This window comes from Hibiscus syriacus, unplaced genomic scaffold (genome assembly GCF_006381635.1).
Source record: "Hibiscus syriacus cultivar Baekdansim isolate YM2019G1 unplaced genomic scaffold, ASM638163v2 tig00110328_pilon, whole genome shotgun sequence".
Lineage (NCBI taxonomy): Eukaryota > Viridiplantae > Streptophyta > Magnoliopsida > Malvales > Malvaceae > Hibiscus > Hibiscus syriacus.
In genome coordinates, this window is record NW_024062685.1 from 5589588 (window position 1) to 5661676 (window position 72089).

The 72089-nt window shown below is 33.6% G+C and overlaps 2 protein-coding genes and 1 long non-coding RNA gene across 5 annotated transcripts; 2 read left to right on the forward strand and 1 right to left on the reverse strand.

Moving 5' to 3' along the window:
• Positions 1–16602: 16602 nt before the first annotated feature.
• On the forward strand, positions 16603–19899 carry LOC120118541 (agamous-like MADS-box protein AGL11). Of its 2 annotated transcripts, none has more exons than XM_039138569.1 (9): positions 16603–16774; positions 17461–17683; positions 18482–18563; positions 18634–18695; positions 18768–18867; positions 18957–18998; positions 19088–19129; positions 19329–19477; positions 19692–19899. In XM_039138569.1, the coding sequence occupies exons 2-9, from the start codon at positions 17502–17504 to the stop codon at positions 19693–19695; spliced, it is 663 nt and encodes a 220-aa protein (XP_038994500.1). In that variant the 5' UTR covers positions 16603–16774; positions 17461–17501; the 3' UTR covers positions 19696–19899. The 2 variants fall into 2 exon arrangements, with proteins under 2 accessions (XP_038994500.1, XP_038994499.1); XM_039138568.1 differs by having other exon boundaries at positions 16604–16774; positions 17471–17683.
• Positions 19900–21651: 1752 nt separating this feature from the next.
• Positions 21652–29378, forward strand: LOC120118540 (ran-binding protein M homolog). 2 transcript variants are annotated; one of them, XM_039138566.1, is made up of 10 exons: positions 21657–22093; positions 23067–23213; positions 23342–23434; positions 25044–25089; positions 25221–25297; positions 25884–26046; positions 26256–26324; positions 27321–27380; positions 28201–28296; positions 28903–29378. In XM_039138566.1, the coding sequence occupies exons 1-10, from the start codon at positions 21708–21710 to the stop codon at positions 29161–29163; spliced, it is 1398 nt and encodes a 465-aa protein (XP_038994497.1). In that variant the 5' UTR covers positions 21657–21707; the 3' UTR covers positions 29164–29378. The 2 variants fall into 2 exon arrangements, with proteins under 2 accessions (XP_038994498.1, XP_038994497.1); XM_039138567.1 differs by lacking the exon at positions 27321–27380 and having other exon boundaries at positions 21652–22093.
• Positions 26801–43904, reverse strand: LOC120118542. The gene is made up of 3 exons (XR_005515760.1): positions 43894–43904; positions 36374–36376; positions 26801–26938 (listed from the first exon to the last, which is right to left on the reverse strand). It is a non-coding gene; the product is annotated as an uncharacterized LOC120118542 (long non-coding RNA).
• Between the last annotated feature and the right edge of the window lie 28185 nt (positions 43905–72089).

Here is a 72089-nt window from a genome sequence, read left to right on the forward strand (position 1 = left end):
TATCGATTCGAGCTTCTGAAAATCCTAACAGGTTCCCTCCGAACATTCTGTTTTTCTTGGAGCCAAACCATTCAGGGGGAATCGGTACCCCCTTGGGGGGGGAATCGGTTCCCTCTGGACAATCTGGAATTTTTGGCTTGAAATGGTTCGAAATACTTTGTAAAATTGTTTTAAAATTATTTTAAGATTAAAACTTAATTTTATACTTGAGTAAGGATTAAAAATGACATTTAAAAGATTTAGAGTAATATTTTGATATTCGAATAATTATATCGAATATACTCGGAAAACCTTTTGGAAAATCTTAAAATTCATTTAACTTAATTTGTTATATCGAAATATCAAAATGTTTTCAACAAGACCCATAGGTTGGAGTTGTAGATGTTGTGGCATCCAGCTTTTACTTTGGTTCTGGTGCAGGTCTCGTGGCTCTAGTAGCCTGTGTTATGGGAGTGCTCTCCGGCTGACTCGCAATAATTAATTGTCCAACAGCAACGATAACATTACAAATTATTGTCTCTACATGTTCTGTCTAGCCTGGATTTTCCTCATCTAAAGGTAAAACTTTAGTATCTTTCTCAGAGTCCTTTTTTTACTATCATTATCTTCTTCTTCTTCTTCAATCTCCTCTTCACCCTTCATGGACTTGGTATTCGTAGTCATAGTTTCTTCGTCCCCTTTTGACTATGTGGCGTTAGGAGTCTTCGTGCTAGCTGAGCTATGACCAACATCAGACATTGTTGGTTGCATCATATCTTCTAATACCTTCATTGAAAAGGATAGAAATAGCACTTCAGCCTCTGTGAATAGCTTCATGAACATTGTCTTGGTCGCTAAATACCTTTTCTATGCATACTCCCAATATTTAACCTAGGCGTTGTACATCTGGGATTGATTTTGAAAAGAGTGGCTCAACAATGCCATAACCTAATCTAGCTTAACACCAATCAATGCTATAACTGATTTAAGGCCCTCCAAGGTTCGGTCATCAATAGGCGGGAGTTGGGTTGTAGCCATGAAACAGAAGGTTCCCCATGAGCTTCATTAGGGTCTAACCCTTCCTTTAACAATGTTCTCCTTACAGAAGCCGGGGTTATTGGTCTTCGATTCTCTATAAGAATATCAAAAGACAAAAAAACTACTTGTTCTTGGGAGCACAATGCAATAATTAGCGATGGAAAATATAAATACCCAGAGGTCTTTTGAGCACAAGGAAATATTTCAGCATAATTTATTTTACCAACGTCAATTTTTCTTCCAAATAAAATGGAATGAAGTAACAAGATTCAATCCTTAGTGATAGTGGAAGAATGTATGGTTGGCATTAACCGAGTTCTAAGGAAAATAAACCATACCCGTGCGTCTCGATGGAGATCTAAGGGTCTCATGGTTTGAACTTCCGTAGAAGATTTCATCCATGAATGACTAGGCAAGCAAACATCTCGCCCTAATTTCTCCAAGTCCTTCTCGGTTAAATGTTTGCAAATATCATATGTTCGCAAGGCTCTTCGACGATACCTAACAATTGGTTTATCAGTTTGGCATACCAATGAACCATCTTCTCTAGAACAAAGACTAGGCACTAAGTCTGGTCGACAAGATTACTATAAAATTTCCAAATAATGTGTTGGTTTATGTCGTCTAGGAGCTCACGGAATTTTCTCCAACCTCGCTGAGTGATCAAATGAGAGATATAATCGAAGATTTTGTGCTCCTCCTTTGTTGACAAATCGAAACCCTACTCATAACAGAAATCTCAACCCTCAAATTCTTCTTCATCCATGAATTGTTTGACTTCCTCCGTCAGGGACATTACCAGCGGCGTAGCAGCAGGAGGTGGAGGAGTCGGTGTTCAGCCTGATGTTTTTGAACTTGATTTCTTTTTAGGTGCCATAATTATTCGAATATCGATGAGTTAAATTGCAAGAGAGGTTACCAAGTTTTTTAGGCGTGCGAAGAAGATGAAGTGAAATAAATGGGGTGAATTAGGTTGCGTGAAAGAATGGATAAATAATTATTTTGAAATTTAAAAAGTGCTAATGATTGAGGGATAAGAAAAAATTAAATAGGCGGTTATGATAGGGTAAAATGAACGGTGAAAATTAAAAGAGGGTTAAATGGGTAATAGCTCATACTGAGTTTTTCCCACATAACTTAGTTGGTTGTCCTTGCAATGTTGTAGCATTAGTACATCGAATATATAAACCAATATCTAAAGAGCTACGCAGCATGAAAGAGCTAACCAAGAACAATCAAATGAAAAAAAAACATGTACAAAAAAATATAAAGAAAATAAGCACTTGATGGATAATTGTAAAAATAATTGACTTATTCAAAAGAATGAAATATTAAAAAGAATGAGGATCACTTAGTGTGATCGAAGCGATGTTAGGGCTTTGTTGCTAGCAATCATGCTTGAAACTCTGCCCATTGATTTTAAATATGCTTTCATCTACCAAGTTCTTCAATAATATTGTACTATAAGGGAAAACTTCAAGAACTTCATAGGGGTCTGACCAACGAGAACGTAATTTCCCAGGGAATAATTTTAGTCTCGAATTAAACAACAACACTTGTTGTCCTGCAACGAACTCCCTTGGTAAAATATTTTGATCATGTCACTTCTTACTCTTGTCTTTATAACTTTGTGAACTCTCATAAACATTATTTCAAAGTTCCTTCAACTCATTCATCTCCAGCATTCGTTTTCACCCCCAGTAAGTACCAATCGTCTTATCTCAAATCTTAATGTTAAATTCTTAGAGTAAAAGCACTAACCGAATCAATCGAGCCTTTGTGTCATTCTTAGTAAATAAATGCTTCAGCGCCGAGTAATAGGTATATACAATCACTTTTGTGCCCACCAAGTAAGAACGAAATTTATCAAAAGTGATTACCACAACAAGCAACTCCTTTTCAGTTGTAGTGCAATTGATCTGAGCTTCATTCAATGTACTACTTGCGTAATGTATCGCGTGAAATATTTTATCCTTTCGTTGCCCCAGCACAGCTCCTACCGCGAAATCGCTAGCATCACACATTAATTCAAAGAGTGAAGTCTAATATGGTGCTATAATAACAGGGGCATTTGCCAACTTCAATTTAATTGTCTCAAAAGATTAAACCACTTCATCATCAACAGTAGACTTCATGTTTTGCTCTAGCAATGAGCACGACGACTTAGCAATTCTAGAGAAATCTTTAATAAATCTTCTATAAAAACCAGTGTAACCATGAAAACTTCGAATTGCCTTCACATTAGTAGGTGGTGGCAATTTTTTAATAACTTCTACTTTTTTTTATCCACTTCAATGCCTCGACTTGGAATTCGGTGAATGGCACTATGCCTTTCGTGACCATAAAATGTCATTTTTCCCAATTCAAAACTTAGTTGGTCTCCTCACGTCTTCTCAAGACTGCAGCCAAATTGCTCAAACACTTTTCAAAATCTTGCTCAAAGACTGAGAAATCATCCATAAAAACTTTAAGATAATCCTCAATCATATCGGAGAAAATGGGCATCATGCAACACTGGAATATTGCTAGAGCATTACACAATCCAAATGGCATTCTAAAAAAAGCAAAGGTGTTATATGAACATGTAAAAGTTATTTTCGCCTGATCTTTCGAAGCTATAGCAATTTGGTTGTAACCACTATATCCATCCATAAAACAATAAAAAATATTACCCGCAAGTCAGTCTAGCATTTGGTCTATAAATGGCAATAGAAAGTGGTCTTTCCTTGTGGTCTTGTTGAGCTTCCTATAGTCCGTACATAACCTCCAACCAGTAGTGGTCGTTGTTAACACTAATTCGTTCTTATCATTTATAACCACAGTAATGATGCCCTTCTTTAGAACGAATTACAGTGGACTAACCTAATTATTATCTGAAATCGGGTATATGATCCCAGCATCCAACCATTTTATAATCTCTTTCTTAAACACTTATTTCATGATCGATTTAATCTTTGCTGGTGTTCAATTAAGCTACTATTTGGATCATCCAAAAGAACTTTGTGCATGTAAAATGATGGACTAATGCCTTTTATATCAGCGATGCTCCATGCAATAACCTTCTTATGTTGCTTCAGCATATCAATGAGTTGGGTTTCTTGTGATGTTGTAAGCTGTGATGCCACAATGACTAGCAATGTCTCATTTTCTCCAAGATAAGCATATTTTTAAATGCTCCGGTATTGGTTTCAATTCAAGATTTAGTGGTTATTCAATAGATGGATTCGGTGTTGAAATGATATGATCATGTATTTACTATGGTTCTATTCCCTAGAGATACTTTCTATAGCATTCGGCTTCTTCATCCGTTAGAAATTTTTCAAATGCCTCAAATTCACATAAATATGTATATGTGCTATAGCATTCCTCCAAATGCTCCTGTGCAACAATATCAAGCAAGCTAAATGAAAAATAAACATCATTGTCATTGATGTAAGAAACATTATTCAAGACATTAAAAGTAATGTGTTCATCATTCAAACGCATAGTAAATTATCCCTTTTCAACATCAATCAAAGCTCGGCCCGTGGTAAAGAATGGTCGGCCGAGAATAATTGGAACAACTTTGTCTGCTTCACAAGCCAAAATGATGGAATACGTAGGAAAGATAAACTTATCCATGCGCATAAACATGTTCTCCACAATACTACTAGGATGCATGGTAGAACAGTTAGCAAGTTACAAGGTAACCATAGTATGCCTTACTTCGTTGCTTCCAAATTTCCTAAAGATTGACAAAGGCATTAGATTTATGCTAGCACCTAAATCACATAAGGCTTTACCCATAAATGTGTCACCAATGTTACAAGAAATAGTGAAACTCTCTGAATCCTTAAGCTTTGGTGGCAATTTACTTGTAGCCATGGCGCTACAACCTTCAGTAAGAGCGACTGTCTCAAACTCACCAAGTGTTCATTTCTTCGAAAGAACTCCCTTCATGAATTTGATATAATTTGGATTTTACTCTAAAGCATCAATCAATAGAATGTTAATTGTGAGTTGGCAAAGGATATCAATAAAAGCTTCATATTGTTGATCTTCTTTTGTCTTCTTGAAGTGCTGTGGAAATGGTGGAGGGATTTTCGTTTGTTGTTGCTGAGGTAATGGAGTCGAATCTGCATTGGATGCATTAGGTGTTACTTTTAACAATAGCTCTAAATTATTACTCTGGCTCGTATCTGTCGCTAGAATTGACTCGCATACGGTTCAGACTCAACTTCTTTAGTCTTTTTTTACTATGTCGATGAGCTTCCTCATTCTTCTTCCTCGGTTCATCAACTAGGTCTCCAATATGAATTCCACTTCTTGTGGTAATAGACTTGCAATTCTCCTTACCATTTTTCTTAGGATTCCCAGTGTAGCTAGGTAGCGATCCCAACAATCAACTACTTAGAACATTAGCCATTTGTCTCATCTGATTCTCAAAAGCCCTTAATGAGGCAGATTGGCTTGTCATATATTCTTTCATCATGGATTTAAAAGGTGTCATGTTTGAATATTGATTCGAAGATTGACCTTGATAACTTTGCCTTTGTTGTGGCTGAGTGACAGATTGTTGTGGCTAAGTGATAGATTGTTATGGCAATTGACTATACTGAATGTACTTATGTGGTTGATATTGATGATGATGTGGGTTGGCAACATTCTGACTTTTCCAAGAGAGATTAGGATAACTTCTGAAATTTGGGTTTTACGTGTTACCAAACACTATCATTCATTTGATAAATTCACATGTAATGGATGAACTCCAGATTTTGAGGACATTCATCAAAATTGTGGTCATTACCACAATATACGCAAGTGATAAGAGATACAACTTTAACTTTATATATTCCCCCTGGCTTATGCAATTTTTTTACCATTTCATTCAATGTTGAAATCTGAGATGCCATAGAGTTAAAAGCTTCTGAGTCTACTGTTTCAGCACCACATCGACCAAATGTATTACGCGTATTAGAGTATTGACAATCATTGATAGAAATTCTCTCGAGGATGTCATATGCTTCATTGTATGTCTTATCCAACAAAGTTCCATTTGTTGAGGCATCAACTACCATACAAGTGTATATATTTAACTCATTGTAAAACATCTCCATTTTAGTCCAATATGGGAAACCATGCATAAGACACTTCCGCAACAAATCCTTAAATATTTCCCATGCTTTATACAAGCTTGCATCATCCATCTGCTTGAATGAATTCAAGTCATTTCGATGCATAGCATTAATATTCAGTGGGTTGAATCTCAACAAAAGCTTCTGTGCTAATTCGTTCCAGGATGCTACAACACCCGATGACAGTAAACTCAACCAAACTCGTGCTTTATCATGCAATGAATATGGGAATAACTTCAGCTTCAGAGCCTCCTCTGGAACACCTTACTGAATAAAAGAATTGCAAACCTCCATAAAAGCTCGTAAATGGGCTCTAAGGTCTTCAACAGTAGAACCTTCATATTGTCTCATAGATTGTAACATTTGAAACATAATTGGCTTTAATTCAAAGTTTGTAGCATTAATAATTAGCCTCACAATGCCCGGATGTAAATCATCCAATGTCGGTACCATATGCTCACGAATAGGGTAATTACGATCATCTATATTTTGAAGTGGTTACTCAGCTTCGGGGTGAGTTGACAGCTCACCATTCTCTCCATTCTGCAATGAGGGTAAAATAGCATTCCCTCTTCCATCCATAGCAGCTTCTCGGGTCGACGATGTCTATGAAATGTTCTTTCAATCTCTGGATCAAGCGACTCTAATTCGTCGTCACTTCGGGACATAAACTAGTAAAAACAGAGACTAAGAAATCTACAAAAGAAAATAAATACATTAACAATATTTAAAAAGAACTCTAAGTCAAACCGATGCTCCCTGGAAATGACGCCAAAAACTTGATGCTACAAAAATGCTATAGCATAAACACAAATGCATGCATTGTAAATCAAGTAGTAAAGTGGAAACTTCAAGAGTTTCGGATGTTGATCCCACAGAGAGCAAAATATTTATATTAGTGTTTTTGATAATAAGATGAATTAAATGAGTAATATGCTAAAAAAAATGAAATTAATAATGAAAGACACCAGTTCATGATACATCATTCTAGGAAGCAAATGGTCAGCTATCAAATCAACGAATATGCTATTATGATTCCCAAATTATATGCAAGCGTTGAATATTTAATCTAAGCAATCAACATTGATTAAATCCATTTGAAATACTCTAATGATTTTCATCAATTAAATATTCAAACCATTAACAATACTAATCAATTGGTTGTACACTTTTCAATGTACATATGCTACTCAGCAACACCAATGCTCACACAGGTATTTAGAAACTCGAATAAAACTACTTCTAGATTTAAATGAAAATACTATTTATGTAATTACAAATATTTCTACTTGTAATCATGAAGTTTAAAGATCATAAACCAAATATCCAAGAGAACACAAAATATAGAAATCCATAATAAACATCCAGCAATAGTTTAAACATTCAAAACACTTCATCTTTCAATAAAAGACATTGAATGGTGATTTGCTGACCGCTGAAGCTTTTCAGCAAGCTTCATTTCTACTTTAGCAATCCCTGACAGAGGATTTAAGCATCTATGGCTTGAAAAGAAATAACGTGGACTTGGTATTTTTATCTCTCTATATCATTAACCTTTTTACACCCAAGTATTCCCCTTTTATAGCTTGAATAAAAATCTTATCGCCCAATAGGATAAATCCACGTTTCAGGTGTTATCCAGCTATATGACAACTACCAGCGCCATTTGTCCTAATTTAGAAGGTTCTTCTAACCGTCTAGAGTTTAAATGACCACTACAGCATCCAATCAACATTTCTTGTATCACTACAGCATCAGTGCAACAGTTTGCAGCAATAAAATCAAGTATAGCCCTTAATAACCCACTATGCTCCTAACATGGAAAATATGCAGAATCAATTAGTTTTTATCCTAAATTGCTCTTAAATATGCTTAAGTTCAAACTGAACATAGGTAATTAAGGCCACTGAAGATAACTCTTTTAGAGAGTTATCAGTTGTCAGAGGTTTTTTCCAAGTAGTTGGGCATGATATCAAAGATATTTTTAATCCAGTGGTTAGGTTCTCTACTTTTAACACATTTTTAGTTGTTGTTTCGAATAACTAAGAGCTAAGGCATGTAGACATTAACAATGTCTTTCTCAATGGAGATTTGGATGAAGTTGTGTTTATACAACAACACCTGGCTTTGAGTATGTTGAAGAATATGACATTCCTTTCATGTGTAAGATAAAAAAGCCTTGCTTAGCCCAAGACAAGGACAACAGAACTGCATGCCAAGTTGAAAGAGAACCTAATGCAAATGGGATTTGTTGCATCTTGAGCAAATCCTTTGTTGATTGTTGGTAGCTCAGGTGGTGATTACATTTACATACTTGTATATGTGGATGCTATAGGTATTACTGGAAGCTCCTATTGTACAATTAAAGACAGATGAAATGTTGCAAGCGGGTAGGGAGTTAAGTTTTTTCTTAGGTATAGAAATAAGTAGCTATCGTGGCTTAGTTGTTATTGGCTAGAAAATATTTATCCTAGAACTTCTGGAGAAGAATAAAATGAAGAATACTACTTCTTGTACTACTACTATGGTTGTATCTTCAAAATTGTCTCAAGAGAATGGTGAGCTTCTTCAAGATGCAAGTGAATATCGAAGCATTGTAGGTTCACTACTCTATGTATGTCACACGAGACTTGTTATCTCCTTCAATGTTGGGTAAGTTACTCAGTTTATACATGCTACACGTGTAGCTCATCTTGTTATAGTTAAGAAAATTCTTAGGTATTTGGTTACCACGTTGGACTACGGTCTTGTTTTTTATCTTGTTGGAAATGGGTTGGTTATGATAACATTTGTTGATATTGATTGGGGTGCAATTGTTAATGACTGAAGGTTAATGACTGAAGGTTGATAACGGGGTATGGAGTGTTTATAAGCAAATGCCTTGTGGTGCGGTCCTCTAAGAAACAAAGAATTGTCTCAAGATCCACCATGAAAGTTGAGTACAAAATTGTTGCAGATACCGTAGTTGAACTCACATGGGTAAACGCCTTACTTGTTGATCTAGGTTTGCAACAGAGTGAAGCTTCGATTGTATGGTGTGACAACACAAGTGCATTGGCAATAAGTATAAACCTCATTCATCATGCTTAGTCCAAAGCATGTTGATCTGGAATACACTTCGTTAATTAGAATGTAACAATTTGAGAGTTACCCGTGAACTATGTTCTAACTGCACATCAAATAGCTAATGGACTCACTAAGCTACTCACTAAAGTAACATTTGAGGAATTTTATGCCAAGGTTTGTGTTGTGCCAAACTAAGAAAATAAGAGAGGAAGAAGTAGGGGAATATTAGAGTTAGAAAGAGTTGTAGGTTCTTGGTAGAAGTGGTTAGATTGTGTGTTATCAAAGGAATGTTGTTAGGGGTTTGTTAGTAAGTTGGAAGTTGTTATTCAATACTGTTAAGCAGCTAGATTTAACTGCATGCATGCAGACTTGTATAAAGCCATATATCCCTTCTCTAGAACAATTATTGTTTAGTTCTTTAATATATTTTCTGTAAATCCATCACTATGGAACGTTATGAAGAAATAAACAAGTAAAAAAGTTTCATCACATGATAAGGAATCACTTGATGTTAGCGATAATGTATCTTTGATATATAATGTTTTGGTGGATTTCGATTGATGATCAGTGTACCTCATGTGACATCTTATAAAGATAAACTTATGGGTGATAGTGTTTATACAACATCCAAAAATTAAGAGATTCTATTTAAAATATAAAGTCTAGAACTTTTATAGAGACTCGCCACAAAAGATGATAAATGATAAATATAAATCAATTGATTTTCCTTTAACGATGTTGTAGAAGCACGAAACATTGAATCATTTTGAGTTTGAGAATGAGAGAATAACGAGGTTAGAAAAGTGTTTTTAATTCTCTTATTCGTTATTTTAAAAGAAGTTTTATTTTCTCTTGTCAGGCTTTAATCATTACTACCACTATTGTCATCATGCTCTCTATTAAGTCATTACAAACGATAAGAGCCTATCAAATGGTGACGACAGTGATACTGGCGATGGGAGCCTGACAACTAAGGCTCATATGTAGAGAAAGCGATACTTTTTTAAGATAATGAGAGAATAAAACAAATTCAATAGCAAGTACAATTTCGTGGATTTCGTATCGCACTCGTTTCAATTGGGGTAGGGATGGGTATAATTTTAGTGGGTAGTGGGCGGGTGTGGATTTAGAAAGTGGTACCCGTCGCGGGTAGTGGGCGGGTAATGGGCTTGAGACCTTACCTGCCCCGCATCCACCCGCCCCGCATCCGCCCACCCCGCATCCGCCCGCCCCGCATCCGTCCGCCCCGCATCCGCCCGTCCCGCATCTGCCCGCCCCACATCCGCCCGCCCAACTAAATATCCATTAAATTTTGGACCATTATGAATTTAGGTGTAATTTTAAGAGATTAATTTATAAATCCTAATATAGTATAAGATATAACTTGTAATTTAACCAAATATTAGAGATAAGTTTATGTATAAATTTTTTTCTTTCAAACCTCTTGTCTTCACTCTCGAGTTTATTCAGGTATGTTTCTTCCCTTTTTACTTGAAATTTAATTTTTGTAAGAGTCAATTCCGTAGTCATTTCGTTTTAAGCTCCTCTGCATTTCGTTTTAAGAGTTTAATTTTTATTTGCTCGTACTGATTTTTAATTATTTTTTAGATTCATCTTAATGATTGTTTTAAGCTTAATTTCTTAATGTTCTACAAATCAGTATCTTGTAACTGAGCACTCACGTTTTTTGCTAACAGAGTCATATCGTTGCTTCTCAAATCTCTATTTTTAACGCCACTAAATAGAATTAAGTGTTTCACTTGTGCTTCTCAAACCTCCATTTTTAACGCCATTGAAACTGACTTTTTCAAATTCAAATTTCAACCGAGTATTTTGCAATATTGGTGTTTTATTATGGTGTTTTATGAGAATGATGATTGTAATACTGGAGTATCAGATGTCACAAGTATTGCTTGAAATTTTAAAATGTTGTGCCAAAGAACAAAAACATTATGTGTTTGTCATTTATATTTCTAGACTTTAATTATGTCTTTTATTATGATGTTTTATGTACTTTAAGATCTATATTAACACTTAACTCAGATAATCATTGGTTTATTTTATTATGTTTCTTAATAGATGTGTTTGTTTTATATTTGTTGCTTATGTATAACTTAAGTTTGTTGTCAGGCGGGTCTAACCGGGTACGTCTCTAGTGGGTAGTGGGTGTGGGGATGGATTTGAGAATGTACCCGCGTGGGCGGGTGTGGATTTGAAAATTTTTACCCATCATGGGTGATGAGCGGGTGGTGGATTGAAAAATATTAGGTGGGTATGGGGATGGGGAGGGGGTATCCGCACCCGACCCGCCCGTTTGCCATCCCTATTCAAGAGTCAGATTTATATTTTATTTAAAATTCATAGGTCAAGTTAGAAGTTTTTTTTTACTAATATGGTCATCATCAAACTAAAATAAGCCAGATTGAAAATAAAATGGGCCATCAATATAGTTTACACTTTTCTGTTATATTAATTTTTACAAGATTAAAAAATATGTATTATAAAATCTTATCGAAATTAAAATATTTAATAATACATAAAAGTAATTATAAAATTAGAATAATAATAAAATTAGAATAATACTAATTATTTTTTGAAATAAATGATACAAACTTGATCTAATTTTGACCCAAATTCAAATTTTGAAAAAAAAAATATTTAGAAAACCTCCTTCATCATTTAAAAAAAAATCATTATAAGTTGTGTATAAGAAACTTAAATTAAAAAAATAATATATAATAAAAATTATTGATAAATCCAAAATAATATGAAGTGTATCAATATCCATATATACAACATAATTATAAAAATATATAAAGGTTTTTTTGGCCCAATACTATAGGAGAGTATATGGGCTAAGGCCCGCGGGCTACCCGTTTAACCCGTGATTCGTGCGGGTTTTGGACATCAAAAACTAAAACTCATTTAAATTGCAGGCTTTTTAGCCTGGACCGTTAAACCCGCGGGTTTATTGGGTATAACCGTGGGTAGCCCGCGAAGCCCGCAATAGCCCGCTTAATTTAAAATTTATAAAATTTTAGAAAAAATAAACTTAAAGAATTTTATAGAAAAAGAAAATAAATTACCTATAAATATGATGTTACTTATAAACATTGTAGTTCTTAAATTTATTAGGGTATTTGTCATAATTCTACCGCTGCTTGATATTTTTTTTCATTTACAATGTATCAAATTATTCTTCATTTTATAAAATAAAAATTAAAAGATTTATATAGTATTTTAGTCTTATAAAATTTACATCATTATCACTTTGGTATTTAAATATTTTTTTATTTAATTTTGACATTGACCTTTATTTTTTTCATGAAGTATGTTATCAATTTCTTTCTTTAATTATAAAAATTCACGTGATATTCTAATAATATATCACATGACACGTAATATTTGGATTAAAAAAAAGAAAGAAAAGTAAAAGAAAAAAATTAAAAACATACTTTTCAACTTTTAAAGGCTTTTACAAAAGCAAATTTGTTAGATTTGTATAATGTTTGACTTTGTTGAATTTTTCTATTTGAAATTATGTCTGCAGACACTTCCGTGTCTTTATATTATAGCATTGAATAATCGTGTTTTATAAAAGTATAATGTGGTTATTGTTTTATTTGTTTTTCAATTTGGAGATATAAGTGAATATTGTTTTTTTTTAATTTGAGTTTAAGTAATTTTATCATTATATATATATATTAATGATTAAAATAATTAAAAATATTGTTTTATAATCATTTTTGGTTATTTTAAATAAAATTTAAATATTATTTATTTTTTTGACGGTGCAACCTTCCTTTTCAAGTTACTGAATCATTTTTAAAGGTGTAGCAAGTTAGAACATTATTTTTTATTGTATTTAAAGCATTTAAAATTATTTTTATTTAATGGGCAGCGGGTAAGCCTGTTTAACCCGCGAGTTAAATGAACGGGCCGCGGGCCTTAGAATTCAAAATCGTTTATGATTACAGGCTTTTTAAACCGCTCAGTTTAAGCCCGCTCTGTCAAAACCCGCGGGCTAAACGGACGGGTAGCCCGTATACCCACCTCTACCCAATACCCCAGGCAGGTAAAATATTTAGGGTATTGGGCCTACCCAAACTTTATTTAGCAAATTACGACATTTGCTACAGTCCAAATAGAACTCATCACCTCGAGGTGACAAGTTCCATGTGATATTATTTTTTAATGGGCCACGCGTAGTAGGCCCATCGTTGGCCATTATTTTAATGGCGTTATAATGACTCGTCACACCGAGTTGATGAGTCCATTAAAAAATATATTTTTTTTTAAATAAAAAAAAAATTATAAAATCAAATAAAAAATATTCGATGAATTAAAAAACTACCTGTTGTTCAAAGGGCAGATGGGCAACAATGATCACTTGAAACTCATCACCTCAAGGTGACAAGTTCGGCTGGGGATAATTTAAAAAAATAAAAATCAAAATCAATTTATTTAAATTTTATGAAATATAAAGTAAATTTATTGTAAAAAATAAATTTTTACATGAAAATTACAAAGAAGATTTATCTATGTCTTCTAAGTTCTTGACGATGCCGCAAAGTGGTTGAATGATAATGTCGTGGGGTCGTTGAGTATGCCGGGGTCGTATGCATTAATGATAATCATCGTATTATTGAGGAGGTGTACCCAATACACTCTGCGATCCACCTTCGAAATATGGTGATGGATTTATGACATTTGACGCCATCATCATCGTAACTGCTTCGACTTGGGTGCTACTTTGTTGACCATATAAGATGTGGTCCCAGTCACCTGTAATTGCATGTTTTGTCAAAGATTCTTGAGTGTACTGTGGTACATCCTGTGAACCTCCAACCCAATTTGATTGAGTCTCGGCTGAAGTATGAAATGGAGGAAAGAAACTGAAACTAGCCTAAGATACATAATAGTACTCTTTAGCCGCAGATGCTAAAGCGGAAGACGACGACGACGATGCTTTCTTCTTGGGCTTGGACTTGGACTTAGTGTATGTGGCCTATTGATATTGTCATTCTGCCCTCTCTTTTGGTGTCGTGAGATATGGCTTGCTATTTTCTTCGTAAAGTCAAAGATAAGGAGAATGGTCGAAATCTAAGTCCATCGATGTAATGTCCTGACGATGTGGAAGCAATGGTTCATGCTGATTCCATAGATCGATGTAGTAAGCATGTCGTGTCGGCCAATTTTCATTATGTTTCCCGCGCGTATCGATTGTATAGAGTGCATCCATATCAATCTCCATTTGCGTAGGAATCAGTTGGTGCGCCGCAAACTGGCGTATCACTCTATTAGTTACATGACACTCAACAATCGCTTAGTGTAATAACGACGTCACGACACACCATAAATGGGACCCTTAAAAAATATCCTGGCAATACATGGTTGATCTCCTCGTCGGTGTATGGAAGACAAGAGAACTATAAATATTAAATATCAAAGTTAGTATATATAAAGTTAAAAAGATTCAAATAATAATAATAATTTTGTATGTCATACTGCGAATCGACTGGTGATGTCAATCTTCATCCATATGTCTCGTGCAGTGGCACCCGTCAACTTCGTCTCTGTTTATTTTATGATACCAAAATATAAAATATTATAAACAAATAAAAAATAAATAAATTTATGAAATTAAAAGAAAGGTAAATAAATGAAGTTAAATAATTACCTTCCAACCAGCGGAAACTCGACTGGGGCATCTATAATTGGTGTAAAAAAGGGAAGTGATACCAAGACCAGGATTGTAGCAGTATCAGACAGTCTGCTACATCGACTTTTTGACCCAACGTTACAATTGTAGCCTTGCAAAGCTCCCAGTACAAAAAGGTTAGAATCGTCGAACCCCAACTGGTATTACGGCACACAACAAAGTCTTCCAAAATTTTTAGATACTAAGTGTGCACCAGATTACCGGATTTATCCGGTAATAATATCCCTTCGATCACTTGGAGAAAAAATGCTCGGGACACGAAAACAACCTCCGCCTCGGTAGACTTGGCAGTCACTTCGGATTCAGATTCTAGCCACGTTATCATTACTCGATAGCCCCTCATGAAGTTGGATGGTGGCCATTTTCCTAGAACTTGGTAGACCAACGTCGAGGGGTCATACATGCTCTGGCTCACCACGAGGGCTTCATTCACAGGAACACCGAGTTGGTAAACGACATCTTCCAAAGTAATCATCGTTTCACCACTCGGGAAATAGAATGTATATGTCTCGGGGTGCCAACATTCGATCAGAGCCTCAATCAACGATGGCTACACCTTAAAGCCATGTAAAAATATAGCCGAAAATAGACCGGATTGATGCATATATGTCATCATCTGCTTGATACGACTCTCTGGTTGTCATCCCCCAACTACAAATATTCCATTCGTCGTCCGACCCGCGTTAGATCGACGAAACATGGACGTTATCCAGGCGTAACATATATTCTTGGGTTACCATTTTTCAAGATTTTTGCACAACGTATGTTTTAAAAAAAATGATTTAGGGTTTGGATGTAAACGGCTAGTTTATTGAAATCCACGGTCGAACTTATCATGTCGAGGTGATGAGTTCCAAGTGATTGTTGTTGTTCGTTGCTTCCCGTCTTCCTGTTGAACAACGGCTAGCCAATGGCCAATTTTTTTTGAATTCGAAGTAACTTTTCACCTCGAAGTGACAAGTTTAATCGATTATTTTTTTATTTGATTTTATAAATTTTATTTTTTAATGGACTCGTCATCTCGGAATGACGAGTCATTATAACATCATTAAAATAATGGCCCATGAGAGGTCCACTGCACATAGACCATTAAAAAATAATATCCCATGAAACTCGTCATCTTGATGTGACAAATTCCGTTTAGACGGTAACAAATGTATTAATTTGCTATATAAAGTTTGGGTAGACCAATACCTAAAAATTTTACCCGCCTGAGGTATTGGTCCAAAAAAACCATATATAAAAGTATTGATAATATTATCATGATGCATTACAACACTAGAAATTTGTACTAAGTTGATACCGCCATTAGTACGAGAAAGAGTACCTTAATCAAAATCAGAAAACCCGATGGTGTTAAGTATTTATCGCAGTGGGGGATTATAATGTGGCGTTGGTACGGTAGTTAAGGGGTGCGTGGTTGGCACCAAAAACAAGCCAAACCCTAATTCCATGGAATAGAATTGGAAATGGAAGGATCAAACTGAGTCACTGAGTCTAACTCCTCGCGTCCATTAATGGGGGCAGTAGAAAAGATTCGAGAAGGGGTACAGGGACTTTAAATAAGAGATTAGAAAAACGGGAACGCCATTGCTAAAAATGGTGGGAATTTGAACCTGCAAAGCTATTTTCACTAGGCTAATTCTACACCGTCTTCTCTAACCCTTTTGGAAAATTACAATTCCAACGTCTTTGTCCAACTCACAGACTTGAGTGAGTCTCCCATCTCTCCCTTTTCTTTTATGATTTCACCTAAGCTTTAGGTCTATCCTCCTATAAGCACTTCGGTTTTCTTAGGGATTCGTGATTATTTTCCGAAAGCTGAATTGGTCGGAACTGTTACCAAATACCTCAGGTTTGAGGGCTTTCTTTCATCGTCTTCTTTTAATCAGCAAAAACAAACTATGGCTCTGAGTTCCATCTTGTTTAAATATGTATATACTTGCTTTTTATAACTACGTCTCTCTAGGTTTCTCATCAGCTCACCACAGATATATATATATATATATATCTTATTAGATCTGTTGTCAGAACAAGTGAACCTTCTACTTTGCATGAAGATCTGTTTCATTTTCTTTCCCTTGTTTTTCTTCTTTTTTTAAAGCATAATCACACAAGATTCTGGACTCTGCAACAAAAGAAGAGAAACAACATGATGGGTTTTCTTCATATTTCATGATTTTCATCCCTACTGGTTTCAGATCTTTGCAGAATCTCTTTTTTTTTTTGAGTGTTTTTACGAGTAGTATGCACCCATAAACGTACTACATCTATGAAATAATAATAATAATAATAATAATAATAAAACCCCTCAAAAGTCATTCTTCATTTTAGTAGGCTTTTTTAGATTTGTGAGTTTCTTGGAATTGAAGCTAGGGTATAGGAATGGGGGGTGAGTAACTTCTCCTCCATGCCCTTCCTTCTTCCTATTAATTAATCTTTTTAACGTCTCGAACAATGGATCTGCTTTTGCTCTCGATTTTCTTCATCTAAAAACCATTTTTTCCTAATCTTTCATCACTGTTGGATTCATCTAAACAGCTATTTGCAGGTACAAGTGAAAGAGTGTTGAAGTTGAAAGAATGGGGAGAGGAAAGATCGAGATCAAGAGGATCGAAAACACTACAAATCGTCAGGTTACCTTCTGCAAGCGCAGGAATGGACTGCTCAAGAAAGCATACGAACTGTCAGTCCTTTGTGACGCTGAAGTTTCTCTCATTGTCTTCTCCACCCGAGGCCGCCTCTACGAGTACTCCAACAACAAGTAATATTTGTTGCCATTTTCTTGCTACTTTTTTTTATCATTCTTTGAATTGGGATGAATTTCTGGATTCTGGGTTTTGTTTCTTCTTTTTCATGTCATACAATAGAGTACATACACTGTTAACCACATGATTTTGAAACAAATTTTGATATGAAACAAGCTTGAGGAAACAAAGATGAATGGGGCAATGGTATTTTGTTCTGAGCTGAAAGAAGAAAGTCAGGCAAATCTTAAGTTAAAGTGGCTGGGAATTTTGGGTGTTTGAGTGATTGTCAGGGGCTATTTTCCTAATATGGCTTAAAGATTATCGGTAGACTTCAGTGTGTACACAGTTGTAAAACTATTACATTTGCATTCTTTGTTAATAAAAAATTGTTTTTCTGAACTGAAAATAAAATATCCATAACCCTAGAAACCATTTCCTTTCCCTTTTCCAACGACACAATGTTAAAAGTAGATTTTAAAGTTTATGAAAATAACATTTTAGCTCTTAATTTTTTTTTAGTATTTTAGTGCCAACGTTTTATTTTAGGACAGGTTCCTCACGGTTGATTAAATATAACTTTGGCTCTTAGCATTTTGACCCTCAACGTTTTATTTTAGGATAAAAAACTCTTATTTTAGAGCTATAACTGTTTGTTAAGTAACGTTTTCATTCATAAAGGGAGTTTTTTGCCCTAAAAATAAAATGTTGGGGACAAAATTTTCCAAAAACATATAGGGGCCAAAGTGTTTATTATTCAAACGTTAGGAGTCTTTTTTGACATTACGACTTTATTTATATTTGGTTTGATGCAGCATAAGATCAACCATAGAGAGGTACAAGAAGGCTTGTTCAGATACTTCTAACACAAACACTGTTACTGAAATCAATGCTCAGGTATATGATCATATATCATAATTTGTTGGTTTTGTTGCTCTTTCTTGATTCGTTAACTGGAAATATGCAGTATTATCAACAAGAATCAGCCAAGTTGAGACAGCAGATTCAGATGTTGCAGAACACCAGCAGGTACCTTTTATGAACAAATCAACATTTGGGATTGAATTAAAAGATTTGATTTTTAATTATCATTGTCTGAAGGCACTTGATGGGAGATTCCTTGAGTACCTTAAGTGTGAAAGAGTTAAAGCAGGTAGAAAACAGGCTTGAACGGGGAATTACTAGGATCAGGTCCAAGAAGGTAACTTCGATTTTCATTTCATTATTTTCCTTTATTTATTTGTTTGCTTTCTCCATATTTTTCATGTATGTTTTCTTTTTCTGCAACAGCACGAAATGCTACTAGCTGAAATAGAGTATCTGCAAAAAAGGGTGAATTAGTTCTAACCTAATTTCAAATCATCGCAATTTATGGTTACGTAATTTATTTTGCTAATTAATTGCTATATATTATCTTACAGGAAATCGAACTGGAAAATGAAAGCGTTTGTCTCCGAACCAAGGTAAAACATTAAACACGTGTCACATACAACACATGAACAATGGGTTTCTCTTGATCCATGCATTCTTTTACTATTACTGAGGACAGACTAGCATAAATAGCTCTAAAAGACTAAAACGATAGGGTGGACAGGTTGAAGTATTTCGAGTTCGGATTATTTATGTTTTATTGGATTTTCATGTTTATATTATCACGTTTAGATTGCAGAAGTAGAGAGGTTTCAGCAGGCAAACATGATTTCTGGGCCTGAGCTTAATGCCATTCAAGCTTTAGCTTCTCGCAATTTCTTTAGCCCCGATGTGATGGAGCCTCCAACTGCTTACTCCGACAAGAAGATTCTCCATCTTGGGTATACTGATTTTCTCCCCATTTCGTATTTTTTAACACGATATGGTTATATAATAATAAAAATTTAAATAAAAATAAGATTAAATATGAAACGATATATAAAGATAAATAAATATATTAACTGTATTTATCATGAACATTGAAGTATAAATATGGGTTGATTATATTTTAACCCTAAACCATTTGATGGACTAACAAATGATCATTGTTTGCAGGTAGCGAGAGAGGGTCGGAGAAAGGAAATATGGGAAATGGTGTTTCCATATACGATTAACATATTATATGCAGTTAAATAAAAAAAAAAGATGCATTTACGACAATTATGAAGTTGGTGTGATGTAAACCTCTTTACTAATTTTCCTGTGAGATTGCTTCTGGAGTATAACTGAAACAATTATAAATATGAACATGTTTGATGTGGCTTATGAAACTCTTTCACTATTAGCAATATTTAAGTGTGATATTTTTAGTTACTGAAATAATTTGATTCGTCCATAATATTTTGATTTAATCATTAATTAATTCAGATCATATATTATAAAATTATATTATACGGATGATTTTATCAACTTAATTTTGTAACAAAAAAAATTTGTTTTTATTATTGACAACCTGGTATAAGATTATATTATTTTCAAAATGTAATACAATGACGATAACGAGGAGAAATAGTGGGTAGCTCATGTAACCAGCATGGCATGGCCCAACCCACGATCTTTTTTTTCCTTTCCATTTTCAGTTTTTGAAATGCTGAGACCATTTATATGATGCCATTTATATGATGCAGTGTTAGAAGACAGATGACAACCAAATAAGAATGGAGAAAATCAAATTAAAATTAGGGTTCGTAGGATTCATTAGTCTAGATAGTATTTGTTTGAATTGGTGGGAAAAGCAGACAATTGAAATGAGATGAAAGTAGTCAAAATTTAATTGGAATGGGAGAAGGGTGGCACTGGCACATGGATGTTGATTATTAGGGATGGGTTCAGCTGCCCCCACTCAGATTCTAGAATGCCTCTATATATCATAAAAATGTTTAAAACTCTACGTGATATTTAAATTTCACACTATGTTAAGATTGTCAGGTGAATGAAATAGATAATTGATATTATCTTTTTATTTTTTCTAGTGAATATCTTTTCATCCTATTGTTAATCCTTTTAATTTTATACTATGTAAGTGAATCTTGTCTCACACACACATGAATTTAGTTGATTCTTGATACATATATATATTGTTCGAACTTAGGTGTAAATGTATGTGCGATAGGTAAGTTTAATTATTTTTTTTAGATTTTTATGTATTTAAAGATTCTTAGAAAATCATACCATTAAATTTGTGTTGAAGTATGCATTGTACATAAGTATTTGATAAAATAACTTCAAATAGAATGAAATTTCAAAATAATATAAATGATATATTTATATATAAAACAAAGGTGTAAACCTCTTAAAAGACGTCGTTCTTTAATGAATCAATCACCCTGCTTAAGCAACCTATTGTGTATGCAAGTTTTAATTGCAGCCACTCTTTCTAATGAAATCAATTCCATTGCATAACAAACCTTTGTTTTTATTGGAGTTAACAAAGTATTAAGTTATACGGAATTAGATATCATTATCCAAAACAAGTATGCATTTGATGTTAAATATCTTTACATGTTTCGAGGACTTTTAGAAAGTTAAACTCGTCGAGATATTTCAATAAGAATAAAGGATTTAAGACTTCATTTTGTATGTAATTATGACTTGTTAATTAAAGTCAGTAGCAAGGAGTAACCCGCTCTCCTCGTAGCTGTTTTGCATCTGTATTGATGGACTTTCTAACAATTTATATAGAGTCTAAATTAATCGAAATGGCCCTGCTTTACATCTTTTGATGTTCTTTTTGTTTATGATTGTCTTGATATTTTGTAGTGCATTAATTATAGAGACCAACACTCAAACTTGAATTGCTGCTAATTTATATATAATTATTAAATTCAATATAAGAGCCTAGCTGTTGGTTTAAAAAAAAACTTTATGAAGAACAGTTTAATAAAATAAATATAGTTTAAGGGCCAAGTGTTTGATTATACCAAATAAAACGCCCCCATAGTTTTTCTTCCGTCTAAAAACCATTTTTCCAAGAAAGACCAAAACTTATTAAAAAAAAAAAAAACCCAAAGGAACAAAAGGATAACTTAAAACGTGATTTTGGACTTCCCCTTTCTTAATCTCTTTGTAAAAATGAACTCCAGCCAGCGGAGCAACGGGAACAACAGCAGTTTCGATAGAGTAAGCCAAGATCTCGGTTTATACATCTTGGACCTGGCTCGGATCGGCTCGTCTAAGGCTCCTGTGGAGATGGAAGAGGATGAGGAGGCGGAACCGACTGAGCTCAACACGATTAATAGCTCGGCAGGGTTCTTGGTGGTGGCGCCTGATAAGTTGTCGGTGAAGTATACGGGCGTAAGCCTCCATGGCCACGATGTCGGTGTGGTTCAGGCCAATAACCCGGTTCCAGTGAAGCGTCTGGTTTATTACTTCGAGATTTATGTGAAGGACGCTGGAGTCAAGGGACAAATTGCTATTGGATTCACCAGTGAAGGCTTCAAGATGCGCAGGCAACCGGGGTAATATCGGGTTTACTTCTTCTTCTTTGTTTCAAGATACTGTTGTTGAAAACGAGTTTTAATTGGAGTACTTTTCTTTTGAACTAGTTTGCATTTGGTTGATGAAATGGGGAAAAACTGGAAATGAAGAAAAAAAGAAAAGTAATAGGGAAAAATAACCGAGTGCTTTTCAATTAGTTAACTAAGTAGCAAGAGGGAAAAAGAAAAGCAATGATAGAGTGAGAATTAATTTCATTGATGTTTTCTAGTTTTATCTGTTGATTTTTTTTTTGGCTCCAGTAGGTTCCTGGAACAGCCACCAAGAAATGAAGGGCGAGAAAAATGTTCACTATAGGTTCAAATTTATTAGGTGCAACTTAGGAAACATAAATCTTTTAATACTCAGTATTTTTCCTTTTACCTCTTTCTTGTTATCGTTTATTAGTACGTCTGATCGTGTATTTGCTTGAGAATGAAAAACAATGCATAAGAAGATTAAATCTAGTCTGGAAAAAGAGGAAAGGGAGTCGCTCTTAGTATGTGGACTTAGTTGAAGTGAAAGTGAATTGATCTTTTGTTATGCCTGTTGTTCTTTCAGTTCAACTGATTTTATGACTAGTTTTGATGAGAGGTTCTGAATATTGAGAGAAATGAATCTCCTTCTATGTCAAAGAAATGATCTTGTGTTGAGGGTCTCTATTTTTGGTAATTCAGTTCAATTGAGTTTATATCTTGTTTTGGTGAGAGATCTTGGATACATAGAGAAATGAATCTCCTTTTAGTGATTGGGAATGTGTGTGTGTGTGTTGGGGAGAGTAAAGAGAGGAATGAATTCTCTCTTTTAATATTGTGGGAAACACAAACTTTTTAAAGAATGAAAGAAATATAATCAGGATGAAAGCTTTTAAATAAATAATACATGTAAGAAAATTTTTATTTGTCATAACTTCTTGTACGTGCACACTAAAGTTCAAAGTATCCTTAACTGTGTCAGGTGGGAAGTAAACAGTTGCGGGTATCATGGGGATGATGGGTTGCTATATCGTGGGCAAGCAAAGGGAGATGCTTTTGGTCCAACATATACAACAGGAGATACAGTTGGTGGAGGCATAAACTTTGCTTCACAGGAATTCTTTTTCACGTAAGTGCAGTTCATCATGCACTGTATTTAGGAACACTTGTGGCTCAAATGTCTATGCTGCTTACATGTGAAGTTCTGTTCATTTCTGAAGATTCTCATTATTCTGTGTGCTCATATGTTGATGCCAGTAAAAATGGGGCAATAGTAGGAACTTTTAGCAAGGAAAAGGAAATGAACCGTTGCTTGTTTCCCACCATTGCTGTTCACAGCCAAAATGAGGAGTATGTTTACCTTCTTTTATAGTGTATTTATATGAATACTCTCATTTATATGTTGTTATAAGGCAGTAAGGCACCCATATTTGCATTTGGTGAAATATATTTTTGATAGGAATTGAAGGCCTCGTTAAAAACCCCCTTCTTGATTAAAGAAGCTTGTAGACGAGCTCCTTAATCAGAGGAAGGAGGAAAAGAGTACCTTAAGATTTCATTAAACAAAAGAAATTACATAAGATACAAACTTATAGTACCCCCACCAAAAACAAAGAACCAGAAAACAACCCTTCACAACAACACTAACTGCCTAATCACCTTAAAATAAGCTAAAAATTGCCTGAGATTATTAATACTTATTTCATGATAGTGACAGTGCCAGAGTCAGTTTATATGGCTTTAAGTTGGACAAGATAAAATTCTCAGATCTGAACAAAGCTTAAATGTGGCTTGAGCAAGTTAATAAATTATAAATTATCAAGCTGAAATGGAGCAAGTTGTTGCCAGACTCTGCTAATTTCTCTCTATTCCTTCCTCTTCAGTTGCATTTAAGTGATACATTGAGGTTTGTCTATAATGAATGAGAAGTGAGGGGTTAGTTATGACACCTTTTTTCCTGGCATTTTCCAACATATTGTTTGGCCTTTCAAAATTACTTTAAAGGTAAAATAAACTAAAAATTGCCTGAGATTATTAAAACTTATTTCATGATAGTGACAGTGCCAGAGTCTGTTTATATGGCTTTAAGTTGGACGAGATAAAATTCTCAGATCTGAACAAAGCTTAAATGTGGCTTGAGCAAGTTAATAAATTATAAATTATCAAGCTGAAATGGAGCAGGTTGTTGCCAGACTCTGCTAAGCTAGGTTACAGCCCTATCCTTGGGCAATTGGTGCACTATGTTTAAATCAAATATAACAAAATATTGTCCTTAGTCCAGTGGCTGTTGAGTTGGACTTCTTAGTCCTACTCCATTAATAATGGCATGTATATTTTTAAAAAACATGGCTTGGGAATGTTATAATTAGGTTATATCTTCGAGGGGAAATTTTGTGATTAATGCCAAAGTGGAAGATGTGTTATGGTTGTGACTTTTATATGAAAATGATGCTTATAGTGGTTCTGTTATTTGAAAAATCAAACAAAATCTTCTCATTCAGTAGTGCTAGTAGGTTGCCCTTTCTGGTGATTGTGTGCTGCCTTGGTAGTTAAAAGCACCTAAAATGTACTCATGATATATCTTATCTACTGACTTTTCCTTACTACTAGCATTCAGGAGCGGAACTTGAAATTTATTGAAGGGTTCCAAAAAAAAATAGATAGGGCCCAATAATATCTAATGATCAGTAACCACATAGTAGTATTTAATTTTTTTTTTCAATTGAGGGGGGGCAGTAGAACTTATTTTATTTATTTCCCAAATATATATATATATATATATTAATTAACATTAAAAAATAATTGGCTGGGACCCAGGCTACTGCTGGTCCCTACAAAGTTCCGCCCATGCTTGCATGGATATTTATTACATAGTTTCATCACCATGCAAGTTGTTGCTGAAGTGGTAATGATTTCAAGTTCTAATGAGATCCTTTTATTGTTATTTCAAAATGTGCAGGGTTCACGTCAACTTTGGGCAAAAGAAGTTTGCTTTTGATCTGAAGGCAAGTTATGCTTCCTTTTTCTGCCTATGTATATGGTATTCTTAATCTTAGTAAACCATGGTCCCCTCAGTCTGTCATTTTAAGTGGTTATTTAAATGTTTCTTTGATGTATCTTTGATGCCATATATCAGGAATGTGAAGCTCAAGAAAGGTTGAAGCATCAGAGGACTATTGAAAATATATTTCTACCTCCAAATACTAGTTATGGGTATATTGTTTTCCTTCTGCTGCTATATATTTTCTGTTCTTTTGTCCAATGCAGTTACCTATCGAATGATTTGATGTTTGTGGCTAAAGAAGTATCTGAATTATTTAAATCTAGGCTACTGTTCTGATAATGTAACAGTTGCTGCAAAATAGAAACTTGTCATCTATATCTAGGCGATGGTGATAATATTAATTGCATCTTGTTTGTTCTTAATAACTGGTCTATCTTCTGCCTCATTTTACATCACAGTGTAATAAGGCATTGCAGAAGTCTAAAAGGGTATTGAAGCACCAGAAGCGGTATGAGTAGAAGATAAAATATTAGTACTTGAAGATATACATGTCATACTAAATCTATAAAATAAAATCTTATGTGTGCAAATTACATGTGTTTGACCTGAACTTGAATTTTAATATATAATTTCTTCATTGTGGAGCTGTTGATTTTATCTGCTTCTCTATGGGTGGGTGTAAAAATCAACCTGAGAACTTATTGCTCTATCGCACTAGACTTAATAAGTTGTACAATATGGTGTGTTTTTATTCTAATATATATATATACACACATATATAATCTTGTTCAACAGACTTGTTCGTGCGTACTTGCTACATTATGGCTATGAAGATACACTCAATTCATTTGATTTGGCTAGTAAAAGCACTATCCCTCCTATCTTTATAGCTCAAGAAAATGGTTTTGAGGATCAGGATATCACGTATGCACTAAATCAGAGAAAGACAGTACGGCAGGTATGATTTGACGATTCACATTTTATATTACCATTATTATTTATGCTTTTTTTTCTCTAGAGGGGCTATTCCCTTAATTCACATTTCCTTTCCTATTACACAGAAAACATTTTTAAGCTTCCTTGTATACTTTCCTATTTCTTTGAGTCATCATGTTATTGTGGCTGTTCTGGTTAATTTGAAGATTTTTATTTTTCTTGCCAATGAAGCTAATCAGGAATGGTGAGATTGATGCAGCTATGAACAGACTCCGTGATTGGTATCCTCAGATTGTTCAGGTGTATACACGATTTGTCTACTATTGTTATATGCTATTAAATTAACCGTCTTTAGTGGACTGAATTATGTTGTTAATTATTACGCATTGGTGAAGCATGTATGTTTTCCTTCTAACATTATTCTAGGAAAAAAATATTTTGTTCTTTTAAGGCATCTCTCTCTCTCTAAGTTTCTTTCCATTAAGGTTCTATAAATTTTTGGCTTCAGCTTATTCTTCTTGTTTTCTTATCGAATCTAATTCTCATGGGGACCTTCAGGTGACCTGCATGAAATTTATAAGTTTTTCAATAAGATGGGCTTCACTTGTTGATATCAGGTCTGACATGCATTCTAGATCTGGGTCTTAGAACTAGATTCCAGCAAGGCTAGGGTTCAATCCCTGCACTTGCAAATTCCTGTTTCTGGTCTCACCTTGGTATTTTCCCCTACATTAATTATTCTTTTCATTCATTCTCTCTCTTTTCTTCCTCCCTCTCTTTGTACATCTGTTGTGGCAGATTATTTACTTATATTGGTATTTGGCAATACATTTATACACTGATGTGAATGAATTGGGTCCATTGGGGAAAAATTTAGAAAACACTTTCATGTTGGTATGGAATTGGAACAGACTCTGACAGTTTTACCCAGGAATACAGCTAAACATGTTAATGTCTATTGCATTCTATCCCTAGAACAAAAAAGAGGGAAGAATTGCATATTATTCTACTTTCAATGGGATCAAATTAAAATTTCCCAAGTTCTCTCCTCAAGCCTTTAAGGTTGCCTGGATATTAGTCACAACATTTGTGATTTACGTTATCTTGTAGCTTGCTACTGATTCTGTGATTGTTTTCAATCCTGCTTAAGTTTTAAATGGTAAAACAATGTTGTGGAGTGGATTTAGTTGAGCTGTGATAAGATTTTATTTTTTCATGGTCATTGCTCGATTTACTTGATATAGTTGGTTTTTCTGGATTGAGGCACAATTTCGTTGACTTACATGTTACATACAGGACGACAAATCAGCTGTCTGCTTTCTGCTGCACTGCCAAAAATTTGTTGAATTGATACGGGTACATATTCTATCCTCTTTCTAGTTAATACATCTTTTATTTTTACAATAAAATAAAATAAAAACTGATTACTGGAAAACAAAGATCCCTCAGGTTCTTAAAAACTGATGGAAAGTAGTTTAGTGGTTGTACATTGTCATCTATTTGATTTAGGTACATATTCTAGTTTTCAATAGGTTAGGGGACATATTCTGAATAGAAAGCCTACAAGAAATTCCATAATTAAATAGTTTTGTTATTCTAAATAACACCCCGAACAAAAATAAAATGGAATCACTCTATTAAAGTCAATACATTAAAAGTTCTTACCATGCCGACAACAATTGAAGAGCAGTAAGCTCCAAACCCAAATAACAATAACAATATAGCATAACACAGCCTGGCAGTTCTGTTGTTGACTTCATGTTATAAGTTTCTTATGCTTGTGTGCAGTATATGCCTGATAGTAGGATAAGTACAGTTGGTGATAAAAAGTTTCTATTCACATCTGACACGCGTAGGGTGCCCTGGGTTCTTAATTCTAAGAGGCCTCTCTTCCATTGTTGAATAGTTTTAGATTGGATGCCTATAATATAAATTTGGATGGCATGTTCATAACTGTATAAAAACATTGCGTTGCGTTCTTGATCTGGCTTCACAAAGAAGCCTGAAGTTGCAGGCCTATTGTAAAACAATGATAGCATGACCTTCGGACATTGATTCCTGAACAACATAGTTTTTCATTGTGTGTTTTTTATTGTATAGCGGTAAACTATATATCAGTTTAATTTATTCTTTGTTCTACTGATGTGGACGAAGAAGATGGCATATTTGTTTGTAGGTTGGAGCACTGGAAGACGCTGTCAAGCATGGAAGGATTGAATTAGCTAAATTTTTGGGGTTGCCTGAAGAAAATTTATTTGATGCTTTAGTGATGGTAATCATAGGAGAATTCATTTCTTAAAACTTTCTCTGGACCATTGATCTTTCTTCTAGAATGTATTAGATTATATTGGGGATGTGCCTTTTATTTGCTTTACTTTAAGCTTATGTTAACACAGCTGGGCATGTTTTAGTTCACCAAACTGCAAGTACAAGCTGATGTGATTTGTTTTTCATTTTGGTGCATTGTTTGAAGAACTAAGATTCAAGACTTGTCTTTTCCTGTTGTACTTGTTTTTAGGCAATTTTGACAAGCAGTTGGTCTGGTGTGCATGTCAAGTTTCTTGCATTTATTTCTGAGCATTAGTGTATGTCATGATGGGGCAATTTGGAGTTACTTTAGCTCCGACTCCAGTTTTTGTCTTGAAAAACTCTTGTTCGACATATACTTGAACATATTCGAAAAATTGAACATTCACGCATTTGACATATACCCATATTCAACACATACATAGATGCAGAGTAACTCGCTTATCTGTTTTTTACAGCTTTCTGGTATGCTTTAATTCCTGTCCTCTGGTTGATCTAATGTCTCTCTCACCTGAGAAAATTAGAACCAGATTGGCACCCAAAGCTAATATTGAGTTGGTTTTCTTGTTAGGACTGCATTGCCCTGCTGGCATATGAACGGCCTCAGGAGTCGTCTTTTGGATATCTTCTCCAAGAGTCGCGTAGAGATGTTGTGGCAGACACGGTTAATGCAATGATATTGTCAACAAATCCCAAAATGAAAGACGTGCGAGGTTGCCTACAATCTTATCTCGAAAGACTACTCCGGCAGCTAACAGCTTGCTGTTTGGAGAGAAGGTTGGCAGACGGTGGGCAGGGGGAACCTTTCAGTTTGTCTCGGCTCCTTAACTGATATAAATGTAAATTGCATCCCTCAGCTGTTCTTTTCTTTCTTTCTTTCTGTTTCCTGTTGATAAAAATTTCAAGTGGTCATGGTGTCTGGTTATACAGAGTAGAGCACACCCTTCCCCTTAGGTTTCCAAACAAAATGAAAATTGATTCTATAAGATGGGGTGTTCCGATATATGTTTGTAAACTTTTCTTCATAAACCTATCCTTCAAATGAAACGTTCCAAAAATTTCTGTTGCACAATTCGACTCCTGACCTAGGCAAAATGTAAGATGGCTGGTATGATTATGCTATAATTATGCATTAAGCCTCTAAAAGATTATTGAAAACAGAAGAACTCTGGAAAGCTTCTCCTTGTCTTCCCCCATGAAGTTAGCAACTTTCTCGGCGTCAAAAACTCTCTCTATCCCTCAACCACTCGGAATAATATTTTCCTTGCTTGTGCTCGACAAAGTCGGCTAAATCCGCAACGGCAGGTGAGTCCTGGGAGCCTTGTAAAACCCATCTGAGGGAAATCTCACAATTACAAGTTAACCCACTACTCTCTTCTATGCCCTTGAGCCTCGTTCGAGATCAAGTTCTGCGGCAATGAAAGACAAGGGAGAATGAGATTTCCCCCACAAAATATATACGTGATTAGATATGGGCATAGAATTTTATATTATATGGATAAACTCATGTATGTCTGTCTAAGTGTAGCATGTGATACGTCATATGGTCCCAAATTGGAGGATTCACACTTTGAAAATATGTCACGATTTTACTTCTAAGAACATTTGGAAGATAAAACTTTATAGATAAAATATCACGATTGTAGAGTTGTTTTGTGACATTATCTTAGTTTCTGTTTGGAATTTTTTATAAGAAATAATCGTAACATGAAAAATTTTGAATTGGTTTTAACAAATTGAGAAAGGGATTTTTCATCTGTGAATTTCATTCTTCAAAACCCATGTACCCATTTGATGATTAACGGAAGGATTTGATATGTTGGACAAGCTAGAGCTCGAGTTCAATTGGAAGGGGTAAGAATTCATTAAACTTATATCCATTTTTTTTAATTCTAGTATTTGGAAGCTTTAATATGATATTATGACTACTCATGGTTGAACTCGATAATTGGAGCTTTTAAAGAAGTGAATGATCTTCAAAATAAAAGGTGGATTAAAGACCTCAAAAGCTTGATTTTATATTTATAGTTTGGAATGAATATTAGTGATATTTCATATGTTCATGTGCTTAGCTCTTAACCGATTAAAATTGGTAATTGATATAGTTTGGATGTCTTGAAAAGTATAAAACATGTATACAAGGATAGAGAGTCCTTAACCTTTTTCAATGATATGGTTGAAACTAATAAAACAATCGATGTCGACATTTTAAGAACAATACAACAATGTTATTATTCCATTATATTTGGGTTAATCTGAAAAAATACAAGTGTAAGGATTAAAAGGAATACAATAAAAGTTTAAGAGTCAAAATAATTAGAGGATAATGGAGAAAATTTAGATGCACAATGGAAGCCACATTTAGAGGCAGGCACCGTCCAATGGAGCAACCGTAATGAGAAGCCACGTTACGTCATCTTTGAATCAGCTGTGAGGCCACCCACCTCCAACCTATCACTTTCCAAAGGATTCGGTCAAATTAAGTTGTAACTAACTCAACTGTAACCACCCAAACCCAACCACATATATCACTAACCACCTCAACAAAAGTGAAATTTTTTAAATTATTACTCCCTCCGTCCCATAAAAAATTATCTCTAGTTGACTTTTAAAAAATTAAAATTATTAAACTTTAATCTTGGTTATTTTAAATGTTTTAAATAATTAAATTTTATAAAATATATATTTAAAAATTACCTGATTGAAAATTTTTAAAATATATTTTTATCAATTATAAATTTTAAATAATAATTAGTCAAAATAAAAAAATTTTACCAAAAAAAGTTAATAATAGACAGTTTAGGGAGTATATAATTTATATATCTTATTTATATATTTTATTAATAGTTTATTTTTATTTATAAAGTTATATAAATCCATTTTTAATTTTTTTAAATTTATTTTCTTAATATAAAATATACATCTCAACCTTCGGTGGCGAAGCCACAGCTTAGTGAGGGTGGACACGTGTCTGTCCTGAAATCTAGGTTTTCTTCAATTAATTACTTATTTTACCGACAGTGTCCACCCTAAAATTTTATTTATACTCATCATATTTAAAAATTTTATACTATTAATATATGTGTGTCCACCTAAAAAAATATTTTTAAATCGACCACTAACAACTTCAATGTATAATTTGTTTCGTATCCAATATAGCAACATGATAACGAGTACTCTATTTGTAACAAGTTATTAATGATTTTTAGGGTTTACGGATGAGATTTGTCAAAGTAACAGTCAAGGTGGTGGGGCCATGGCATAATCAAGTAACAAAAGTAAAGAAGGCAAACGGGTAGATCGGGTGCGGATACCCCCTCCGCCATCCCCATACCCACCTAATATTTTTCAATTCACCACCCGTTCACCACCCATGATGGGTACAAATTTTCAAATCCACACCCGCCCACGCGGGTACATTTTTAAATCCATCTCCACACCCACTACCCACTAGCGACATACCCATCTAGACCCGCCTGACAGCAAACTAATGGGATGTTGGAGTTGGCTCCCAGACAGTTCGTGATGGGGTAGCAACGCATGCTTCAATTTGTCAGAGGAGTGGCTCTACGAATGTTATGGAGACAGATTGTAGGGAGCATGTAGTCACAGAGTTGGATTGTTGAGTTGCTTTCGATGATAATGATCATAGTGCGCCTAATATGGGTTTTGAGGGGCTAAAGAACATGAAAACTGCTGCTTTTGATGTTAATGCTTATAGTACAGCTAATTTGTGTTTGTATAGGCAGCATAGGCTAAAGAACATGGAAAGTGACGTGGTTAGTGAGATTATGGGTTTAATCAAAGAGCCGAATATTTTCCTAATTAAAGACCAGATTAAAGACTAAATATCCTTAATATTTGGTTAAATTATATGTTATATATTATACAATATTAAAATTTATAAATTAGTCTCTAAAATTACAACTAAATTCATTACGGTCCAAAATTTAATAGATATTTAGTTGGGCGGACAGATACGGGGCGGGTAATGCCTCAAACCCATTACCCGTCCACCACCCACGACGGTCGACGGATACCACTTTATAAATCTACATCCGTCCACTACCCACTAAAATTATACCCATCTCCGCTCTAATTAAAACGGAAACGGTGCAGAATCCACGAAAGTGTACCCATTTACCATTCCTAAACAAAAAGCGTTTACGTGTGATTAGAGAACTTCAGCAGTTAAAGCCGACCAAACCCTATCCTCAGTTTTCAGGTTTGAAGGAAACAACATTAGTTACAAGATCAACGACTCGTGTCCTATTATCAGGAATAGAGAAGGGGGGCCTTACGTTCCCATAAGCCAACCCATATATGTCGGCAAAATTATTTGGCCGACAGCTTTTGAGGACGTAAATTCCATATGTTGCATGCCATATCATCCGTTAATTATTTTTTTACAAACGTTTCACTTCTTAAGTGACCCTACCCTAAAAGCCTATCTAACTATTCTTGGAAATGATATTTAAAAGACCCTATTTTAGAAAATAGTTAAAAGAAACAATGTTGGGATGAAAAACCCATGAAAAGGAAAAGAAAGTATAGGATGACAGAAATAATACAAATAATCGTCTTTACTTTAGTATATCATGGATCTTGGTACTCAAAGATCCAAGGCTTCGATCTTTGGCTCTTTGCTACTTGTGGTTTTATCATTTAAATATATCGTTTTTAAAACTTTTTTATGAACACAATAATCTTTAAAAATTATTTATAAAGATAGTATTTATTTTTGTCACAAAAAATAAAGGTGTACCCTTTTAGTCGGTCGTACCTTTTAAAAGATATTTAATTAGATATATTTTTTTCTTACGTGACATCTCAATTTGAAATTATCTTAATTTACGTAAATAATATAAAAAAATAAACAAATCTTTCAAAAATTTCAAATTTCAAATTAAAGTATGATAAATTTTAAGAAAGCGCAAGAGATAAAATATATTTTCTCATCCAACACTGACCCTCCATCTTCCTCGTCCTTATAAAACTCCTCCTAACCACGATGAAAAAAAACTTATAATTAGGGTCTGTTTGTTTCTGTAATACATCAAATTTTAGTTAGTGATTAAAATATAAGTTTTAAAAGTTTAGTGTTTAAAGTATAAATTTTGTAAAAGTTCAGAGACAAAAAATGTAATTTTAAAAAGTTATATATGTTAGCCTGAAACTTAACAGTTTGGCCTAAAACAAAAAAAAATTGGTAATCAGATTTTCGGTATGGGATTTATGTTAAAAGTTGTAAAGCGTTAAATTTCGATATAAAAATTGAATAATTAGATCGAACCGGAATTTTACGAAAATTTGAAGGATGTTAGATAATGGTTGGAAATATTATTTCCATATTTTAGATCAGAGAAATTTAGCTCATGTTAGTATAATTTTTTAGATTTGGCCGAACAGTGGAATTTTAGTGACTAAAATGCAATTTTTGAAAATTGCATGGTTAAAGTAGAACATCAAAGCCAAGTTGATTCATCTTTGACTAATGAATATTTTAATGGAAGATAATGAAATGACATTTGGTAATTATCAAGTTTCATTAATGGTATTTTTGAGATTTCTCAATAATTGAATTTTAAATTCAATTATATTATATTAAGCCATGTGTTAAGGTTTATTTATACTAGAATAATCAAAAAATTAAACACATTTTCAGCTTCAAACCTTCTCCAAGTCGTGAGCTACATACCAAGGTAAGGGAAAATTTTGATTTCATTTTTAAGGCTAGATGATTGATTTTTGGACTAAGTTGTGAAATAGAGAATTAATCTACATGAAATTCTCTATCATTTGATATAAATATTACATGGTAATCATGCTTATTTCATGAGATTGGAAATTAGGGTTTATGTATGGTTTATGGATTTTGAAGAATTGATGAAGGATTTGTATGTTGTATTAAGCTTTGTATTAGGTTCAACCACACCTAAGGTTTATGAGAATGATTGAATTTTGATTCTATTTGATGTTGTGATGATTAGAATAGCATGACTTTGGTGTAAGGAAGTTGAATTCATGCTTGAAATTGAACAAAAAGTTTGCCCTATGTTCAAAGTAAGGTTCGACCAAGGGGAGAAAATTAAGGGGGAAATATTAAAAAATTTCCTATGGTCTAGAAATAATATTAGAAGTGTTCTATGTGATTTGGAGATCAATTTGGAACCTTGAGATAGTAAAAGGGCTAATATACAAGTTTTGAGAATTGTGGGATATTGTTGCAAGAATGTGATATTTGGGGTGTCCAATGTTAATTTTTAACATTGGAATGTTGGAATTTTAAGTTAGAAAGTTTATTGGAACCAAATTGAAAATTTTGGAAATTTAAAGGGTGGAATTCGAATGGTCCTATAAGTATTAGGATTTAATTGCAAGTTTATTGCAATGCTGGAAATTTTATTAGTATGCTGATTTTTTTGAATTTTAATATTGAGTTGGGGTTGAATTGCAAGTTTACCAAATTGGGTGGTTGAATTTGAAAAGTCTAAGAAATTTTAGGATGAAATTGAAAGTTTTTGAATGTTAAAGTATTGATTTGAGTATTTTATTAAGGTACTGGAAATTTTAGTAATTAATATGAAATGATCCTAATAGTGAAGGGCTATTATGAATTTAATGGAAAAGGTGAATTTTAGAAAGAATTCATAATTAGTGGCTTGATAATGCAATTGGAAAAAGTCGAGGGGTTAAAGTTGGAAATAAATATTTATGGAAGTTAAAAAGTATTTTGAGAAGTTTGAGATTTTTTATGAAAGCATGACTTAGTTTTGTATCGATTTTATTTTATAGACTTATATTTTTAAGTTTAAATTATGTTAGTTCGATACTAACATATAGTTTGAATATGCTATGTTATTATGTTACGTTGTCAGACTTCGATAAATCTAGCAACCTTAACGAATAGAAAGGAAAGGATAAAGCATGTGATTAGGAGTATCGCATAAAAAGTTCGATAGTGAGGTAAAGATGAGTGCAATTTATTTATTTAATTATTATGATAGAGGACGACTTGCAATAAGTCAACCTCGTATTATTATTTTCAAGTATGATTTATAATTTATAATTATGGATTATTTCCTTAATATTTTCATCAAGATTTATGAATGATTTAGGATATGAACTGCCAAAGTACTAATTTTATGATGATGTATTTTAAATGTTATGATTTTTAAGACGTTGATTACTAAATGGTAATATTATGATCTATAAGCCCACTGTATGTTGCATTGAGAGTCGCAAGTACATTTGGCATGCCATTAAGTTGAGTAAATTCAAGTTAAGTACAATACATTCGTATACATTATGTATTGCACCATTGGTGCTCATGTTATGATTGTACTTGGAGTGCATATTATGATCAGTTATGATTGACAATGTGGTGTGTCTAGTGCGCACCTTATGTTCTACTCACATACTTTATATTCTTTTAAATATACATTGGGCTTTGAAAATTAATTATGAAAGTAATGAATATGTTAAGTTGGCAGGAAATATGATATGATTATTTGATATAATATTGTTTATTATGATTGTTATAAAATCATGAAATAAGTTGAGTTTCAAGTTACGATAAAGAAATCGGCTTAGATATGCCGGTTTGAAAGTTTAACGCTTTATTTAAATTATTTTTAACGTTTTATTGTACTTATGATATTTTTATGTTTTATCTAACCTTATCTTATTACTACCTCACTAAGTTATACTTAGCGCGTGATGATTTTCATGTGTAGGTTCTGTTAGAGATAAGGACGTGCAGTGAGGAGCCTCACGAGCATCTTATTGGAGATCATCTACATTATCAGTATCAGTAAGACATCTTTGATGTTACTTTTGACTAGTAGTGACATGTATATTTATGTTATCAGTTTTTTTATCAGTTTTATTCTAAATGGTCTGTAATAGTAAATTAGGACCACTTTATTTTGACTAGATTAGTTATATTCGTATTTATGAATGAATAGTTTGTCATATTAGAATGATTTTAAAATCTAGTCGTGTTTAGGCAGTATTATATAGTTTATGAAACATCCCTAAACTATCTAATCACTGCTTGAAAATAGATTGGTTTTTCGATATCAAAATATTAATTTATGACTTAATGTGATTAAGGAAATAATTTTAAAGTTGAAATATGAATGTTTTAAAATGAAATAAAGTTTTAGGCATTTGCGTTCAATGGATGTTTGTTAGGTTGATGTGACATTTATAACTCGTATTTCGAGACGTATACGGGTCATGGGTGCTACAGTTTTTCTGTAATTGTTTTTTCGAAAAATGTTTTCCTCATTTTTCAATGTTTGGTTGGTGGAAAACAAATGATCAATGTAATTCATTTTCCTGGTCAACTGAATTTCCTTTGTATTTTCTGGAAAATGACTTATGATCTGTTATTTTGTAAGTCATTTTACGAACTTTTCAAGTTAAATCATAAACACTCAAAACATTATTATTTTATATATTTAATATTAAAATATTATTTTAGTATCATTTTAATAAAAAAATTAATTGTTAAATTATATTTATTGATAATTTTATTAATATAATGTTATATTTTATTGTTATAATTATTATTATTGAAACACCCCAACCCGTACCCGACCCGGATACGAGTCCAAAATGTCACATTGACTTTTTGAAACCATATTCTTACAAAATAACAAAACATTTGGACTTGTATTAAGAAAATACTATAATATACCGTTGAAATATGTTCGTTATAACAAATTTAAGGAAATAAACGTTTTTATGAATAGTATTATATGGTATGAATAGTGCTATGGACAGTAATGAATAATACCATGAACAATAGTGAATAGTACCGTGAACAGTACTGAATGCTAAAATTTTCCAGAATGTTATAGGGGTATCGATATCCTACTACAGTGTACTGATACCCTTGCTACAGTAATTTCGATCAACTTATATAAAACTTATAAAATACTTAAACTTTCATCACTTGAGAAAAATAATTACTTCACATTAATAAATACAATTAAATTGTTTTACAAAACCGATCAGAGTGTATCCAATACAATCCTTTATATTACATGCCAACTAAATTCTATATAACAAAATACATGTAATTCAACTACATTTATGATCTGATCTTCGGTAAGGAGAACTAACATGTCTTGTTCCTCTTTACTTCTCTTTTTGCTTTCCAAACCTACGTGTGAAACAATCACACGCTAAGTCGATGACTTAGTGAGGCATGAAAACATGTAACATTACTCTACTCATATCACTGCATAAACAATTAATATTATCATATCATATAAAAGCATATATCCTATCATATAATCATTGCATACATGCACGTATACTACCATTATCTTGACCTCTATCATTATCATTAACCAATTTATTATATGATCTTTCACTTATCATTTCTGTATATCATATAACACATAACATCATATAATTCATATAACGCATTTCATATCACCAAAAGCATATACATTACATATATTGTATTTATTATTCTCTCTTTATTAGCCCATGTACATTATTGAGAACTTAAGGTATTCGAGTACATTGAGGTTGAGCACATATATGTTGTCACCACAGCTCGTATAATAATCTGTCCATATGTTCCGAAGAACATAGGTAATATGTCCATATGTTCTGAAGAACATAGGTAAACTGTCCATATGTCCCGAAGAACATAGGTAATCATGTCCATATGTCCCGAAAGACATAGGTAATCCTGCCATATGTCATGAAGAACATAGGTAATCATGTCCATATGTCCCGAAAGACATAGGTAATCCTGCCATATGTCACGAAGAACATAGGTAATCCTGTCCATATGTCCCGAAGAACATAGGTAACCCTCGACTCTTGGCATGCCAACTATACCCCTAGCTCTCATATCACATAACATGGGCATTATTATTTATAACATTTCACATATTCACATCACTTATTCATATCATTTCTTTTATAAACACATATCTCTTTTTTCTGTCACGTATCACATGTACGTGTAATCATTGATCTTATATCATATGATTTTCTCGTATATTCTCATATCCTATTGCCAGGTATTTATTTCATATTCATATGTCATATAGTTCATATCACTTTTTCATATAATCACATAAACATATATATATCATATCTTTTCACATATATTTCCTAAATAACTCATATCTTATTCTTATATCATCATATATATGTCATCTATGTTCATTCACTTAATCTCTTATGTTTACACAGATCATGTAACGTATACAATAACATATAACACATATAAAAATATGCATGTACTCATATGCATATAATACTCATCCCAATAGCATGTTTGTATTCCTGGGTTCTTGCAATCGAATATTGGAAATAGACTCATCGCAAGTCTTATTTCCCTAAAACACCATATACATAATAACATGCACTCATCTTGGCCTTGCTTTGATTCAATCCTAATTCTTTGATTGTTCTGAAACTTATTTAGGCTCAATATCTACATAAACATAATTTTCGAGACGGTTATCAGAAGCCTAAACCTTATAACTTGATGTTAATAACTTAAGCTAGTTTAATGAACAAAAATTCCATTTTTCCTTTAGGGGGTATCGATACCCTCCCTAAGGTATCGATACTCTTATTACATTCTGGAATTTTTCGTTCAAGAGGGTATCGATACCTATTGAATGGGTACTGATACTCTTTGCCCAGAAATCACTATTCATGCATGAAAATTAATTATTTCCAGCTTCAATTCTTCATGTTTCATCCCTTTTATATTCTTAACTCAAATACACATACTTAAATCAATTTATATCCATTTATATCATCTTAAACCTCAAAATCCCATCTTTCATATGGAATCAATAATCATACTTAATTTTCAATATGTTCTAATTTCAATTCTATCACTTCATATATCTTAATTAAGCTGATGACAAGTCAAATTTAACTTCAAATTCAACTTATCAACTCTTTTACAGAAATTCATTTAAAAACCTCTTCTCTTTAATCTCTCATAACTTCTTCACCTTTAATTATAAGACAACTTAAGCTTTCCTTAAGCTTAATTATCATCTAATGATAAAAACTCAACTTAAATTTCAGCAAATAATCAACTAAATAAAAACTCACCTTTGCTCTTTGGGTTCACGTTGGAGAAGAAGAAGAATGAAGAGATTTCTAGAGAAATCTCTCAACCTTATCCCTATATATATCATTATTTTATTTATTTCTAAGTCAAATGACCATTTTCCCTTTAATTCCTTTGATAATTACTAATAACTTTCAGGAAATATTTCCAAATAAATCATTGAACTATTTAGTTATTCTACTTTTATCACAAAATTATGAAATTTTACAATTTGGTCACTAACCCGATATTGAGGATGTTACAATTATAATATATAACATTATATATTTATTTTGAAAATATATACTATACTATTAATAAAATTAATATTATTTATTAATTTGATAAAAACAATATTTTAAAATTATTGAATATCTAAAAATAGTCCTTAAAATATAATAATTTTATTTAATATTACAATTTTTAATATTTTAATAATATTATTATTTTAATAATTAATTAATATAATTAAAAATATATTATGATTTTAATAAGAGAAAATCGCCTCAGTGACCAAAAAAAAGTTATAATATACGATTTTAACCAACTTTTTTTGGATTTGCCAAAATGACCAACAAAATCGCAACGCGAAATAAAAATCGCAACGCGATCCCCAGAATCGCAAATCAGTTTCCAGAATCGCAAATCAGTTTCCAAAATCGCAACGCGATTCTTGAAAATCGCGATGCGATAGTACAAATTCGCATTGCGATTTTCCATAATCGCAACGCGAATATGAAAATCGCAACGCGAACACATAAATCGCAACGCGTATCCGTAAATCGCAACGTGTATCCGTAAATCGCAACGCGTATGGGTAAATCGCAATGCGTATCCGTATATCGCAACGCGTATCCGTAAATCGCAACGATAATACATAAAATCGCAACGCGTATCCGTAAATCGCAACGCGATATTTAAAGCGCCATTATAATCGCTACGCGTATTTTATTTTCAAATTACAAAAAGAATATTAAGACAAAATCCCGTAATCGCAACTCATAACCTAAAACCTAAAATCACAACTCAGTCCCATCTCCATCTCTCACTCTCTACGGCGAAGAAATCCGTCCCCATCTCCGAAGATTTCCGTCCCCATCTCCGGCGAAATCCCTCACAACCATTCACGGTCAGAAATCCCTCACAATATTCAGAAATGGAAAATCAACCTCCGAGGGTTAGTTTTTTTAATTATTTTTATTTTGAAATGTTTGCATTATTGTAGGTTTTTCATATTGAAACTGATGATAAGTTTACTGGTCATTTCAATAATAGATTAACCATTTCACTTAGATTTCATTTCGCGTTACGATTCTGTCGTTGCGATTTTCATTTCGCGTTGCTATTCTCTCGTTGCGATTTTCAAGTTAGTATTTGTCTTTGTCTTTGTTCTGTCTTTTGGTTGAAGTAATGCAATCCATTCAAGTTTCAATTTGCAGAAGAGTCGCAACGAGATAAATGAAAATCGCAACGAGAGAATGACTGTCGCAACGAGAGAATCGCAACGCGAAATGAAAATCGCAACGAGAGAATCGCAACGCGAAACCAAAATCGCATTGCGATTTTCATTTCGCGTTGCGATTCTCTCGTTGCGATTTTCATTTCGCGTTGCGATTCTCTCGTTGCGATTGTCATCTCGCGTTGCGATTCTCTCGTTGCGATTTTCATTTCAACCAAAAGACAAAACAGTGTTGCAAATTTTAGTTTCAAGAATAAACTACTACTTTTTATGTTTATTGTTTTTGGTATATCTTCACAGTGTAGTTTTTGGTATATCTAACTTGGTATGTTTATTGTTTTTGTAGAAATTTTTTTCGGCTCAATTGACCTTGAGAAATAAAGTCAGCCTGGCCACTACAATTGCAAAGAAGCTTTCACCTGCTCAAAGACAATTGTTTGAGGAAACCTGCTTCGGGCCATGGCTGAGAGTACAGCATCCGGGTGGAGATGCTAATTTGACCCATTTGTGGCTTCAGACCATGACATCAAATCTACCCGACAGTATACAACGTGGTGAGGAAGAGATATGGTTTCATTTTCCACCAGCGTATACTTGCTTTGGGCGGAAGGAGTTCTGCTTAATCACTGGTCTACGATTCGGACACGATGATGTAGGCCGGTACACTCGTCATATCGCCCGCCCATCATGGTTATCCCGGGTTTTTCCGGATGAGTCAATGGAGAAGCCGAACCTACATGTTGACGACCTGAAGAAATTATTTAATAAGAAAGCTGGTTTCACTCGGATGGAAGACGTCGATGTTGTCCGAGTATGCCTTCTACTACTTGTGTATGCCGGCTTTTTAGGCAGAGAGGCCAGACAACCTATTCATCGGGAGCTAATAATATTGGTAGAGGACCTGAATGCATGGAATCTGTTTCCGTGGGGTTCGTATATATGGAAAGCTACCTGGACTAAGTTGTCGTCTGCCTTTGATGACCGCAAAAGTTTGCGGGGCGATGGGTCCAAATACACTTTGTCAGGCTTTGTTTGGGCCTTTAAGGTAAGAATTTCTATATAATGTTTCTAAAATTATAATTAATTATTTAACAATTACTAATTTTGTTATTATATTGTTTGTAGATTTGGATATTCGAGGCTTTCCCCAGCATGCGTACATATGCAATAAAAACGTCAAATGATATTCCCAGGGCTATTTCCTGGAAGAGGAAAACTCTGTTGGATTGGGAAGACTTAATACCATATGCCACAATAAATAATGTAAGTTAACACAAATACTTTCATATAATATATAAACAAGTTATTAATAGTAGACGTTTAACTTTGTTTGAGTTTTTATATTTTAGGAGGCCAACATTCCATTACAAAGACTGACACCCACGGAGGAAGAGCTTGCCACTGATTGGTGGCAAGCTAGTCAGAATTTTTTTGATGGCACGGATGATGAGCAGCATCCACTTCCTCCAATTCGAGAGCCATCACCTCACCTAGAGCCATCACCCGATCGAACCGACTATACACCTCTAGAACGAGAGCCATCACCTATCCCGTCACATCATCGAGCCTCTTCTCCACCATCACCTCATGATAGGCGACCGGCAAAGATGCCACGACTCCTATCTCCCTGTTCTCCACCTCCACCTCAACGGGATGAGTCAAGGGAGTTACGTGATGAGGTCAATGCCTTGCGTGAGGAGATCGGTACTCTACGCGATAACGATGGTGCATGGCGTGTGGAGGTGTCAACTTTACGTGGTGAGGTTGCCGCTCTACGTGAGATGATAGTATCGTTGCAGAATGAGGTTCATACTCTACGCAACGAGGTAAGTTTAAGATTTTCCATATTTAACTTAATGATAAATTTACTCGTAATTTCACTTAGATTAGCCATTTCACTTAGATTGCTTAGTAAATTTATTCGGTTGCTGCCAATTCTGCTAAACTGTGTATTCTTTAACACTGTGAAATAGTATTTGTCTTTGTTTTGTCTTTTGGTTGAAAGTAAATTTGTTCGGTTGCTGCCAATTCTGCTAAACTGTGTATTCTTTAACACTGTGAAATATATTTGTCTTTGTTTTGTCTTTTGGTTGAAAGTAAATTTGTTCGGTTGCTGCCAATTCTGCTAAACTGTGTATTCTTTAACACTGTGAAATAGTATTTGTCTTTGTTTTGTCTTTTGGTTGAAAGTAAATTTGTTCGGTTGCTGCCAATTCTGCTAAACTGTGTATTCTTTAACACTGTGAAATAGTATTTGTCTTTGTTTTGTCTTTTGGTTGAAAGTAAATTTGTTCGGTTGCTGCCAATTCTGCTAAACTGTGTATTCTTTAACACTGTGAAATAGTATTTGTCTTTGTTTTGTCTTTTGGTTGAAAGTTTCAATTTGCAGAAGAAGAAATAGTTTACTTTCGCAACACGAAACTTAAAATCGCAACGCGAAACCAAAATCGCAACGCGAAATGAAAATCGCAACGACAGAATCGCAACGCGAAACCAAAATCGCAACGACAAGATCGCAACGCGAAACCAAAATCGCATTGCGATTTTCATTTCGCGTTGCGATTCTTTCGTTGCGATTTTCATTTCGCATTGCGATTCTGTCGTTGCGATTTTCATTTCGCGTTGCGATTTTGGTTTCGCGTTGCGATTTTAAGTTTCGTGTTGCGAAAGTAAACTATTTCTTCTTCTGCAAATTGAAACTTGAATGGATTGCATTACTTCAACCAATAGACAAAACAAAGACAAATACTAACTTCAGGGTATTAGTTTGAAACATATTTTTCTTTGTTATCTGATGCATTTTGTGAACTATGATAGAATAATGACTTGGGTGAATACAATGCAAGTTTGAAACATATTTGTCTTTGTTTTCACTGTTTAAATATCATGTCTGTTTATTTACTGATTTTTGTATTTAATTATTTAGCGGCCCGATAGAGTGGATGCTTTACGTCGGGTTATGCTTGCACGACGGAGTTCACGCATCAGACAGCGTGCACGTGCTATTAAGTCTCCGTACACCCCAATAGTGCGAAGACACCGCAAGAAGAAGCCCGACTCGCCTGTCATCCCTCAAGAGTCCACTCCTATCGTTGAAGAGGCCCCCCATATCATTCCTCGAGAGTCCCCTCCCACCGTTCAAGAGGCCACTGTCATCATTGAAGAGGTCCCTCCCACCATTCAAGAGCCCGATTCACATGGCGTCATATGTAGGCTTCTTGAGAAACCCTCTGACGTGCCGGACATGATGGATTCAAGTTGGCTCTCGTATGAGTTACCGGCCAGTACCATACCGGTATCTGAAGAGGAGAGGGAACAACTACCGGACACAATTTTGGATAACACCCTTTGGGCTAAGACCGCAGTTGATTTTTATCTACATGAGCGGAGCAAGGGGTGTTTCACTGACATATGCAAGCTCACCGATGATATCTTTTTGTTGCTTGAACGGCCTTGGTGGGGTGTATTATTAGGGGTCGAAGACAATGGCTATTTCGATGGGGGGGTAAGTCTTATATTTTTCTTATATTTCAATTTGATTAATATTTTTTTAAATTTATGTAAGTCACTAATATATGTCTTTTTTTGTAAAACAGCATATCGATGCGTGGGTGACACGTCTTCTAATAATAAGAAAACTTAAGAAAAATAAAAATATACGATATACAATAATGCCGACGTCTTTTCACGCCGTTCACTTGAAGAATGCACGAGATGAATCATTTGATTTGGGCAATGGACAAGCTAAACTTTATCCTGCATGGTGGGAGGTCGATAAGGTTAGTATTTATTTTAGATTGAGTTTAAAGGTTTTATGAAATAAGTGCGCAAATGAATGAATTATTACTTATGATTGCAGGTGTTTATCCCTGTTTTGGAACGTAAACATTGGATTCTCGTCGAGCTTCAGCTCCCATCCCTTAAGACAATAGTGTATGACAGCATGATAAATTACATATCATTGGCTGATTTAAGAGATGTTATTAAGGGATGGAGCTCTCATTTGGCTAAATTCTTGGATGCGATCAATTATTGGACTCGTTCTGGAAACAAGAAGCCAAAGAAGCTCAATATTACAGTTATTAGAGACGAGACCGCGCCACAACAAACGAGCGGAGCCAGAGGAGATTGTGGTCCTCTCGTATGCTTGGCGTTGGAGCGTTTGACGACGAGAAGCATCAAGTATCTACCTCCCACCGATAGAGATAAAGCTGCAGTAGGCTTGTGGTTTCGGCATTATATGGCTAAATCGATATATACGAGACGCTGCCTACCTGCTTCCGCGTTATAAAAATGTCCATAAACAATTGGTAAGTTTATATACTTTTGGTTTGAAAATGTTTGGTTAAGTAACTAGAATTCAATAATTTGCTGTTTGTAGGTTTTAGATGTGTAGAAAGTGTTGTTTGAACAAATGTTGGTTTCTGCAGGTTAATCTCAGAAGTGAACTGCGTGAAAATGATGTCGAGCTGCAAAAGTTGATTCAATAGTTTAATTGATTGTTTTTTGATTGTTTAATTGATTTGTAAAAGTTGATTCAATAGTAGATGATCGGAAATAAGAATTATTGCTTATTTTTGATTGTTTAATTGATTTGTAAAAGATGATTTGTAAAAGTTGATTTGTGTAATTGATGCGAACATAATTCTTATTTGTGCTTGTTTAATTGATTGAAATGTAATGGTTGATTTTGTTGATTTCAATCTGCATTATGTTGAAGGCAAAAATGACTATCGCAATGCGAAATGAAAATCGCAATGCGAAATGAAAATCGCAACGAGAGAATCGCAATGCGAAATGAAAATCGCAATGCGGAAATGAAAATCGCAATGCGTTTATAATTTCGCATTGCGATTATCTCGTTGCGATTTTCATTTCGCATTGCGATTTTCATTTCGCATTGCGATTCTTTCGTTGCGATTTTCATTTCGCATTGCGATTCTTTCGTTGCGATTTTCATTTCGCATTGCGATTTTAATTTCGCATTGCGATTCTGTCGTTGCGATTTTCATTTCGCATTGCGATTTTCATTTCGCATTGCGATTCTCTCGTTGCGATTTTCATTTCGCATTGCGATTTTCATTTCGCATTGCGATTCTCTCGTTGCGATTTTCATTTCCGCATTGCGATTTTCATGTTGGGATTTTCATTTCGCGTTGCGATTGTATTTTCCGTGTTGCGATAGTCAAATGCATGCCTAATAGTGATAACAACTGAATAACAAGAGTTGGTTAAGTCAAAATGGTTGGCCTGAGTCATTAATTCAACTGAAAATGTTAAAAGTTCACACATAAAATCCACATAATACAACGTTTGCATTTAAAAATCACCTAAGTTAACAGTCTCAAAAGGTGAAGCCAATCGTGATTGGGATTTTAAAGATGATTGCCTTTTGCTTGACACCATATGAGCTTTGGATTTTGATGAGGATCCATATTTTGGTAGAGGAAAAGATGATTTTGATGGCACTGGTGATCCACATGTCAACCTTGTATGACCACTTTCCTTGCACCGACTACATGTCGATCTCTTCTTCTCTTCACCCTTAGACGGTATACGATCGTGACTTTTTGGTCGGCCAGGTAGCCTTCTGTCCATGGCTGGTGGCAAAACTGTTTGTAAGTCATCTGGTATGTCCCACTCAGAAGGATGTGGAATAGGGTAGACAATCTCGGCATAAGTCTGTCGATAAACTTCTGTAGTGTAGCAATCCATAGCGTATGCGCTTGAATCATCTTGGTTTAAATGAAGAGCAACTTTTATAACATGGCCACACGGATAACCAGATGTTTGCCATTTCATACAACTACACGTCTTTGCATTTAGATCGACTAGCCCATTTAAGTTATTATCCAGTACTTGAAACAAAGTGTTTGAACATGGTTCAACTCTCCATGACGTTGACTTCACAACACGTTTCGTTATCTTTTTTTCAGTCCATGGTGTAACACGATGTTCCAATGTTCCTGTAAATTTAAATAAACAATACTTAGTAAAATATATAATATGATAAGTTACGAATTCAAAGAAATAATACCTGCATGGTTTCTTTTCTTGTAGTACCACTGTTGAATAGAGGCTCGAAAAAACTCCATTAACATAGTAATGGGTAATTTCCGGGAATGACGACTTAGAGCGTTGATTGATTCTGCACTATTAGACGTCATGAAACCATATCTTGCTCCAAGTTGATGTACTCTTGACCATCTTTCAAACCCGACATCTTCTAGTGTTTGAGCACACTGAGGCAAAACACGTCTTAAACAATTTATATGCTTATTGAAATCCACTTCCCGATAAGCTTTTACAGCCTTCCAGTATGTCCATTTGTGCTTTTTTATACCAGCAGACCTTGATTTTAGATTTCTATACAAATGAACACCACAAAGTCCATGAAAAGCATCTGGGAAACACCTTCTAACAACGTTGTCAATTGAGTTTGCCCTATCGGATATGATTGTCAGATTGCTAATAGGACCTATGCAATCCCTAAGATGCCCCATAAACCATGTCCATGAATCAGAGGTTTCAGATTTGCCAACCCCGTAAGCTATTGGCAATATCCCATTGTTAGCATCCATGGCTACTGCTAATAAGTTTACTCCAAGGTATCGACCTTTCAAATGTGCTCCGTCAACTATAATAACTGGGCGCATGCAAGTAATAAACGAACGAATCTACAAAATAATATACACAAGAAATATAATCATTTAAATGTGAAATGCATGTAACTAACAAAAATGAGTCAACAAAATTATATTGATTTACTAACCGTAGCACCAATGGCGATAAACAGCAACTCAAAGCGTCCATCTCTATCTGTTTTGATATGAGTTACCGACCCAGGATTTTTCAGCTTTAAATTGTGACAATAAGCCGGCAGTTGGGCAAACGATGCTTCTGGCGACCCCCTCAACAATTCCAAGGCATAACATTTGGCTCTCCAAGCTTGAGAATATGATATACTAATCTTGAACCGAGCATTCATGTCAGTCATAATTTCATGTCCCCGATATACCCTGCCATTCAAAAACATTAACTCAGCCAGAAAACCACCCAACACCTTTTTGTTTGCCTGTCTATGGTGAGGAAAAACTTGGGTTCTTGAACATGTATGTTTATCAATAAAAGTCCTAACTTGAAACATTTTGCAATCTTTTATTCTCTTTGCAATCATACGCCACGTACAGTTTTTGTCAATCATACACCTTGTTTCGAAACGATCTTTGCTTGATTTGTTAACTTTTAGTTGATAGCCATCTTCCACACATTTCGTATATAAAGCTATCTTCAAGTCTTCCTTTGTATCAAAACAATCATCTTTCTTGATACGAATAACTTTTGTGTAACAATCAACTGCTTTCTTTATCAACTCTTCTTCCGGTATCTGAAGTAATTCTGGCATATTCCAGTTATACGCCCGTGGCATTTTCTTTTCTTCGGGGACTTTTTCTTCTTCAGGATTATATGAATTACAGAATGGATGTTCAACATGTTCATTCACAGTCGTAACTTCCTCCTCATTATCATCAACATTACATTCTTCGGCAACGGCTGTTTCATCATCAAAATTCGGGTATTGACCAATATCAATATCATTACACGCATGGTCTGTTTCTTCTTCTGAAACATCATCAAAATCCGTGTATTGACCAATATCAAAGTCCGGATATTGACCAAGACCAAATTTCGAATACTGACTAGTACTCACAATTTTTTCTGTTGGCTCATCATCGTCTAACTGGTCAATACGAAAACCGGAATTTGGTGCTGAAAGTTGATTGGGATTTGGATTAGAGAAAGGTTGTGGGTTTTGAGAAAAAATTAGTTGATTACTACCCGCTACTGACCCAACAATACTACTTCTAGGTTCAACAACATACAATGTAACATCATCTTGTGAAACACTAATGTAAGCAATGAATCGTTCAACATCTTCATTGTCGGTTAACAAATAAACTTTACCATTTCTCTGATAAGATAGCCTAAATCCACTTAGGGGCTCTAAATTCAATTTATTTGAAACACGTAGCATTAGAGTTTCATAAGTTAACTTTTGTAAAGACAATTTTAGTTGAAGATTCATGGGTAAAGGCATATATTGTAAAACACCATGAACATTATCCCATGACCCTCCAAAACACAAATCTATCCAAACATGATCAACATTAGATGATTTCATGGTTGTAAATTAATTTACTAAACAGACGAGCTGCGAAACTAAAACCTGTTGCCGGATTGGGAAGGATGTCGTTGGATATAGGAACGGATGTCGCCGGAGAGAGTGATAGATGGAGATGGAATGAGTTGCGATTTAGGGATTTAGTTTATGATTTCAGTGTTATATACCCAAAATTTCAGTGTTGTGATTTACAGATTCTCGTTGCGATTTACGGATTATCGTTGCGATTTACAGATTCTCGTTGCGATTTACGGATTATCGTTGCGATTTACGGATTATCGTTGCGATTTACGGATACGCGTTGCGATTTACGGATACGCATTGCGATTTACGGATACGCGTTGCGATTTACGGATACACGTTGCGGTTTACGGATACGCGTTGCGATTTACGGATATGCGTTGCGATATACGGATACGCGTTGCGATTTACCCATACGCGTTGCGATTTACGGATACACGTTGCGATTTACGGATACGCGTTGTGATTTATGTGTTCGCGTTGCGATTTTCATATTCGCGTTGCGATTATGGAAAATCGCAATGCGAATTTGTACTATCGCATCGCGATTTTCAAGAATCGCGTTGCGATTTTGGAAACTGATTTGCGATTCTGGGGATCGCGTTGCGATTTTTATTTCGCGTTGCGAATTTGTTGGTCATTTTGGCAAATCCAAAAAAGTTGGTTAAAATCGTATATTATAACTTTTTTTTGGTCACTGAGGCGATTTTCTCTTTTAATAAATAATTAATGTAATTTATAATAATTTTTTTAATAAAAATATAAAATTTTTAATATTTTTATTTATAAAATTATAGATATAATATTTAAATAATAATATTGATATAAATAATATTAAATAAATTATTCTGATATTTTAAAAATAATATTATTATTTTTGTTAATAAATAATATTTTTATTGTATTTAATGTTTATAATAAAGAATTTTAGGAAAATATTTATCAAAGTGGAAAATAAATTACATAACTTCATCCAAACACCGTAAAATTATTTCCAGAAAATATTTTCCAAGAAATGTAATTCATTTTACGGAATTCAGTTTTTGGAATCTATTTTATGTGAAACAAACAGACCCTAAATTAGATTAATTTTTTGAATTTTAAAAAAATTAAATGTTATTACAATATTTTATTAAAAAAATCATGTTTTTATATATACAATTCTTTTTACTTTAAAAGTATCAAATAATTTTTATGTTAAATGAAAATTAAAAATAATAATAATATTTTAGATGTGATCGAAATATGATATTACAGTATTAATAAATAAAATTAAGTATTGCAATTAATATATATATATATATATATATATATATATATATATATATATATATATATATATATATATATATATATATATATATGTATTACTAATGGCTTCTATATGAATGAGTTTCATAATATGATAGTCGTCAATTACACATAGAATTGTTCTACAGTAACCGCTCTTTAATAGGCTCGTTGTCATCGCTTGCTCCAATATTATCGAAAACATCTCCAATATAGCCAACACATCGTGTGTTGGTCGAACAAGTTCATTTATCAATGTGTCTTGGTTGTATGATGATGGATGACTTATGAAGAATAACGATTACAATCTCATTGTTGAAGCCAAACTACAAAAATCTAGAAAATTTAATCGATGAATACAATGTTATTGGTTGGATTGGTTGTGTTGGTGCTGGTAGAAAAGCATCACTCGTTTACATTGACATATATAAAGTTGGTCTAATAGAAAGATGAAGTAATAAATAGTGAATATTGCATTTGTATCGATTGATTAAACGTTGGTGGAATCGATAATGTTTGTTGTGGTGATCTGGACAGTGTTTGATGATAATGAGTCGTATAGGTTCGTTTTTTCTTGAATAGTTGAGGGACGATGGTGTTAAATTCGACTAATTGCTTATTAGACAATAGATACGAATAGATATGAATTTACATAATATATGGATTATGCATGAAAAGTAATCTCTCAAAATTGTCTCAAGACTCGCAATAAATTAGCAATCGAGTATATGACCATATCAATAGTTTCACATCACTACGCATTTAATGTGTTTCGTTCCTTGATCAGTATATGTCTTCCACCTTCTGCTAACTTTATGCATCTTATCCAGATTAATAATTGGTCTATGAATAGATTATTTGTACCCACACTATTGCAACAAATTATCACTCGGATGTCATTCAATTATTACATAACAAATAAGAGATATAATCATATAACATACGTTCAATAGACCACTCATATCTTATAGGATATAAATCCTTGATTCATTATTTACATAGGACATTCATACTAACTAAAAAAATGTTTATATGACAATAGCATACTTATAAATGAATCTATAATTATTATGATAGTAATATAAAAAAAATTTAGTCATTAACACATACTTCTACTAATTAATAAGATAGTAAACATATTTCTAATATAAATTTTAGTAGTGTAATAAAAAATAATTAAGATTTTTATTAATAATAATATTTTATATATCTTTTGATAATATTTTTTTTATATTAAATTAATTTTTCATACGTATGAATCAAGCGACCTTAGTGATTAAGAAATTTGTTATCTCTTGAGATCCTATATTCAAGTACTTAAACAAATATTGTCTTAAATACACCTCAGATTTATAAAAAAAACTTTCCTCACTCTTTTTTAACAATGACAACTGAATTTTATTAATAATAGAAAGAATCAAAATTACAACGCATCAAAATATAGAAAGAAATTTGGAGACAATAGTCACCAAAATACTTATACAAAAGAAAAAATTAAAACTAAAGATACGAAGAAAATTAAAACCTTCCAATGAGAATGGCGACCAACATCAAAACCCAATAACCTTCATAAAAACTCTTTTCTATGTCGAATGAGAGGCTTGACGAAGTGATAAAGAAGTGGAGAGCGAACCAAATAATCTGGCAGGCTACTTCGCTACATAATATGATTACATCGTCAAACAACCTTTTACCAAAATAGGGGATCTGACTATATATGACCACCGATTATCCATTCAGAATATAAATGTCGTGATGGTTTTTTTGTGAGAGCCAAAATGACCGGAGAGGTATGCGAAAAACGTACCAATAACCATGAGGATCGTGCCACAAGAGCAGAGAAAACGTGTGCCACACGAGCAGAGGAAAATCATGTCACAAGGACAGAGAATCTTATTCAAAATTAAAAAGAATCAAGCAAAAAAGTTAAAAGACATAATATAAAAAAAAAATAAGAGAACTAATAGTCACCGGTGGTCGGCAACCAATAATAAGATTGGCGCTGCCATCGACTAAACAAAAATCAAAGAGAAAGAAGAATACATAAAAATATTAAAAGAAAACTAGGTTTAAGAAAGATTAATCTTTAATTTTCCTTGCCCAGAAATTGCATTAACTCATATGGTGGAACAGTAAAATTTAAACCTGGCCATATAAATTATGTTATTTTTTATACTCAAAACTCATATTTCAATGGATGTTAGTGTTTTAAGGCTTTTATATTAGAATAATTTTTCTTATTAATTTATTACAAAATAAGCCCTATCTAGAGTTATTTGAAAAAAAATAACTCCAAATGGCCCACGTAGGAATACCTCGCGTTCTACAAAAAAATGTTTAAAGAGCTCGTATTCTTCAAGGCGCGAGATCCATCTGACGTGAGAGAACTTTTTAGATAACTCAATTTAATATTTTGATAAAGGACCTCGCATTCTGCATAAAACAAGATCCCTGAGAAATTGAACTAGCTTAAGAAGTTATCGCGGGTTTTATTACAAGGACCTCGTGTTCTACACATAGCGAGGTCCATGCATTTTCAACATGTTTATAGGCATGTTCAAGGTGTTTTTATGGGTTGTAAATTGGAAAATTATCGTAATTTATAAGATTAGGAGCATAGTATTACTGTAACAACCGGGAAAAACGAGAAAAAATAAAAATAAAATTATATATTTATATTGGTGAAATTTGGTGACTAAATTAAAAATTTTCAAAACTTGTGGTCATTTTAGAAGTTGAAGGAAATTCAGGGACCAAGCCATGAATTCCTCCAACAAGTGTCGACAACTTTTAAACATAAATATGTGCAATGTGTTTTCTGGTTTCATACCAGAAACAATTGCAAAACTTTACTCTCCTGCACCCCTCCTTGCAAGCCCGATCCTGACGTTGTTCGACCTCGCGAAACGCTGCCAAACGACGTGAATTTCGAGTCAAAGTCTCGACGTTTTATTAGCACTATCGCCGAGAAAATCTTAAATTCATCTCCGATCGTTAATCGGTTTTCGACACCTCCCTCACCATCGTGTTCCTTGTGTCGTTCCGAGTCTGATGGTGTCCTCTTTGTCTCCGTAGGCGGCGGCGCGTGTGGGAGGTGAAGCGGTCAAAGATTCGGTCGAGTTGAAATCGAGCTCTCCACCATTCAAAAATTTGAACCGAGGTTGGTAAGCGACTCTAAATCGCTTAAAAGAATTTTTGGAAATTTTTTCAGGAATTTTTGGAGATCGGAAAAGGCTTCACGCGCCCCACGCGCCTCCCCTACGCATGGGGAAGATTCAAACTGTGGTATAGCATTGTTTGACCGGTTTGACCGGTCCGACCCGACTCATTGACCCGACCCGACCTGATGATATTTTGGTAATTATTTTTAAAACGATGATATTTTTGTAATTATTTTGAAAAAGGTGATATTTTTGTAATTATTTAAAAAGTGTTATTTTCGTAATAGTTGATTGTAGACTATTGAACACCTTTGACCATAACTTTGACCGGCTTTAACCGCCCATTAAACGACCTTTGATTTTGTTTAAATATACCTATTCTGATATTTTTCGACGTCCCGAATCCGTTTCCGAAGTCCGTTTCGCCAAATTCAAACCCGAAAGCCTCCAAATCATCAGTCAAACCCGTTGACTTTGATTTTGACCAAGAATTCGAATTTTTGAAAAGTCATACTTTATATTTTTCGACGCCCTGATTCCGATTCTGCAATCTGTTTGGTCAAATTTAGACTCGAAAGCCTCCAAAATGATAGTCAAACCCGGAAAATTCTTTTATACTTAAGAGTTTTGGCTTTGAATAATTAAGTAAGACTTGGGACTAATAAATTATTATTGTTTGAAGGTACAATAGACTCTCCTGATCGTTCGACAGCTCGACCCAGCTCCTCTAGATCAGTTAAACCACGTGTGCTAGTATTCACCCGTATGACCCGCAACTTTTATGATTTCATAAATTAGTTATGTTACCCATTAACAATATAGTGTTATTATGAGTTAGGTTCGAAAACTGTGGCAGACCGTGGCGATGCCATTAATCACTAGATCTACTATTTGAACCTATTATCGAGGTGTGTTCCCTATGTACTACTTGATTGCTTTATATGTTTTGAACTACGGTACATTGAAAGCTATGGTTTAATGTTTTATTAATCCGCCTATTTACTGGTGATGGTTTATGGAGTATGACTGATATATGATTATTGGTTTTCATTGGTATATGATAACATAGATTATGGAATTATGGAAATTATGCTTACAGCATAAATTGTATTTTGAACTACTGATTTTGGGTTGGATTGCATTATGGAGGTACAGCTTTGATCAAGCTGGTAAACCTTATGGACCTAATGTGACGTTTGGGTAGGCTATTAGGCTCAAAGATGTTCCATTAGGTTGGCTTCCTTTGATGTTTTCTTAGGGTAAGCCCTACGGATCTAAGGATATAGGCCTCAAAGTCTATCCTTAGGTTGGGTTCCTTTTTGTTGTGTGCTTAAGGTAGCCCTACGGACGCAGTTCTGGGGAATTGCGGATGGTGTACAGGAGAAGGGTTTTAAACTACAAGTTACAAAAGTTAAACTTCATGATGATTTTATGATGATTTTCTGAACTCATTTACTGTACCTACTATGATTTTATTGTACTGTTGGAACACACTGAGCCTAGCTCACTTTTCGAAAATATTTTTCCCCTTTCAGATACTGTTGGTTAGATACCCCGGATTGAGCACTTGGAGGATCAACATATCTCTTGAAGTATATCTTATTGTAATGTTTTATCTTTCAAGTTGACTTTATTTTGATAATATGGGCCTTATTTTAAAGTATTGGATTTTATAATGATTACTCATTTGCTATTTATGTTTGGTTTATCGTAATTGGGATTTTTTTTAGACATGTTTTAAATTAATTTATTATTTTTATGTTATATTTATGAATTGGGTTTTATAGTATAATCTATTATAATTTCATAAATTTCATTTATAATATGATTTTTCATTGATTAAATAACGGTTTTGGAAAATGTCTTTAAGAATCATGAATGTGATCCATTAGACTTAGTCGAAACGTATAGGCCATGTCTAAGGGGTTACATTTAACTTATCTTTTATTTGAGGGTAATATCAGCACATACGGGACATTGTAAATAGAGTAGAAATCGCGTTGAAAATGGTTTCAAAGCTTGATTTTGTACAAGAAGAACAAACTAATAGCTTGATAGACATGTTTGAGGGATATTTTCGGGAAGTTAATAAAAAAAGTTTTGTAATTTTTAAGCTTAAAGGCATAGTATTACAACTTATCTTTCAATTGAGGGTAATATCAATACATAGGAGACATTGTAAGCCTGTAAAAATCATGTTGAAAATAGTTCCGAAGCTAGGTTTTGTGTATGAAAAACAAGCTAAAGTGGCTTGATAGGCATGTTCGAGGGGTATTTTCGAGAAGCCAATTGAATTTTTTTGTAATTTTTAAGCTTAGAGACATAGTATTGCAACTTATCTTTCATTTTAGAGCAATATTGGCACATACGAGACATTATAAACAAGGTAAAAATCGCATTGAAAATGGTTCAAATCTAAAAGAAATTGAAAACTAACGAATATATTTTGTTAATTAGAAAAGTAGTAGTACAATGAAAAAAAACACAATTAATTGATATGAATATATTTAGTTAATTAGAAAGTTAAAATATCGATACTTATTCTCTAATGTTCAATACATTTAAATTTAAAAAATTGATAAGGGTAATTGAAAGTTAAAATATAGACATTTATGCTCTGATGTTTAATACATTTACATTTGAAAAAGTTGATGAATGTAATATTGAATGTTGATGAGTTAAGTTTCTTAGAGATCCTTATGTCAATATCAGTTCTAAAAGACCAGCTCGCATTTTCTCTTTTAAGATGAGCATAATTTCTAGCAATGATATTGACATAAGGATCTCTAATTGAGGAATTGAGGTTGAACACCTTAGAGGTAAGAAGCATAAGCCAATTGCAAAAGAAACTCAAAAGTCAGATGAAAAATTGGAGGCATCCTCTTTAAGTGGCATAAATTCTAGCATTTATATTGGCATAAGGATCTATAAGTTTTGTACCAAGTTTTGTGCCACCAAAAGATGATATTTTTTTAAAAGAAACTTAAATATTAGGATCGAGTTTTAATCTCACCCAACAAATGCCTTGGACTCAAGTTTCGTGCCACCAGATACTTATATAGGCATGGATCTCACTTTTGCAGCAAGCGAGATCCTTAAAGATTCTTGAAGTGGCAGGGACCCTCGCATTCTATATAAAGCAAGATCTACGAAGATTCCTGAAGTGGTAGCACCAGCATACGCCATTGATGTGACATGGCAATGGGCCTTGCGCTCTGTAAGGGATAAGGTTCATATAAATTTTTTCTATAAATACGATAATCATGTTGGATAGCTTCATAAAAAAAAACTTTCCGACCCTTACCCAAATATGGCAAGATTTTCCGCAACTGCGTTTCATTTTAGAACTTTTTTCTATACTTCATTCAACAACAAAATCAAGAAAAATGAGTTATATGATTTGATTTCAATGGAGCTTAAAAAATCTATAACACGATAAATGTCTTCGTTGCAAGCGCAAATACCTCTTCATGAGCCCGGCCTGAAGTGCATTACATGCACACCTTATCAAATACAAGCGACATTTGCAAGATATTTAGGAGTTACATACGTGTCAGTGGTACGAACATCGAGTTGATTATAATATTTGATGAAGAAGAACCTTTATCAATAAATGTAGAAGCAACTTGGTTGTCACTAGACGAAGAAGACAAAGAGACAGTTTTACTATGTTACACCCACAAATGACGGGAGAAAGAGCAAATAATTGAGGAACTGAACTTAACATCAGATATTTTTATAGACTACGAAGACCCCAAAACATATTCATCTTCTATTCATTTCAACTAAGTGTAATGTAACTTCGTGTAGTTTTTTTATTAAGTTTACAAATTAATACTGAAATATTAATAATGTGTAGTTAAATAAATATTTGTAAAATATAATCGGTCAAATTATTTATGTATCGAACCAAACAAATAGTTACTCCCTCTGTCCCATTAAATCTGTCCATTGTTAACTTTTTTGGTCATTTTTTTAAATTTTGACTCTATATTATTTAAAATTTATTGTTGATAAAAATATGAAAAATATATTTTAAAATTCTTAAATGAGTAGTTTTCAAATATATATTTTTTAAAATTAATTGTTTAAAATATTTAAAATAATCATGGTCAAAGTTTAAAAATATTGACTTTTAAAAGCCAATAATAGACACATTTAGTGGTATGAAGGGAGTATCATATTGTAGAACTATATTCGATTCAATCATTGTTGAAATAAAAGTTCTTTTTAAGATAAAAAATTACAATATATATATTTGAGGGACCTTGCATTCTAAAAAAAAAGAGGCCTTCAGATATTCTTGGCGTGATGTGGCAACAGTAAGAGGTTTCAAAATCATAACTCCATTTTGGCTACTACCTCAGTGGTTTCAAAACCACCTAATGGGGTTACGAAACCATAAGTGATTTTTTTATATTGCCTCAGTGGTTTCGAAATCATCTAAGGAGATTCCGAAACTATAAGTTAAGTTTTAACTATTACTGTATTTTTTGTATTTCATTGATTTGATTAACTCAACATATTGTTTCCATTGGTTCAATTAGTTGAACATATTTTTTTCATTAATATTTTAAAAAATTACATTTATTTCATTAATACATTAAAAACATTTAATTATGCCTATGTCCACTAGTATCGCACGATGGTAGACAACGATCTCGACGCGGATTTCTTCGAACCAATCTCACTTCCTTATCATCATTATCATCATCATCATCATTGACATCTGTATTTGAAGCACTAGGACCGAGATCGGTGTAGAATAAGCTCCGCGACGGCGTCTGCTTAACAATATTGCATCCAAAGTCTGTTATCAATGGTGAAAATTGAATTAATGGTGGAACTGATGCAGACAGAAAATGAAGGATAATATGCTTGTACAGGTACAAGAAGTGTCAACGTGCCCGTAAGCATCAAATAGAGGTGGAACATGTCCATGAAACAACCATCCGATGGAGGCTCTATTTGCTTAAATGATTAAGTCCCCATATGGTAAAATGGTGAATGGGTTGAGTGGGTGAATGTAAGTGGTGGCACGGTGTCTTGGGCTCTATTATTGACTGTGCAGATGTCTGTGTGGTTCTCAATAAAGAGGTTGCATGTGTTCTTCTTCTCTGACTTGATTCCCCTCTACTACCACATTAAGTCGGTAGGTGGGCGGTTTGGGGGAGACATATATATTTTTTATTCTCACTCCTCATTGGTTAGTATATGTGGCTTTCTATTTTCTTCGTACCATTGCATTTAATTAGATGTAACACTGTGGTCATAGATAGGTTCACAGATTGGTTGCCTATCAAATCTTCTGATCCACTCAATCATGTACAACGCATGATGATCTGTCCAATTCACGTTCGTCTTCCTTTATCTTGTTAAGTGATTCAATTCATCCAAATTTACGAGTGTCAGTGAAATCTCTTGAACAAAGTTAAATTATTATTGTATGTGTTCAGTAGGATGCCACTCGACTATTTGATAATGTATCTACAGCACCGTTAATATCCAAACATTTGAACTCTGAAATATTTCAAGTGGAATACATCCCCTGGCATCAGGATCATCGTACGACATCCACAAGAACTACACAAAATTATTGTAAACTAATTTAGATAAACTTAATTTAAAAAATAAATGATTTTTAAATAAAAAAATAAATCAATTAAAAATATTACATCAGCTCTCCTCTTACCTATCAAGAGTTTAAAATCTCGCAAAGTTGTTAGTAGATGGACGTGAGATAGTGAACCACACCGTCTATCATTCATACAACAAAATATTATTATTTTCATATTATAAAAACATAAATATAAACTTAGTTTATTTTTATTACCTTTAAAGTAGTGGAAATTTGAATTTGGCATGTTCTTTAAGAATCAGGCATAAAAACTACATTTAGAACCAAGCTCACGATCGCAACAATAATAAACACCCTCCAATGACATGTTTCTCCTAGTCAACTGTTTTACATTACTCCTGGAATAGAAATGCCAAGACTATCGATCACCAACTCGTATTTTTTGATACCTAAAAATTACATAGATGAGTTAACCACTTCAAATGTACTTTATTGTGGGATTTATCCGGCATTAAGATCCCTCAATAACTTATAAAATATGAGCACAGACAAATCATTGCAAAAACAATAATTACCTACAAAATTTTACAATAAGATCAAATAAAATAAATTTTCAAAATTATAAATAAAAAATAAATAATCATAAATAAAAATTATATTAACCTGCTTAATTGTTGGAGGAGTATTCGGGGGTATCTCCATAAAATTTTGTTCCAAAAAGTGGTCATTATTTTATCACAATCAACTTGTCTAAAGGAATTCCGAGCAATTCTTCATACAAGTCGTACCACTTTGCTTCGGTAACACCAGTTATAATCGCTCCGTCAACAAAAAGACCAAGATGAAATGCAACGTCTTGCAGGGTCATAATAGACTCCTCACACGGAAGATGAAACGTGTGTGTCTCTAACCTCCACCTTTCTAGCAAGACATTTATAAATGGAGGGTACAACTTGGTACTATCAACTATAGTGTTGACATGGTCAAAACCGACATCATGCAAATATGAAACAATATCATCATGAGGTGGTGTTGTTATACGATTAAGATAACAATTCAACAAACGTTCATATTCCTTCAAATTAAATTTTAAAAACAAAAAATAACTAAAAATTAATTCACTAAATAAATAATAATAATATTGTTGAAAACATTTTGATGTTTCGATATAATAAATAAAGTATTATTGAATTTTAAGATTTTATATTCAATTTCAAAAATAATATTCGATCCAATTAATCAAATATCACATATATTACTCCAAGTTTTCAAATGTCAATTTTACTCCTTACTTAAATGAAAATTTGTGTTTTAATCTTAAAATATTTTTGTAACAATTTTTAAAAAGTATTTTGAACCAAAATCGAGCCAAAAATGAGTTTTAAATAGGGAGGTAATGATACCCTCTTAAGAGGTACTGATAACCCTCATATTTCGAATGCAAAGAGGGTACGGATACCCCATAGCGTACCGATACCCCTATACAAAGAGGTACCGATACCTAGCTCAAAGGTACCGATACCCCTTATGTTGATTTTGGCTCCGAGAAAAATGAATGCCCAAAGGGTACCGATACCCCTGAGAGGTATCGATACCCCTAGTCTTATAACGGTCGAAATATTTGAATTTTACACAGGATGTATCGATACCCATTGAAGGTGTATCGCTACCCCTACTCTTCTAACATCTTTTTAAGTAGAATTCATACCACAATGACTCTATTGTCTTCACCAATGATCCATAACGTTTAGAATTGATCCAAGGTGTATTTAAACAAGTTCTGAAGCCTTTGATCATCAAGTATTGAGAAAGAATCAAGAGAGAAAGCACCAAACATCAAGTTTGTAAAATTTATGCCAATTTTCATTCAATATTCATTTTACTTTCAAGAACACTTTTGTGCTCAATTGTATTTATTCTTGAGTGTTCTTTTCTTGTTCTAGAATTGTGAAAACAATCTACCTTGTGAGGTTTTTATGTAAAGTTTGCGAATTTGTAATTTTCTCTTTGGGAGAGAGTGTTCTCAAGAATTTGGGGTATAATTCTTGAAGGATTTGTAAGGTTACTCTTTGTCCTCAAAATAAAGACAAATTATTAAATTTGTGGAAAATCCTTAGTGTGGATAGGTGTTGAAAACATTTTGATGTTTCGATATAAAAAATTAAGATAAATAAATTTTAAGATTTTATAAAAGATTTTCTAAGTATATTCCATATAATTATTTGAATATCAAAGTATTACTTCAAGTCTTTCAAAGTTCAAATTCAATCCTTACTAAAGTGTAAAGTTTTGTTTTATACTTAAAATATTTTTGAAACAATTTTTACAAATTATTTCGAACAAAAAATGAGCCAAAAAAATCAAATTTGTGAAGGGATGCACCGATGCACTCATTGATGCATCGATGCACTCACCATTTCGAATGCATTTTATGCATCGATGCACTTCCATGCATCGATGCACTCAGGTTTTTATGAAAACATCGAATGCATTTTATGCATCGATGCACAGATCATGCATCGATACACTCATGCTTGTTTGAAACATCGAATGCATTTTATGCATCGATGTACCCTTAGTGCACCGATGCACTAAGTGTTCCAACAGTTGAAATATTTGAATTTTACACTTGATGCATCGATGCACCTTGACTATGCATCGATACACACATGCTCCCAACTGATTTTATTAATTTCTTTTACACTTAAACGGATCCATTGACTCCACTAATCATCCCCAACGTTCAGAATCAGTTGAAGAAGTATTTAAACAAGCTTAGAAGCCATTGATCAATAACAAGAAACAACAATCAACAAGAATCAAGAGAGATTAAAAGAGAAAGCATCAAACCTCAAGTTTGAGCATTTTCAAGCCTATTTCATTCAATATTCATTTTTGCTTTTAAGAACACTTATTGTGCTCAATTGTATTATTCTTGAGTGTTCTTTCTTTTTTCTAGAATTGTGCAAACATCTTGCCTTGTGAGGATTTTCTTGTAAGTTTGAAAAATTTGTATTGTTCTCTTTGGTAGAGAGTGTTCTCAAGAATTTGGGGTATAATTCATGAGGGATTTGTAAGGTTACTCTTTGTCCTAAAAAGAAAGACAAATTAGTGAATTTGTGGAAAATCCTTAGCGTGGATAGCTAAGGTAGTGGACGTAGACTTTGATTAAGAAAGTCGAACCACTCTAAATTGCTGCACAAATATTTTCAATTTTCAGCAAAAGCATCCATCAAATTTTTAATTACCAATTCACCCCCCTCTTGGCTATATGCGTCGATTGATTAACTCAACAATTGGTAACAGAACCTCACTCATTTGAAGGTTTAATTGCCTCTTGAGTCGATTCGGGAAGAGTTACATCGATATTCAAGTCATTAATGATCGACCCTTCAAACTCTGACTTCGTTCTCGATTCAATGCCTGTCAACAAGCCTCCTTTCTTCAATGGAGCTAATTATTCTTATTGGAAGAATAAAATGATGTACTTCATTCAAGCAAGTAACATGGGAGCATGGAATGTCATAGAAGATAGATACATCAAACCTTCCACGCACCCAAGATTGTGGAGTAAAGGAGAGACAAGAATGTTCTAGCTCAACTCCAAAGCCATCCATATTATTTTTTGTGCTCTTGGACCAGATGAATATGGAAGAGTTTCATCTTGTACAACTGCCAAAGAAATATGGGACAAACTACAAGTCACTCATGAAGGCACCGATGAGGTAAAAGAATCTAAAATTAGTCTTCTAACTCATAGCTATGAAAATTTCAGGATGAAACCGGATGAATACATCAAAGCTATTACGTATAAATTTTCCACGATTGTCAATGGTCTCAAATCATATGGAGAGATCATTCCAAATGAAAAGCTTGTGAGGAAGTTGGTATACTCACTTCCAAAATCGTGGAAATCTAAGAAGACGACTATCATCGAGGCTAAGAACTTAAAGTCCTTAACCTTTGAAGAACTAATCGGTTCACTCCTCACTCATGAAATGATGCTTCAAGATGAGGTAGACCTCGATAAGATTGATGAGATACCAAAAGAGAAGGAGAAGAAGAAGAACGTTGGAGTTGCTCTCAAATCCATAAAAGATGAGAGTGATTCGGATGAAGATGACGATGAAATGGCATTATTTGCCAAACGGTTCAGAAAATTAATGAGGCCCAACCGAGGAAGAAAAATCAAACGAAATGAAGGCTTCAAATCTGAACCAAAGGAGAAAGACCCGATCATTTACTACAAATGCAAAAAGTCGGGGCATGTCAAATACGATTGCCCTCAATTGAAGAAAAATGATCAATCCAAGAAGAAGCACAAGGCTCATGTGGCTACATGGAGCGATGAAGAAGGTTCCGATGAAGAGGAACAAGAAATAGCAAACTTGTGCTTGATGGCATTCGAGGAAGATTCTAAGGTAGCCTCTAACTCATTCGATTCGGATGAATTATCTTATGATGAGTTATTAGAGGATTATAATCGGTTGCCTTCGTATTATAAGACTTTATTTTCAAAATAAAAAAATGATATTTCAAAATTAAAAAGTGAAAATAGTCTTATGTCCAAAACCAACAATGATCTTGAAAGTAAGATCAAATAATTGCAAATCAAATTAAATGAATTTGAAAAAAATATTGATTTGCATAATCTACTTTCAAGAGTCAATGATGATCATCAAATGAAAATTGATGATCTTAAAGCTTCTTTTGATAAAGTTGGATCAAAACGTTTTGAAAAAGGAGAAAATTCAAAACCTAACTTTGTTAGAAAAAGTTTTAGAAACTACAATCATAAAAGTTCTCAATAAACCTTAAATGAAAAAATAGTTAGAAGTATATGGGTTCCTAAAGAACTCATTACTACTAAAGATAAAGATATCCTACACAAATGGATACCTAATGGGACTAGAATTTTGGAGACTAATGAATATGGACCCAAAAGAATTTTGGTACCAAAAATTAAAAATTAATCTATGTTTGTAGGAAAAGGAGCATTGCTACAAGGCACGGGAAACAAACTCAAACTCATGGTACCTTGATAGTGGATGCTCAAGACACATGACCGGAGACAAAAGTTGGTTCATAGAGCTTAACGCCAAAAATGGAGGACATGTGACTTTTGGTGATAATCCAAAAGGTCACATTGAAGGTATAGGTACAATAGGTAATATCTATTCCATACAAATTAAGAATGTTTTATATGTGAATGGATTAAAGCATAATCTATCGAGTATTAGTCAATTGTGTGATAAGGGATTCAATGTCATGCTTGATATTAGTGGTTTTAAAGTCATTGACATTGCATCTAATCGGATTATGTTTGTTGGTCATAAAATAGGAAACATTTACATGGTGCATTTAGATTCTATAGACATGACTAATTTATGCCTAGTTGCTAAAGATGAGCATGATAGTTGGTTATGGCATAAGAGATTAGGACATGCTAGTATGAGTGTTTTGCAAAGACTAATTCAAAGAGACTTAGTTAGAGGGCTTCCAAAGCTAAAATTTGATAATGATAAAATCTGTGATGCTTGTGCTAAAGGAAAACAAAAGCAAGTTTCTTTTAAATCCATTAATGACGTATCCACTAGTAGAGTAATACAATTTATCCATTTAGATCTTTTTGAGCCATCTAGAACTACTAGCTTGGGTGGAAAACAATATGAATTTGTATTGGTAGATGACTATTCTAGGTACACTTGGGTTTTATTCATAAGTACTAAAGATGAAGCATTAGAAAAATTCATCATATTTTCAAAAGTAATCCAAAACGAAAAAGGTTACTTTATAACTAGTGTTAGGAGTGATCATGGAACTGAATTTGAAAATCTTGGATTTACTGAATTTTTTAATTCTAACAGTATTAGCCATAATTTTTCAGCACCTAGAACCCCTCAACAAAATGGATTTGTTGAGAGGAAAAATCGAACTTTAGAAGAAATGGCTAGAACCATGCTTTGTGAAAACAATTTGCCAAAATATTTTTGGGCGGAAGCCACAAATACTGCTTGTTATGTTATAAATCAAGTAATGATTAGGCCTATTTTGAAGAAAACTCCATATGAACTCTTTAAAAATAAAAAGCCTAACATTAGCTATTTTCATCCTTTTGAATGTAAATGTTTTGTTTTAAACAACGGTAAAGACAATCTTAGCAAATTTGATGCTAAAAGTGATGAAGGAATTTTTTTGGGTTATTCCTTAAATTCTAAAGCTTATTGAGTATTTAATAAAAGAACTTTAGTTGTAGAAGAGTCTATACATGTTGTTTTCGATGATAATCCCCTTCCGAGAAATGATTCTTGTATGAATGATGATGTAGGTATTATAAACATAAATGAAATTGGACATGACATTGGAGAACCATCATCAAAGGAAGAAACGAAAGATGAGGAAACTCAAGATCCTCTCGAGAATTCAACCATTGAAGAAAGAGAAGTCTCTTACCTAAAGGAATACAACTATGTCAAGGATGGTGAAATAATAGGTGATCCATCCAAAGGGGTAATTTTGTTGCATTTATCTCATGCATAGAGCCTAAGAATATTAAAGAAGTATTAAATTATGAACATTGGATTATGGCTATGCAAGAAGAGTTAAATCAATTTGAGATAAGTAAAGTATGGACATTAGTTGAAAGGCCTAGTAATAAGTCTACTGTAGGTACTAGATGGGTATTTAGAAATAAGCTTGATGAAAGTGGTATTATAGTGAGAAACAAGGCTAGACTTGTTGTTCAAGGGTATACTCAAGAAGAAGGCATAGACTATGATGAAACATACGCTCCCGTAGCTAGGATGGAAGCAATTAGAATGTTATTAGCATTTGCATGTTTCAATGAGTTTAAATTATATCAAATGGATGTTAAAAGTACATTTTTAAAGGTTTTATAAAAGAAGAAGTGTGTGTGGAACAACCTCCTGGTTTTGAAGATTCAAAATTTCCAAATCATGTTTTTAAATTGACAAAAGCGCTTTATGGTTTAAAACAAGCTCCTAGAGCTTGGTATGAAAGATTGTCAAACTTTTTAATTGAAAAAGGTTTTTCAAAAGGGAAGGTTGACACTACATTGTTTTTAAAGCTTAAAGGTAAAGATTTATTAGTAGTTCAAATTTATGCTGATGATATAATATTTGGTTCTACTAATGATGTTCTTTGCCAAGAATTTTCTAAACTAATGCAAAGTGAATTCGAGATGAGCATGATGGGGGAGCTCTCATTTTTCTTGGGACTCCAAATCAAGCAAAGAAAAGATGGCATCTTCATCAATCAAGCTAAGTACGTCAAGGATATGCTTAAGAAGTTTGGATCGGAAAATAGGAAACCTCATGACACTCCAATGAGCTCATCAACAAAGCTTGACAAAGATGAAAGAGGTAAATGTGTGGATGTTAAATTATATAGGTCAATGATTGGCTCTTTGCTTTATTTAACCGCAAGTATACTGGCATTATGTTTAGTGTTTGCTTATGTGCTAGATTTCAATCATGTCCTAAGGAATCACATTTACTAGCTGTTAAGAGAATCTTTAGATACCTTAAGGACACTCCTAGTTTATGAATTTGGTATCCTAGAGACCCTAGCTTTAACTTGCATGCCTTCTCTTATGCGGATTATGGAGGATGCAAATTAGATAGGAAAAGCACCTCCAGTACTTGCCAATTCCTTGGAAATATGTTGATTTCTTGGTTTTCAAAGAAACAAAATTGTGTTGCATTATCTACCATTGAAGTGGAATACATTTCAGCCGGTAGTTATTGTGCACAAGTTTTATGGATGAAACAACAACTTTTTGATTATGGAATTGAAGTAGGTACTATTCCTATCAAGTGTGACATACTAGTGCTATTTGTCTCACTAAAAATCCCATCCAACACTCTAGAACTAAGCACGTATAAATTAGACATCACTTTATTAGAGACCATGTCGCTAAGGAATATGTAGTTCTAGAATTTGTTGATACTTTGCACCAATTAGCAGATATCTTTACAAAACCTTTAGACAAAGAAAGATTTTGGACACTTAGGAGGGAATTAGGTTTAACTAACCTATCTTCACTTAGTGTTTAAAATAATTTTAGCACATTAAAATTAGACTTGAAAAAGCTTATAAAATAACATTTTTGAATGCATTCCATACTAATAGTTAGAGGGAGTTTATTATCTTTGGTGAAAATTAATTATATGTTCAAACGTGGTTTAAGGATAAAATTGAGTGATTGAACATGATTAATTTTCAATATATGAGTTGCCAATACCACTAGAGCTAAATAATTTAGCATTTTAAGTGTTTAAAATGGATTTTTGACATTTTTATGCATAATGCATCGATGCATCCTTTGAATATGCATCGATACATCATGAAAATGCATCTATGCACTCCTTGAATGTGCATCGATGCACACTGCCGTGAATCGATACATCAGTCAGGTTTTAGGTATTAAATCCCTATTTTTCTCATTCTTTCAAAAACCTAAAACTTAACCCCTTGTCGCCGTTCATCCCTCTCTCACCCTATACTCTCTTTTTGCTCAAAATCAATATTCTAAAGTCAGAATCCAACTGTTCTTCAAGTCCTAATCCTGCTTCTATCATCAAATCGTGCAACACATCATCACATTCTCACTTAAATCCAATTTTTAATATATTATTTCAAAAACCTCTATTTTATTGATTTTTGAACTTAGAACTAGTTTTGATTAGTTCTAGGATGAACATTACATCGAGCATTGAGTGTTTAGTGTTTAGAAACTAGATAAAAAAATCAAAAATTAATGATGTTTTTTATTTAATTGTATTGATTTCATGAAAACTATACGTATTATAATTTTCAAATATTATTTTATATAGTTTTCAAAATCTTGCCCATTAGGATTCGGTTTAGAGAACCTTGAATTATTGCGGACTCAATTGAGTTTTGGGATTGATTATATTGTATACATGTTTTTAAATTTGTAGGTTACCTATCCAATTCTGATTCTTAAACCATGTCCAACTCTAAACGCCGTAGGACTTCTTCGAGTCGTTCTAACCGACCTCCTAATCCTCCTCCTCCCGATCCTCCGATGGTGTAGATCTTTTTCTTGCCTTGCTTTCGCGGATTTAGAACTTATTGTTTTTTTAACATTTTGAATGTTTATGGATTTTTTGATTTTGGATGATTATATGTTTGGATTTATGTTTTGGATGCTTGGATATTTGAACTTAATACATATTTGGTGCGTTTGAATTTTTATCTTAATTTTTGCATCATTTAGACATATATGACCAACTCTCCATTACACATTTTATGTATGAATATTGTTTAATGAAACTAATGGTTAATCTTTCTCTTGATTGTGATCTTAGCAGCTTAAGTTATATTTACTAAAATCAATTGGATAAATTTTTCTTTTCTTATTTAAAAACCTTTTAGAGTCTTTTTGATTTAAAAAAAAGGAGAAGATGTATCATTGTAAGGGGGAGTAATTTCAAATTTGATTTCAAAAATGATTTTCTTAAAAATCATAAAATTACTCAAATGTTTTGTTATATCAAAAAGGGGGAGATTGTTGAAAATATTTTGATGTTTCGATATAACAAATTAAGATAAATAAATTTTAAGATTTTATAAAATATTTTCTAAGTATATTTGATATAATTATTCGAATATCAAAATATTACTCCAAGTCTTTCAAAGTTCAAATTCAATCCTTACTAAAGTGTAAAGTTGTGTTTTATACTTAAAATATTTTTGAAACAATTTTTACAAAGTATTTCGAACCAAAAACGAGCCAAAAAATCAAATTTGTCAAGGGATGCACCGATGCACTCATTGATGCATCGATGCACTCACTATTTCGAATGTATTTTATGCATCGATGCACTTCCATGCATTGTTGCACTTAGGTTTTTATGAAAACATCAAATGCATTTTATGCATCGATGCACCCTTAGTGCACCGATGCATTTTATGCATCGATGCACCCTTAGTACACTGATGCACTAAGTGTTCCAACGGTCGAAATATTTAAATTTTACACTTGCTGCAACGATGCACCTTGACTATGCATCGATGCACACACGCTCCCAACTGATTTTATTAACTTTTTTTACACTTAAATGGCTCCATTGATTCCACTAATTATCCCCAATGTTCAGAATCAATTGAAGGAGTATTTAAACAAGCTTAGAAGCCATTGATCAATAACAAGAAACAACAAGCAAAAAGAATCAAGAGAGAATCAAAGAGAAAGCATCAAACCTCATGTTTGAGCATTTTCAAGCATATTTCATTCAGTATTCATTTTTTATTTCAAGAACACTTATTGTTCTCAATTGTATTATTCTTGAGTGTTCTATCTTTTTTCTAGAATTGTGCAAACATCTTGCCTTGTGAGGATTTTCTTATAAGTTTGCAAAATTTGTATTGTTCTCTTTGGGAGAGAGTGTTCTCAAGAATTTGAGGTATAATTCTTGAGGGATTTGTAAGGTTACTCTTTGTCCTCAAAAGAAAGACAAATTAGTGAATTTGTGGAAAATCCTTAGTGTGGATAGCTAAGGTAGTGGACGTAATCTTTGATTGAGAAAGTAGAACCACTCTAAATCGATATGCAAATATTTTCAATTTTCAGCAAAAGCATCCACCAAATTTTTAATGGCCAATTCACCCCCCTCTTGGCCATATTCGTCGATCGATTAACTCAACAATAGCTAAGGTAATGGACGTAGACTTTTGTTGAGAAAGTCGAACCACTCTAAATCACTGTGCAAATATTTTCAATTTTCTATCAAAGCTTCCACCAACGTTTTAATTGCCAATTCACCCCCTCTTGGTCGATTCATCTGATCGATTAACTCAACAATTGGTATCAAAGCTACAACCATTTGAAGGTTTTACCACCTCTTGAGTAGATTCGGGAAGAATTCAATCGATATTCAAGTTATCAATGGCCTCCGCATCAAACTTCGACTTCGTTATTGATTCTCAGCTTGTCAACAAGCCTCCTTTCTTCAATGAAGCTAATTATGCTTATTGGAGTAATAGGATGAGGTACTTCATTGAAGCAAGTGACATGGGAGCATGAAAAATCATGATGAACGGATACTCTGAACCATCCACAAATTTGAATATGTGGAGTGAAAAAGAGACGAGATTATTTTAGCTCAACTCAAAGGCTATCCATATTCTTTTCTATGCACTTGGACCAGATGAATAAGGGAGAGTATCATCTTGTACAACCGCCAAGGAGATATGGGAAAAACTTCAAGTCACTTATTAAGGAACCAACGAGGTAAAAAAATCTAAAATTTGTCTTCTTACTCGTAGCTATGAAAATTTCAGGATGAATCCGGATGAATATATCAAAGCTATGACGGATAGATTTTCCATGATTGTCAATGGCCTCAAGGCATATGGAGAAATTATTCCAAATGAGAAGCTTGTGAGGAAGGTAAGTTATTCTCTTCCAAAAGCTTGGTAATCGAAGAAGACGGCGATCATCGAAGCTAAAGACCTAAAGTCTTTAACTCTCGATGAGTTCATTGGTTCTCTCCTCACGCATGAAATGATGATTCAAGATGAGGTAGACCTTGAGAAGAAGGAGGAGAAAAAGAAAGGGACGGAGAAAAAGGAAAATATTGGAGTTGCTCTCAAATCCACAAAAGATGAGAGTGATTCTGATGATGATAACGATGATGAAGAAATTGCATTATTTGCCAAACGATTCAGAAAATTGATAAAGCCCAACAGAGGAAGAAAATTCAAACGAAATGAAGGATTCAAAATTGAATCAAAGGAGAATGACCCTATCATTTCCTATGAATACAAAAAGCCCGTGCATGTCAAATAAGATTTCTCACATTTAAAGAAGAAATGACAATCAAAGAAGAAGCACAAGGCACACGTGGCTACTTGGAGTGATGATGAATCATCAAATGAAGAGGAACAAGAAGTAGTAAACATGTGCTTGATGGTATTCGGGAAGATTCTCAGGTAACCAATAACTCATTTGATTTATAAGATTATTCTTTTGATGAGTTATTAGAGGAATATAATGGGTTGGATTCGGATTATGAGAAATTGTTTTCAAAATACAAGAAAGATATTTCAAAACTGAAAACCGAAAAAGATCTCATATTCAAGACCAACATTGATATTAAGAGTAAGATTAAAAATTTACAAATCAAATTAGATGAGTTTGAAAAGAAAAATACTGATTTGCATAACTTACTTTTAAGAGTAAATGACGATCATCAAAATAAAATCAATGATCTTAAAGCTTCTTTCGATAAAGTTGGAACAAAACTTTTTGAAAAAGGAGAAAATTCAAAATCCAACTATATTTGAAAGAATTTTAAATTTTACAATCATAGAGGTCCCCAAAGAACCTATAATGGTAAAATAATTAGAAGTATATGGGTTCCTAAAGGACTCAATACTACTAAAGATAAGGATATCCTAAATAAATGGATACCCAAGGGGACTAGGATTTTAGGGACTAATAAATATGGACTCAAAAGAATTTGGGTACCAAAAATAAAAAATTAATCTATGTTTGTAGGAAGAGCAGCATTGCTTCAAGGCACAGAATACAATTTCAAACTCATGGTTCCTTGATAGTGGATGCTCAAGACACATGACCGGAGACAAGAGTCGGTTTATAGAGCTTAACGACAAAAATGGAGGAGTGGTAACCTTTGGTGACAACTCAAAATGTTACATTGAAGGTATAGGTACTATAGGTAATACATCTTCCATACAAATAGAAAAAGTATTATATGTGAATGAGTTGAAGCATAATCTATTGAGTATTAGTCAATTATGTGATAAAGGATACAATGTCTTATTTGAAACAAATGGTTGTAAAATTGTTCACATTGCATCTAATCGGATTATGCTCATTGGTCATAGAATAGGAAATATATACATGGTGCATTTAGATTCAATAAATATGACTAATTTATGCCTAGTTGCTAA

Excerpts from the sequence above, each read along its gene's own strand:
- LOC120118540 (XM_039138566.1), top strand. The coding sequence starts at position 21,708 with ATGAACTCCAGCCAGCGGAGCAACGGGAACAACAGCAGTTTCGATAGA. Across the intron at positions 22,094-23,066 it reads AAGATGCGCAGGCAACCGGG|GTGGGAAGTAAACAGTTGCG; the intron begins GTAATATCGGGT and ends TAACTGTGTCAG. Across the intron at positions 23,214-23,341 it reads TCACAGGAATTCTTTTTCAC|TAAAAATGGGGCAATAGTAG; the intron begins GTAAGTGCAGTT and ends TGTTGATGCCAG.
- LOC120118541 (XM_039138569.1), top strand. The coding sequence starts at position 17,502 with ATGGGGAGAGGAAAGATCGAGATCAAGAGGATCGAAAACACTACAAAT. Across the intron at positions 18,564-18,633 it reads TTACTGAAATCAATGCTCAG|TATTATCAACAAGAATCAGC; the intron begins GTATATGATCAT and ends GGAAATATGCAG. Across the intron at positions 18,696-18,767 it reads ATGTTGCAGAACACCAGCAG|GCACTTGATGGGAGATTCCT; the intron begins GTACCTTTTATG and ends CATTGTCTGAAG.